Genomic DNA, 53,249 nt, shown 5'->3' with positions numbered 1-53,249 from the left:
CTGTGAGTGTATGTGTGAGTGAGTATATGTGTGTAAGTGTGAGCGTGTATGAGTGAGTGTGGGTGTGTGTGAGTCTGTGTGTGAGTGACTGTGAGGGTGTGTGTGAGAGGGAGGGTAAGTATGTGTGAGTGTGTGTGTGTTCCCATGCTGCCAGGACCCTAGCACTCCTCTTAATTAAGCAAGCAGTTCTCTCTCGCCCTATGGGTCCTGACCTTCTCAGGGGATTGTATATCAGATCCCCTGCAGGTCTAGGCTCCGGGAAAATGACAGTTACAATGTAGCAATGAAATAACTTCATGGGGGTGGGGGTGTCCCACAACATGCGGAACCTTTTTAAAGGCTCACAGCATTAGGAAGGTTGGAACCACTGGGTTGAGCACCAAACAACTTTATTTTGTGGATTTTGCTTGATTGTTATTTGTCAAGACAGGACCTCCCTAAGCCCAAGCTAGCCTCAAACTCCAGTTCTCTTGCCTCGGATTTCCACAAGCTGGAAGTATAGTTTTCATCATTATGCCCAGCTGCAAACAAATTTCTTTGAATATGCATAAAGACAAAACACCCATACAGATTAAATAATGAATAAACTTTAACGAACAAAGAAAGGGCTACTTTGTGTCGTAAGTGGAGAAAGGCAACACCCCCTCAACATAAACAAAATAACTGGAAAACCTTAAGACATCTGGTTTGTGGCTGCGAGAGAACTGGGAGCTCAGAGCAGGAGCAGAACTCAGAGGACCAGTTCAGTTCCCAGCACCCAGCTGACATCACATCTGGAACTCCAGTTGCAGCGGATCTGATGGCTCTGGCCTCCTCAGGCACCTGCACTCACATGCACACACACATACCTACACCAAGTTTAAAAATAACAAAAAATAAAGTTTCACGTCTGAAGAGTACTATTTTGATCCTTTGGTCTTACCTTTCCAGGCCTCTGTCTGTCTGTCTGTCTGTCTGTCTGTCTCTCTTTCCTTTTTGGTTTTTCTCCCCCCCTCCTTTTTTTTTTTTTTTTTTTTTTTTCGAGACAGGGTTTCTCTGTGTAGCCCTGGCTGTCCTGGAACTCACTCTGTAGACCAGGCTGGCCTCAAACCCAGAAATCTGCCTGCCTCTGCCTCCCAAGTGCTGGGATTAAAGGAATGCAACACCATACCCGGCTCTTTTGGTTTTTCAAGACAGGGTTTCTCAGTATATCCCTGGCTGTCCTGGAACTCACTCTGTAGACCAGGCTGGCCTTGAACTCAGAAATCCACTTGTCTCTGCCTCCCGAGTGCTGGGATTAAAGGCGTGCGCTACCACTGCCCAGCCTCAGTCCTCTCAATATGTAAAATGTGGCAGTAGTGGGACCTGCCTTCTTGGCTTGGTCAGACAGACCGTAAACTGCAGACAGTGTTTCCTAATCTGACTTGGCAAGTCCCACACAGTAGAAAGACAACTCCACGGGCCTACCCCACAGGTTGCACTCCCAAACTCTGACTTCCTCTTGCTTGGGGGTGAGGATGGTAAAAAGGTTGATGGGAGGACAGACCCGGCATCATACCCCAACCCCAACCCTGGGAACAGCAGTGGAGTCCCACAGCCTGCCCTGCAGTGTATTGGATGGAGAGGAGGGGCAGAGGGCAGGGACAAAGTTGGCATGGCGATCATCATGAGGGGAAATATGAGTCTTTCATGACGCAGAACACAGGAGGCCCCACTCATCAACTGTGACATGCATGATTTTGCATCTCAGTCTTGGGAAGTCAGTACTCGCTGGGGTCTAGCTTAGCAGGGGTGAGGAGACTCTAAGCTTCCCACCAGCTACAGGGCTCTGGCAGGCAGGGGCTAAGTTTGCATGAAGTGGGTGTTGGCAGCCACACTCCCATGGTGACCCAGGGCTATCAGAGGCAGAAGAGCCAGGTCCAAGTGACAGTGTCCTTCCTGCTGCTTCTCCCCTGGTCCTCGGCTTACAGCAGCCTCCTGGACTGGAGTCCCTTTTAGGCTGTGACCATTCCTAAGCTTATCTACCTTTGTCCTATGTAGTACTGTCATCAAATCTCTCGGGGCTGTGTGCTGGAATGTGTGTGTGTGTTCAATTTGACATAGACTTGGGGTCATCTGAGAAGAGGAAAGAAGTTGAGAAAACATTTCTATCAGACTACTGGCCTGGAAGCAAGTCTGGGGGCAGGGGGAGTATTTTCTTGATAATGATTGATATAAGAGGGCCCTCCACTCACTCTGGGTGGAGCCACCCCTGGGCAGGGGGTCCTGAGAGGTACAAAAGGGTAGCTGAGTGTGAGTCTGGGGAACAAGTCACTGTAAGCAGCATCCCTCCGTGGCCTCTGCTTGAGCTCCTGCATCGGTCTCTTGGTGATGGACGGAGACCCAGAGGGTTCAATAAAATAGATCTTTCCTCCCCAGGTTGCTTTTGATCATGGTGTGTATCACATCAAGCTAGGACAGGCTGGAATTGCCAGAAACAGAACAATGGCGACCCCAAACAATTTATATGGGAAAACAAACAAACAAACAAACAAACAAAAAAACCCTGTAAATCCTTCCCTTTGAGGCCCTAGTATCTTTGACTACCACCCACCGCCCTGCTTCTTCCTGGGGCCCCTAAACTCCCTCTGCCAGGTCTTGGAAGGGATTTGGAATCTGATGATCCTAGATGTCGTCTGAGCAATAGAAGCCCCAGTCAAGGCTACTCTGGGGAGCCCTCGTGATCCCAGGATCCCATAGGAAGTGTCTGCTGCTTCCCTTGGCCATCATTCAAGAGTGCCCAGCAGGACCCCACCCAGAAGGGCTTCTCGGCTTGCTGGCCTAAGCGCGCCAATATGCAGGCGCAGTTATTCTTCCTTTGCTCGCCAGGAGTCGCTACAGGCCTAGAAATGGAAGGTGCAGCCAGGCGTTCTGCACTCCTGGGGAGTGGCCCCCGGAATTGTTGAAGCTCCTGAACAGGCCTGGCAGGTAACAAGAATGGGATCTGTGCAAGGAGCTGACACTTGGCGTTTTGACAATCGTGTTCAGCGGGGGTCCAAAGAATCTTAAGCCCCTGAATTCGGGCCGGTGTAGCTGCTACCCATGAGGCAAATTCGACGATCCTGGAGACTGGAGAGCTTGCGGAACCTGGGCGCCCTGCATCGCCTCCGTGCACAGAGGAAGCAATAATCCTCGCTGCGGGTGACCCATTTCACCATGATGACCTTGAGGCAGTTTTGCGAGATGTACGACCTGCCTCCGTCCATCCACCGTCTTTCCCTGTGGCCAACTACTGACAACACTGCCTCCCTGTGAGCTTTTAGCACAACAGGACAATTGGATATCTGTGCTTGGATAGCAAGTCTGAATATTCCAATAGCTAGTAATCGTTGAGTACGTCTGCCCGACATAGTTATTACACCACGAAGAGCACAAAGGTGAAATAACCTACCCAAGATGGTGAACAAATTCAAGCTAGGGACTAGGTGATCTGTCTCCGGAGCTCAAAAGCACTACACTCCCACTCATACCATTTTTGGGAACATGTAGGGCACAGGAGTTCAGGGAGCATAAGCTGACCTCGAACTAGGTATGCACCTGAGCATGATCTTGAACTTTTGATTCTCCTGCTTTCACCTCCTAAGATGATTGCCATTCATTTTTTTCAGTGTATGAGAGGCACTAGGCAGGCACTGAGCTGTCTCGGGCGGCAAGAGGGCGTTGCCTTCCCCGGACCGCCCACCAGGTGGCGCGCCGACGCCACTCGTATCCTCGCACCACACCCGCGCTCCGTCTCACCATCGCCCCCTGTAAGATTCTCGTTAACCATGGTGACTTGGGTCCAGCCGACAGGTGGCTGAGGGGTTTGCCACTGAAGGTAGTGCCAGGTGTTGGCGCCTGGCCAGATGCCTATTTTCTTCCTTTCACTCTTCATCTCCCAAGACGCTGAAATGTAACCGGAAGGAGCCCCAGCGCTCCTTTTGTTCAGTTTACAAAGCACTTTCAACCAGCTACATCCAGACACAGACAAAGACAGGGAGAGAGAAGCTGAAGCTCTCCACATCCTCCAGATGCCGTGATCCAGGAAGAGGAAAGACCAACTACTAAGATGGCGAGGGGTGGGCCTCAGAGCCAGGAACCTAACAAGAGCAAATAGACTATGATTTTTCCAGTAAAAGGTCCCTTCGAGTGGTGAAGGCTTAGAAGCACTTGAAGTAACACGTAACACACGCACGCACGCGCACGCACACACACACATTCACATGCACACACACACACACACACACACACACACACCCTGGGACCTAAGACATGAACTTGGTACCTTAGCAGTCTCCCTCAGAGCATTCTAAGTCAAAGGTCCACCACTGAGTAATGAAAGGTCTCTTGCTTTCATTACTTCCTACAAAACAGGTTCTGTGGCCCTACTGTGCACCAGCCCTGTCACTGTGCACTTTGTCAGCAATCCCCACTCTTGCTCAGATAAGCCTCCAGGCTCACACACCTACTGGTCTGCCCTCTGCAGTCTGCTCTCCAGTGTCATCTGTTTTCACAATGCCTGGGCCCCAAGTACCCACAGGCTCGTTCCACACTTGTGTTCCCTAAGCCAGAGAGCTGGGGGTCAATTTGAACTTAGACACCTTTCTCTTAGACCCCTTTCAGAGCCACTCTCTCCTGTCCCCATTGCCCCTTCCGCACAGCCCCATGTCTCTGACTTACCACCACTGCCTGGTTCCCCCAATTCACTCAACTCTCAGCTCCACCTCTCACAAAGACCGGGGTGCTCTTCTTGGTGCTGACTCCATAGTCACCCACAGCAACCCTCACACCCCTCTACTCCCCACCCCCCACCCCCATCTCCCCTTCCCTTGAGCCCTTCTCCCTGTCTTTGCCACACTCGTGTCTTCTCCAGCTCCTCTCTTACTAAGGCTTCCTAGGCTCAGGAGAATAATACTCCATCCGTTTGCCTAGAAGACCAACCTCAACCCTCAGGCAGCCCCAGGCCCTCTCATCCATTGGGCTCCAGGTAAATTAGGACCCATCTCCCTCCCTGTCTTGGAACTTGTACTGTGTGCTAGCATCGCAGAGTCTGGGCCTTCCCCTCTGCTGCCTTCCACATCCTCCCCCCACCCCCCACCCCACATTTTCCATGCAAATGAGGAACGCAGTTGCCGGTCCAGAAACGCACTGCACACCGGCCAGGACCGGACATAAAAGTAGATACTTGATAACTATTCATGGAACAAATGACTCTTTCATCCAGGCCCCTCAGAACCCCACTCCTGGGCTCTCTTTTATCTGTGGCTTTTCCTCGAATGGCTTCATCTGCCTAGAAGGCTCTTTCCTTCCCCCACAGCTCCACACTTTTCCACTCATCTCCCAGGGACCCATATTCACTCCCCTATTTAAGTTTGGTTTTCCCCCTGGGCCTCCCTAATGCCCAATACATAAATCTCTATCCGACTCTTTAAAATTGCAAATTGCCGGCTAACCCGGAGAGATTGCTAACAATTATGAGCCAGCCTCGCCTCTCTCTCAGACCACTCCAGACAGTGAGTTTAAGGGCAGCCACTGTCTGCCTGCTTTTCAAAAAACAGCCAGAAACTCTTAGCTCCCGCCCATTGGCTGAGAGCAAATCAGGGGCCCCACTGTGCTGTTTGGCTGCTCTGGGGAGGCAAAGAGGGAAACACATATACAGGATCCTTCCAGAAGCAGGCAAAAACGTGAGGAGGTGTCAGGCAAATGCTGGGCAAGGGACATTTGGGTGCAGAGGGGGCAGGAGGTTCCAGGCCTTGGGCACTAAGCATCTTATCTTTTCGCAGAGTATCTATTGTGTGCAAGGGATGCTATGAGAAGGACTCGAGGCATATGGAGATGTGGCCCTGAGTGACAGACACACCTTGGGATCACACCACTGCAGTGGTGCTTGGTACCCAGGTGCACTGTGTCTATGGCCTGCCTTCCCTCTCTCTGCTGAAGGGCTTTCCACACACCCAGGTATCTTTTCTCCATCCCTTGTTGGCATACCTTCATCCTTTTGTGCTAGGGATCATTCCCTCCCTCTCAACACTCCCTACCTCAGAGCTTCTCCTTCCTTCCTTCCTCCCTTCCTTCCTCCTTTCTCTGTTTCTTTCTAGACAGGATTTTTACTATGTAGACCAGGCTGGCCTCGAACTCCTAAAGCTCTGCCTGCTTTACCCTCCCAAGTGCTGGGATCAAAGACATACACCATCATTCCCAGTCTTCCTTCCTGTAGTCTCAGGTAACCCAGGGTGGCTTCATAATCACTATGTAGGGGCTGAAGAGATGGCTCAATGATTAAGAGTCAGGCAGGGTGACATCTGTCAAGGCGGCTGAATCTCTGAGAGTTTGAGGCTAGTCTCATCTACATAGGGAGTCAGGAGTCTGGGGTCAGTCGTGGCTACATGGTGAAACATTGTCTCAAAAAAAATCAGCGAGGGTGGGAGGTGAGGGTGGGGGGGTGGGGGGGTGTGCTGGAGAAATGGCTCAGTGGTTAAGAGTACTGATTGCTGCTCTCCCAGAGGACCTGAGTTCAATTCCCAGCAACCACATGGTGGCTCACAACCATCCCTAATGGGATCTGACATTCTCTTCTGGTGTGTCTGAAGAGAGCAATGGTGTATTCATATACATAAAATAAATAAATAAATAAAAATGTTTAAATCAGCAAAAAGAAGAGTGCTGCCATTCCAGAGGACCCGAGTTTGATTCCCAGCACCCACACAGCAGCTTACAGCTGTATTATCTCCAGTTACAGGGGATCCAATGCCCTCTTCTGGCCTCTGTAGGCACAAGGCAGGTAGGTGGTTCGCAGACATTTATGCAGGTGAACATGAACAAAAATAAGAAAGAAAGAGAGAGAGAGAGAGAGAGAGAGAGAGGAAGAAAGAAAGAAAGAAAGAAAGAAAGAAAGAAAGAAAGAAAGAAAGAAAGAAAGAAAGAAAGAAATTAAAAATCCTTCAAAATCACTATGTAGCTGAGGGTAGCCATGAACATCTGACCCCCCTGTCTCCAACCTCCCCAGTGCTGAAATTACAGGTGTGTCTACCATATCTTGTTTATAGGGGGCTAAAGGTGGGATGCCAGGCTTTGTGCATATTGAGCAAGCACTCTACCAGCAGAGTTAATTCTATTCAGATTTTTAGAGAGCTGGAGGCCACTTTACTCTGTGTCTCCTGGGGAGGGGCAAGGGCTTGTAAAACTATACAGTACTGGGTTCCTGTTCCCCCAGCCAGGAAACCTGGGCCTACATATGGTGGCTGTCACTCTGCCTGGCACACTCAAGTGAGAGCGTTTCTGATCCTTCTGCTTCCAGAGTGAGCCCCGTGGCCCGCTTTGCTCCTGGTTGCCTGTGAGCTCCTGGGAGTTTTCTTCCTTTGCCTACTTTTTAAATGTCAGGTTGCCCAGAGCTCCTCCTCCGGTGCCTACAACTTCTCCAACATGCCCCACATCCCAGGACAGACTTCCAGGTGCCCTTGGATGGCCAACAGCAGCATAGCATAAAGAGATGTCATAGCTAAAGCTGAATTGCCCCAAGGCATCCTCCTCCATTGACCAGGGCACACGCCGCCGCCCCGCCCTCCCCCCAGTCTATCATGCATGCAGCCTGTCACATGCAGGACACTGCCTGGTACCTTTACCCCCCTCCTCCCCTCTTGCATCCTGTACCTCAGCAACAGCCAAAGCCTGGCTGGTTTTCATTTTCTGGTTTTGCTTGCTGCTGCTGTCTTCAGGCCCCCAACCTTAGTCTTCTAATTGCTTCCCCTCCCCCTCCTCTTCCTAGTGAATTCTCCAAAAGCTCTCCAAAACACAAGCAGGACTGTAACCAGTCCCTTAAAAATCCTTTCAAGGTTCCCCATAAACCAGACCCCTTCAGCTGACACATAAGCTGATCCCTGCCTTCTTTCTTCCCCTGGAGGAGGCACCCCAGAACCGCAAACTGTTTTCCTGCCAGAAGTAGCCCTACTCCTCTTGACCTCCGGGATGCCCTGATCTTCCTGCCCCTCCCCCACCTCTCCGGGTACGTCCTCCAGGCCTTATGGGGACTGTGTCTTTGCACTCACCCCAGTGAGTTATAATGATTGATTTTCACATACAGGGCGAGGAGATCCTTGAGGGCAGGGATGGTGTCCCATTCATCTCTGTAACTCATGCTCTGGATGGGAGCCTGGTATGGAGGATAGGCTCTACCACTGGCTGATGGATGAAGGCAGAGAAGAAACTTGAAGTGGGAGCCAGGAGTGTCCAAGAGGGGAGTGGGGGCAAGCGTGGCAGGCAGAGCAGCCAGAGCAAATGTGTGGGAAGTGCAAAAGCGAGCCCTTCCGTTTACTGCACTCCCACGGTGCCCGCCAACCATGGCGCCCACACTGGGTACACACACTGTGTTCTTCCCGCCTCCAAAGGAAAGATCTGAAACCTGGCATCCCAGCATGGCAGTAACCTGCCCAAGGTCACACAATGGGCTGGGGCCTGGTGTGGAATCTAAGACTGTCTGGCTTGAAAACAGTACCCCTTCTGCTGGGCCACACTGCTTTCCTGGGGGCAGGACTTGGAATGGGTAAGGAGTGAGCCCAGCTTCGTCTCTGTCCAGCTGAGAGCGGGAACTAGCTGCCCACGCTCAGACCAACAGCATCTTCCTCCCAGCTGGGCCAGAAGCTCCAAGGCCACACAAAATTTTACCTGTTCCTTCCTCCTCCCCTGCCTTTGGCAGTCCTTGAGTACACACATACACACATACACACACACACACACACACACACACACACACACACACACACACCNACACACACACACACACACACACACACACACACACACACACACACCCCGCAAAGAGCCCTGGAAAGGCCCAGGGCACCCAGGAGACAGGGGGCTCATCCAAGCTACCTCCTTCTGCAGTCTCTCCCTCTTTGCACTTGGCCCAGGCTGATATTAAGATTCATCTGCATTCCTCGCACAACGCCTGGCAGATGGTGGGGGAGGAGGCTGGGTGTGAGCTGGGGGCTGCAGCCAGGGACCACACTGGATCTCAGAGGGCCACAGAAGAGAGTGTGGAGAGCTTCCACACTCCAGGCAGGTCCTAGGACCTTTTGTTTTTCTAAAGACCAAAGGAGTTCTAAAGAGCTCAGAAGGATGTCTAGCCATTGAGGGCAGGAGGGTGGTCCTGACCCTTTGGGATCTCTTGTCTAGGTCTTAATCTTTCTTGCCTTGGTGATTTGAAGAGACCAGAGCAACCTAGGACCCCACTGGGGTGGGGCCCTTTTCCGCCTGGTGACACCTGTGCCGTGGGAAATGGGTAGGGAAGAACATGCTCTGAGAGGCCTTCTTCACGCCATTTATGCCTCTATTTCTCAGGAGGCAAACCCTTACCCCAACCTCAGAACCCAGCCTGGTCCCTAGTGGTCTCTTCAGCCCAGCGCCTCAACCAAATGCTTCTTACTGATTGCTCTTAGGTCGTCTAAGAAGAAAAGGAACGAATGTGCTAGGGAAAAGGGTGCAAGCTAGACACTTAGAAGAACTTCCCTCAGCACCCTCATCAAGTCTTGCAGGAACCATCAGCTGTGATCCGCTGTAAATATCCTTGAGCCCTTAAAAATGGATTTAGGTAGAGTCGTCTTTCCAAATTCCAGGACTCCTAGGGTGGAGGTAGGTGGAGCGACAGATTCCCGTGTGCCCGCTACAGAAAAGAAGGCGCGCTGCCAGAAGGGCGGAAAAGCTGATGTCCCCATCCGCGGTCTTCCAGCCTCTCGCCTCCTCTCCCAGAGCTCCTCCGCCCTCCTCCTGTCCCCTACGCTGGAAATTGGGCGTCCCAGGTCCCCAGGCTGCTGGCCGGCAGGGGAGGAGTTAAATCCGGAGGTACCGACTGGGCTCACCGTACCTGCCGCCGCCGCCGCCGCCGCCAGTGGGAGGGACGAGGAAGCGGGAGGCGCCTGGGCGCCAGGAGCGCTCCAGTCTGGCGGGGCGCAGCGCAGGGAGCGGGCGGCCGCGGCTCGGCGTGGCCCGGGGCGTCCGCCAGGGGGCGCGCCGCGACGGGGCGGGAGGGGCCGTCTGGTCTGGGGAATTAGCACCGGGGACGGGCGCGCGCGCAGGTCCCCAGCACATCTGGGTGAGAGCCGAGCCTCTGGAAACAAGCGGGGCGCCGAGCGCCTGTCTGGAGCGGCAGAGTCACCGCTCAGCCGGAGCCCCTTCGAGACGCTCCGGGCGCACATCTGGGACCGGGAGAAGGGACCGCGCGGCGAGCAGCTGGACTCGGGGAGGGGGCGGCGGCTGCACAGCTGGACCGAAGGGGGCGGGGTCGGTCCCAGCAACTGGCTGAGGGGAGGGCCGCGAGCCACCGGGAACCGGAGCATGGGACAGCGCGCCTGAAGGAGCAGTCCGGGACGGAGGGGGCCTGGGACCCCGAAAGGAAAAGAGAGACGAGTGAGAGCAAAGGAGGAAGATGCAACTGACCCGCTGCTGCTTCGTGTTCCTAGTGCAGGGCAGCCTCTATCTGGTGAGTGGTCCGCGGGGAGCGGCGCAGGGCGGGGGCCAGGGAATGGGGAGAGCGCGGGAAGCTGCGGAGCCCTGAAACTTTCTCCCTCCCCCCACCCCGGCATCCTGGGGATGCGGTGAACGCTGGAGGCTAGGGGAGAGGGCGGGTCCGAGGCCAGAGGCTGGACTGGAAGGGTTAATAGGGGCGGGGAGGAGGGTGCTTGGATGGCCCACCCACTCCGCGGCTGATCGCGGGAGGTGAGAGTGACACTAGGGAAAAGGCCCCCCAAGCTGAGTAGCCAAGGATTACCCGACCTCTCGTAGCAGCATCCCAGGACGCGCGAAACGGGGGTGGGGCAGGTGACCTGCCCGGCCAGGGGACGCGGTATTCTTCTTTGACCTCTGGGGCCCAGAGAATCCCGAACTGTGGGCCCTGGCGCGCCAAACCCGGGCGGACCGGGGGCTGCCCCCGCGTCCCTGCCTCCCGCCGTCCCTCTCGCTCCCTCCCTCCTCGCCTGTTGTTTTCCTCGCCTCTCCCGGCAGCGCGCAGCCCGAGCCCCACAGGACCTGGGCAGGCGGCTCCCGCCCCAGGCGCTCAGAGCAGCTGAGCTGAGCGCCCAGACCCCGCTCCCCCGCGGCCCAGGATGCCTTGGAACCCCACCCCGGACCCTACCCTGTAGCTTAACTCCCTCGCGACCCGTGCCCACCGCCCCACATCTGCCCCGACCCTAATCCTGTCCTGGAGAAGCCTCCGCCTCGGCGCCACTGGAACGGTCCCCTTCCTCAAAACAATTCCCATTGACAGCAACCCTTCCATTCCTAGTCCACTCTCGGGGAGGATGTCTTCCCTGCTTGGCCCTTTCCTGTGGCCCTCTTTACTACTGAGCTATAAACCCTAGAGCCAAGTACGCACAGGTGGGCAGCCTTAAACCCAAACCCAGGAGCCTTCCTTCTTGACTTCTGACCCTGGGGCACTGGGGACTTGGGAGGCAGGAGCAGTCTTAACTCCGGGACTGGCTTGGTCACCAAGGCCAGAGCAAGAGGCATAAGAACTAAACCCTTTGGAGCCTCCCATCCCAGCTCCTCAGGATTCCCTCCGCCCCACCCATGTCATCATCAGTCCAGATGTTGTGGCTGAGCTCCTGTCCCCTCACTGGTGACATAGACACACTGGGAAGAACTCGGTTTCGGAAACTGAGCAAACACACATTCAGGCCATGGAGCCTAGGGAACCAGGTAACCTCCCTGTTGCCCTGCTGAGCCCCACTGGCTCTTTCCACTCTCCTCCAGGAAGCCTCCCCAAGGTGTGGCCTGTCACCATAGCTGAGCCTGTGTAGGCAAGACAAGCCCTGGCGGAGTTTGACAGGGCATTCCAGGTGGAAACAGGGCTTTGGTAAAAGTCTTTTGCAAAAGGTCGTGAGGTGGGACTGTGTCTGGTGATGGGAAGGCTGACACTTGTGGCCCATGTCTTGTGATGTAACCTGCAAGGCCCGATGTCCTCACCTGTGAAATGGGACTCACAAGAGCTGGTCCCTTATCATGCAAGTGCCATCTTGGCATGTCATCACGTGTTCCCCAGAGAAGGATTTTGCTCCCACAAGCTTGGCCATCCTGGGTGTGGCATCTGCTCCTGGTCTCCTAGCCTTAGCAAAACCTGAACCAAACTGGTAACTGCCCAGGACTCTGGCTGGGTTCTGGATTCTTATTTTGTGGTGCATAGCATAGGCTGTCTTTGCCTCTAAAGTCAGCAGTTATACTAGGCTAGGAACGGTGTCCCAGCCAGAAGACTAAAACGTCTTAAAAGATATAAGGGGTGTGTGTGTGTGTGTGTGTTGACAGAAGGGAGCTCCCAAGGTAGGGGTGGGGGTCCCCAAATAAATTGCAACCCCCAACTCTAGGTGAAGGACTCCTGGAAGATAGAAAGAAGTGAAGCTTCCGTGGCACCTGGATGTTTCAAGGGTAGAAATTCTCCCCCTAACTGGGCAGTCTTGGCTGGCCTCAGTGGAAGAGGCTGTACCTAGACCTGCAGTGACTTGAGGTGTCAGGGTGGGTTGGTATCCAGGAGGAACCTCACCCTTCTCAGAGATGAAGGAGAGGGAGAGATGGGGGAGGGGCAGTGGGAGGAGGGACTGGGAGGAGAAGAAGGCTGTGATCAAGAAGTGAATAAATAAATTGGAGGGAAAGGGGTAGACAGTCTGCATTCCCTTCAGACTGGGGGGTCTTCTGCAAGATCAGAAGCCAAGCCCTCCCATCTGACTGGGGCCTATCTGGAGAGTAGAGTTGTGTGTCTCTGGTACCCTAGTCCATGGAGAGGAGAGACGTCCAGCCAACCCCCTCCAGATTTTGGATAGCAGGCTGAGGCAGGGCAGTAAAGATGAGATATGGAGATGACTGAAGCATCAGAACACGAGGGTGGATTATGAAAGAGCCAGGGTGCACACCTGACCCCCAAGGGAACAAGTGTGTATTTCTCCACCCCCACCCCCTTAGCCTGAGTGAACAGGGACAGAGACCAGGTAGATACTGATGGGATGCTCTGCCAGATCTCAAATCTAGGTCCTCTGAGGACAAGGTTCTAATTCTCTTTCCAAATCCCTCCATAGGTCATCTGCGGCCAAGACGATGGCCCGCCTGGCTCAGAGGACCCTGAACACGATGACCATGAAGGCCAGCCTCGGCCTAGGGTGCCTCGCAAGCGAGGTCACATCTCACCTAAGTCCCGCCCCTTGGCTAACTCCACCCTCCTAGGGCTGTTAGCCCCACCCGGGGAGGTTTGGGGTGTCCTTGGGCAGCCCCCCAACCGCCCCAAACAAAGTCCCTTACCCTCGACCAAGGTGAAAAAAATATTTGGATGGGGTGATTTCTACTCCAACATCAAGACAGTGGCCCTGAACCTGCTGGTCACAGGCAAGATTGTGGACCACGGAAACGGGACCTTCAGCGTCCACTTCCGCCACAATGCCACGGGCCAGGGTAACATCTCCATCAGCCTTGTACCCCCCAGCAAAGCTGTGGAGTTTCACCAAGAGCAGCAGATCTTCATCGAAGCCAAGGCATCCAAGATTTTCAACTGCCGGATGGAGTGGGAGAAGGTAGAACGGGGCCGCCGGACCTCGCTCTGTACCCACGACCCAGCCAAGATCTGTTCCCGTGACCACGCTCAGAGCTCGGCCACCTGGAGCTGCTCCCAGCCCTTCAAAGTTGTCTGCGTCTATATTGCCTTCTATAGCACGGACTATCGACTGGTGCAGAAGGTGTGCCCAGATTACAACTACCACAGTGATACCCCCTACTACCCATCTGGGTGATCTAGATGGGCAGCAGAGGCCCGTGCAGGAGGCTGGCTGGCTGGACACTGGGCAGAGAAAGGGATGAACCTCAGGTAGGGAGGGGGTGGAGAGTAAGAGAGGCCCGGTGGGTCAGGGTCAAGCTTCAGGTGTTGGGGAAGGGTCCTCAGTGCTGTGCCCAACCTGAGGTTAGAAGGTACTTGTTATGGAAGAGAAATAGGCCCTGGGCAGCCTTACAGGGCTTTCCCTCCTATCCAAAGCAGATGCTGGACCCCGAGGCCCCTGGGCAGGGAAGCCAGGCAACCCCAGATCAAGCCACAGAGAAGACCTCAACCTTTGGCTCTCTCCTTGCTATTCAGAAGGAGAACAGTGGTCAGCAAAGGGGAGTCCAACTGTGTAGACAACTTAGGATGGAGAGCTCAATGGTGTCTCCCATGGGAGCCGGCAGTGGGCAGCCCCCCCCCCCCCCCCGCACTGAGGCTGAGGTGGCAACCTCATCCCCACCCTTGGGTGTTTGCTGTCATGACTCTCAGTCACCAGCCAGGCCATTCCTTCTCAGAAGTCCCCTCTCCCTCCAGCACTTTTGCACCGCTGACACCTCTTGCTGATGGCACGCCACCCTTGTCCTTCAGCTGAGACAGGATGATTATATGACTATTAGGTCCTGTTAGCATGAGGGGCACAAAGCAGAAGTCCGCCCATGTGCTGTGTGCCCATCCTCTGCCCTAACCACCTGCTGAGAGTTCTCCCTCCCTCGACAGCCAGCTCTTCCTGTAAGACTGGGGCATTCTGGGATAGGGATAGGGCCTCCTTTGCTGGACGGTGGGGCTATCTGCAGAGGGAGGCTCAGGAGGCTGTGTGGCCATGCTGGAACTGTGCCCTAGTGTTGTCTGTGGGGTGTGGGGGGGAGGGGGGGAAGTCTTGTGAGATGCCCTGTCACTTCTCTGTGCAGAGTCTTGTCCTTGGAGCAGGAAATAAAACATTCCCAGGACACTGTATATTCTATTCTAAGTTATCTAGGGGAGAGGGACCATGGGCCCCCTGGCTGGCTAGCGTGGTCCAAATGGGAACCAAAGCTGCAGATCTCTTGGAGCTAGGGGCTCACTGAGGGCTTTTGGGCTGGCTTCTTTGACACCCTTTGCTGGCACACTATCTAGTGCCAGAGGCCCAAAGTAACACTTATGGGGCTGGTCATGGCACCCAAAGGGGCAGCTTGAGGGGAAGAGGCAGCAGGGGAGGTAAGGCTGACATCTTCCTCCCCAGATCCTCCCTGAAGTACCATCTCGAGCCCTGCAGGGGGCAGTGGTAGATGCCCAGAGGTGCCCCAGCTCTGCCATTGTTTTTCTGCATGGCCTGATCAAGCCCACTGTCCTTGCTGGCCTCTTTCTGTTTCTTTCTCTGTATCACGCAGCCCTCACACCCATGAGAATCACCCAGAGGGCTTATGCTCCTGCAGCCTTCAGGGTCCCACCTAACTCAGCAGGAGTGTCTCTGGGCCGGCCTGGGGACATGCTGACATCCTGTGAAAACTGCCTGGTGACCTCTAAGCAAACTTGGCTCCAGCTCCAGAGGATGAAGAGGTTCGTCTCTGCTCTCTCCAGCTGTGACTCCCATCTGCCTCTTGGGGTAGAAGGAACAGACTGAGGTAGCATGGGGACAAGTGAGACTAGCCACTTCCTCCTCCAGCTGGAGACTGCATCAGCATGGGGTAAAGGCCCAGGCAAGGCTCCTTGACACTGGGGGCTTGGTGAAGGGAAGGCTGGAGCTCCAATCATGCTAGGTCATCCTAGGTTTACTCTCCTAGAAGATCTGCATTTAGGTCCCCAGGGTCCCTTTCAGAAGTGTAGCCATAATGGGGAGAGTCCCAGAGTGAGAACCAATGTCCTGATCATTTCCGGTCTTCGCTCTCTGCCCACTATCTCTGAGCCCAGATGGTCCACAGGTACACATGGCAGCACACAGACACCTGGTTGTAGCCCCTCTGTATGTGAAATGACCTAGAAACCAAGATGGATGGGAGGGGAGGGGAGGGGGGAACGGCACACTCCCTTCTCATCTATGCCCTGAATCACCCTAGAGCCATTTCTCCTGAGGAGACTCAAGACTGCGCATGCCTCTACACACTTTCTCTCTCCTCCCCCTCCGTACCACTGACCAGAGTTAGAACTTGGACTTGGCCCCGCCCAATGCCCCACCCCCGCCAAGAAAAATCTTGGCTACTGGAATCTGGAGGGTTCTCCCACCTGTGCCTCTCACCAGACACTGTCCCAAGGCACCTGTAGGGTCTGGTGGAAGAGGAAAAAACATGTGAGGCGCCCCCATCCCCACCTCTGTGTACAAACTGAACTCTAGCAAAGCTCGGGCACTCTGACCCGCCCCTCCTACTCCTCTTCTCCTGCGGAGAGCCAGCTGCTGCGGACAGCTGGAGGGCCCGGCCTTTCTGGCACACGGTGCTGCCTGCACAGGGGGTGGGTTCATTTTAATAACTTCATTTCACCCTCACGCACACTCTGCCTCCTCTTCCCTGCCTATCTGCCTTCCCCAGCAACCAGGCTGTTTTCAATTCAGATTTGGCTAACAAATATCTTCCCAAGTCCTAATTCATTAGAGGAGACCTCCGGTCTCTCTCAGTCTTTTCAGAGAGTTCATGAGCCCCTTCGATCCTCCCAAGGGTAGCAGATCTATTTCCCTGGCTGAGAGATTACCCATTTCTGCCCTTCTGAGCAACAGCTAGGAATCCCGTGTAGAGACCGGACCTTGGATCCCACAAAGCACCCAGACCTCTCCCTCTGGCCTTTGGGAGCATCCACAAAGAACTGGTTCTTCTTGACGAGCCTTCTAAAAGTTCAAGGTTTCTTTGACCTTGAGACCAGCCTGCAACCTTTTCAAGCTGTTTGGGGGACCTACTTCTGGTCTGTCCGCACCCTCCCACCCCACCCCACCCCCGCAACTAAGTAGGTAGGGCCTTATCTCTCCAATGGGTTTATCCCCTGGAGCAAGCCTGCCACATCCTCTTCAAGGATGTGGCTTGTGTCTCTCCATCAGAGCTGGGAGGGCATCTGAGGCATCCTGATGTCATCTCTTCCCCACTGTGATGAACTGTGTCTCTTTCAAACAGTAAGCCTCTTTGAAGAGGAACTGGGTGGTGCTTTAGACCGAGGTGAAGGCTGTACCTCCTCTTATCAGAGTAGCATCTTCCTGAGGCCAAGAACTGTTCTGTGGATGAAGGAAAACCACTCTGTCCTGAACACCAGGATACTTGGAGTTGCTGTGCTCTTTAGCTGTGAATGCACACAGGCGCCACCTGGCTTCAGCAGTCTCCATACTGCAGTGACTTTCTCTGTAACCTGTGAGCCAGTGGAGACTTCCCTGTCAGCAAAGCCCGGTTAGTTCTCCTCCTGGTGAAGCTTAAGGCAAAACTGAATGGGTTTCTGTCCCTCCTCCCTCTCCTTCGTTCTCTTTCCCTAGATGAGCAAGCGGGAACTGAGTCACCCCCTTCCCCATCCTTGGCAGGAGAGCTGATGACCTTGCATGTGGCAGGTTCCCGTGGCGAGGCCTATTGCTCAGAGATGCACAAGGTGGGTGGGTGGAGAGGGAAGTTGGAGGAAGGGGTTTACGGGGGTGGAGGCAGCTAAAGGTCATCCGGTGATCAGGGACTTGGATCATCGAGTGGGCTTTCGCAATAGGTTGCAGGAAACTCAATGAACCAGTTACTGAGTTGGGAAGCGATCCAATGTCTTGGCTGGGAGTGGGAGAGAGGAATGTTACTCCTGAAGAAGAATCTTAGTCCTGTGGTGCTGCCTGGAGAACCGGGGGCTGGGGTGACAGGTGACAAGAGACGCCATCAGTCCCACCAGGCTCAGGCAAGGTGGGGTTGGGGCGGCACCTGCCGATTATGCAAAAGTCCTGGAGTAGCACAAATGCCACAAAAGAGACCTGGGTCTTGCTGGTAAGGGGACAGGTCCTGGTTTCACTAGGAACCTTGTTTCTTGTTGACCTGCTAAGCTGTGAGAGCTGACCCAGTAAGTGGAGTCAAGGTTGCTGAGCTCAAGGCTTCTCGGCTCATTATCTCAGAGCCACCTGGCTTCATGTCTCCAGGAACGTGTTAATTCCTCCTGAACCGCAGAGGCTTCTAAGGAAATGGCAACAAGGCATGCAGGGAGCTTGAGCTGGTCCCCAGAGTGGAATGGATTATCTGAATGATCTTGGACAAAGGACCCTCTCCCAATGCCTCTTTTGAGAGTGTTTTGTTTTGTTTTGAGACTGTTTCTTTTCTTTTCTTTTCTTTTTTTTTTGTTTCATTGTATAACCTTGGCTGTCTTGAAACTAGCTGGCCTCGAACTCTGAGATCCGCCTGCCTCTGCCTCCGGAGTGCTAGGATGAAAGGTATGTGCCACTTCTGCCTGGCTTGAATATTTTGAGACAGGGTCTCACTATGTAACTTGGCTGGTCTGGAACTTGTTAAATAGACCAGATTGGTCTCAAACTCAGAGATCCACTTGCTTCTGCCTCCTGAGTGCTGGGAACAAAGGTATGTGCCACATCACTCAATGAGCTTCCTCATTTGAAGAAGTGAGAGTTCTCCCTACCTTGGTGCAATGTTGGGGAAATTATTGGGCCAAGGCTGGGCCACGGTGGGACCATGGCGGGACCATGGCGGGATCACGACGGGACATGGATTCCTATTCTAGTTCTGCTACATAATACCTACAGCAGAAATGGCTAATTGTCTCATAATATATGTGATGGTTCATCTGTATTGCCAGCTAGACTGGATGTAGAATGGAGTTGAGGCCATACCTCTACCGTTGTATCTTGTCTGCAAGGGTGTTTCCAGAGAGGTTTAACTGAAGTTGGAAGATTGGCCCCTGGGTGTGGGAAGTATTATCATGTGGCTGGCACCCTAGACCGAATAGGAAGAAAGAAAAAGCTGAGCACCAGTATCTATCCCTTTGCTTCCAATGGGTGCAATGTGACCAGCTGTCCCACTCTCATGGTGTGATCCCTTCCCTGCTGTGATTCGAGCCTACACAAACAAACAAAGCCTTCATTTTTTTTTTTTTTGAGGGGGGTGCTTTTCTGAGACAGGGTTTCTCTGTATAGTCCTGGCTGTCCTGGAACTTACTCTGTAGACCAGGCTGGCCTCGAACCCAGAAATCCACCTGCCTCTGCCTCCCAAGTGCCACCACGCCTGGCAAAGCCTTCATTTTTATCCATTGTTGTCGTTTGTTGTTATTGTTATTATAGGAAAAAGAGAATTAATACACCATCAGTCTTTCCTGCCTCCTTCATAATGGGATCCCCAGCTGCTAGTTGGGCACACAGCTGCCTGACATAATCCTATATTTCCCTGCCCCCATTCCGCACCCTTGTCTTTTACATGTGACCCTGTGGCTGAGATCTGGCCAGTGACCTTTAGGCCAAGTGCTTATAGAGTAAGTTTCAAGCATCTTAAGGTAGAGGTGTTCACCCTTGGCTCCTTCTCTGTCCCTCATCTACCCTGCTATCTGGCAAATGTGGACACTAGCCGCTAGATGCTAGCATAAGTGCCACGGAGACGTGGGGGAGTGGCAAGCTGGATGGGGATATGGTCTTTGAGAACCCTAAGCTGCCTGCAGACTTCTGTATGTGAGAAAAATGGAATTCCCATCATCTTCAACCCTCTGTTTTAGGGTTCCTCTTTTTCCCCCTTCCTGAGACAAGACCTCATATAGCCCAGGCTGGCCCAGCCCAGCTATATATACCAGAAACTGCCCTTGGGCTCTTCCCAGTCCTCCTACCTCTATCTCTGAGGGCGAGGGCGAAGGCGAAGGCTAGAGGCAGGGGCCCTCATGCCCTCAAGATCTCCTTTTCTCGCCGGGCGTGGTGGCGCACGCCTTTAATCCCAGCACTCGGGAGGCAGAGGCAGGCGGATTTCTGAGTTCGAGGCCAGCCTGGTCTACANAGTGAGTGCCAGGACAGCCAGGGCTACACAGAGAAACCCTGTCTTGAAAAAACCAAAAAAAAAAAAACCAAAAAAAAAAAACCAAAGATCTCCTTTTCTCGAAGCTGTTGTTGAATTTCGTGTTGAAGCACTTGAGTTCCTGCAGACTTTGGTCTCCTTATCGGTAGAACTGAAATAACACCCACACATCCCAACACATCTCAGAAATGTTAGAGACTCCTGGGCAAGAAGGAAACTGCTGCTCTCCCCTTCCATGGCCCCATTTATGGAGGTGGTACAAGTCGCTTTATTCAGGGAGCCCCAGGGAGTTCAGGATTCTCTGCACCCCCCCCCCATCTGAAGGACCTCCAGGCCCCAAATTCAGTCCTCACGTGTCTAAGTCCCCATACACATTCTGATGTTGGTGACACACAATCCTCGTTAAGGGCCTAACTGATCCCAGCCAGATGGGATCCTAATTTAATTAAAACCCTTTAATTACCTGCAACAACACTGCTTTGGAAGTCCAGAGGCAGAAGGGGGTTAGTGATGGGAGGGGGGCACTGTTGACAGGGCAGAGGAGTGGCTGGCCTTTCAGCCCTGAGGGAGCTGGCATGGCCTCCCATGTTTCCCATTGTGGTGGCCACAGAGAGCCTGGAATAGCCAGCACAGCCAGAATTCTGGCTTGGTCTATAGGGCACAGCTGGGACATGTCGGGGAGTGGTTTTGCAGAACAGATCCTTGGGAAACAGAGTACCAAGCTCTAAAGCCTGATGCTGCCCGTGTGGGCTCTGAGCCGAGAGCAGGACCTGCACGGTCTGCTTACAGGACCCCGACCCTTCCCCAGGCCAATCTGGGTAGAAGAAAGCATGATTCAGATTCCTTTCCGTGGCTCTGGTTAAAGAAACAGGGGTACCTCTGTACCCACCAAAGGAAAGCGGTGCCTATAACAGTCTCTCTTCAGTCTCATTGTCTTGGGTGTGGAAGGGGAAAGGGGTCACTTTGGTAGGCTGCAGAGGGGTCTCGTAGCTTAAAGACCCCTTCCTGTAATGGCAGAATGAGTCCAGCCTGGCCAGAGTCTGCCAAGCCCTGGCAAGGACAGCCCGAAACCCAGACTCGTGAGCTGGGCTATTTATAGGCCCTGTGGACATCATCCGTTAATACCCCTTCTGTTCTTCCTTGGTACTTATTCACTCAACAAATATTGTTTAATAAAGCCTCTCTAACTTCCAGCTGGTCTCCGCTGGGCCAGGAGACCCAGACAAGAGGCATGGGTTCACACTGGAGCCATCGACGCAGAGGAAGTGTTCTATTGGGGTCAATGAGCTGCCAGGGGCTGGGACAGAAACAGGAGTCTCAAGAGGAAGTGGCTCCAGGGTATGGGAGCCACAGGCCCCGCCCCCTCCCCACAGTCCGGCCTCTGGAACGACAACCCCAGCCCGGGAGCAGCTTGGCTTAGCTTTATGGATAGGGTCTTGTTTTGGTTTGGTTTGGTTTGGTTTGGGTTTTTTTGGTTTTTCGAGACAGGGTTTCTCTGTGTAGCCTTGGCTGTCCTGGAACTCACTTTGTAGACCAGGCTGGTCTCAAACTCAGAAATCTGCCTGCTTCTGCCTCCTGAGTGCTGGGATTAAAGGCGTGCGCCACCACGCCCGGCTTGGATAGGGTCTTTTAATACGTAGGGTCTTTGTATGACATCCTTACTGTCCTCCTATACTGGATACCCCCAAACCTGGTTCCTCTGCCATCCTCTCTCCCCAGCCTCTGCAGAGCCGGATCCTAACTTGAACTGTATGTGCAGTACTGTGTACCTACTCACTTTGGGAGTCTTAGAGAATGTGGGCTTCCCCGATGGACTCGGGAGGAAAGAGAGGGTGCGCACAGGGCACACTGTTGTCAGCCTGGAGGCTCCCTGAGGCAGGCGGTGTGAGGCCACCTCTGAATGGTCTGGGTGGTACTTCCCCAGGACTGTAGTGTGACACTACCCGAACCCAAGTACCCTGGCCCCTTGAGCTGTGTGTGCGACATCACACCCCTTGTGCCTGATGGTACTCTTTGTGAATACCTTCCTTCTCAGGAGGACAGAAAGTGGCTGCTGCACCCCTGCATCCCTACGAAGAGCGAGGGCAACAGAGGAAACACAGGGTTGGCACACGTCCTTCCGGTCCTCAGTGGACCGTTGTCTACTCTAAAATGTTCTTCACGGTTCACTCTTGGGAAATGGTGATGAGGGGCTAGGATCATCAATTGTAAAATAAATAAATCTTCTAGCCATCTTCTTTATTCCAGGAGGCCTAACCCAGGACTCCTTTTGTGGTTTGGGAAAAGAGAAGTCTCCAGGGTGCCAGGGAACCTGAGCTTCCTTCTCCCAGGAGTTAGGGTTAGGCTATGTAGAGTCAGCATATGTCTGAAGGGAGCTGGGCTTGAGTCTTCCCTGCTAGGTGATTTTGGTGTGGTCCCCTGGCCTCTCTGAGAGGAGGTAGTAAACTCCCCGGGGCATCTATGCTCACATGGCGACTGGAAGGATGTGCCCTGTCAGTAGTGGCACGTGTGGCAGGTTCTGGGTTGTTATCACTCAGCTACCCTCCAACTACCTCCTCCAACTCCTAAGCATCTCACAGGAGGAAGAAGGGTTTCTCTTTTTCAGGGCACACTGTGTAGCTCTGCAGCTGAGGATGGATTCTGGAGCCAGGCTGCCTGGATTCAAACTCTTCTTCTGATACTTCCTTACTGCAAAGTTGGAGAACAACTTTGTATCTGGATTTCTTTTAGGGGGCGGGGATTGTTGAGGCAGTGCTTCTTTGTGTAGTCCTAGCTGTCCTGGAACTTGTCGCCTCTGACTTGTCACCTGTTCCAACTCAGCAGACCAGGTTGGCCTCTAACTCAAGAGATCTGCCTGGCTCTGCCTCCTGAGCGCTGGGATTAGGGGTGTGTGCCACTGCCTCGGGCTTGTATCTGAATTTCTTTATTCATGAAGAGGGAGATAAGATGTTCTTTCTCTCTCAGGTTGCTTTTTAGAATGAGTGAAGCATCAAGAAATGTGTGTAGCACGGCTGTAGACTCCAGCCACACATTCAGCCATCTCTGATTCTGGGTGGGAGGCTTAGAGAATGGTGGTCATGGAATCCCTCCACACATCTCTGGAGAATGTGGTGGCTAGAGGGGCTTTATTCAGTGAGATAACAGCCAGAGTGCAGCCTCCACACACACACACTCTGCCAGGGTGCTCTCCCATCCCACTGCACCAGGGTTTCAACCCCAATCTGGGGTCCTCAGCTGTGCCCAGGCCAAACTCAGCCCCTTCCCTTTCTCTTTGGCCACCTACATCATCTTCACCCACTTGAGAAAGAATGGTCTCCAAGGTGACCAGGATTCTCTTTCTCTGGTTCAGCCAGCATGTTTGAAGCCAGTTACCTGTGAGCCTTAGACCTCTCCCCATTCCCCTGTGCATGGCTAGTTCATCGGCACAGATGGCCCCATGGTCCCTTGGTGGTACCCCCCCTTTTGCACCAAGCACGGCTCTGCCTTGGATGGGGCCCTTGAAGGTGAGAACTGTCCACTGGGCCTCCTGTTGAGTTCTCTGATGGGCCCTGTGTGAACCGTTTCTTTTACATCCTAGAAGGACTGAGGGCATGGGGACACAAAGCTTAGCTAGAAAGTCTCAATCACAGCTAAGTCCTGAACTTAGTAGCTATGTGGAAGCTTTCTACAGGGACAAATAAACAGCTAGAGAGGAGCTGCACTCCTCCAGGCTGCTTTTTAAGGATATGACAGTGTTTCTGGTTTTGGGGGAGCACCAAGTTGAAATACACAAGTGTAGAAAGGCACATAACTAGCCCATTTACTAGTCCTGGCAGTTCCCTGGCCTGGGATGGGGGCTACTGCCGCTCAGTCAGGCTCTGCCATCTGCCACATCTCCGTGGAGATCAGAACTGAAGGGCTCATTGGAGGCAGGATTTTTCTTTTCTTTTTTTTTTTTTTTTTTAATGCAGCAGGATCAGGCTCAAGATGTCACTCTGGTGAGCAGAACTGGAGACGGGAGGGAAATGTCTAGGAAAACAGGGGAGAAATAAATGGAAGCTTCCATGCTCCAGAAGGAGGGAGGAACAGGGAACAGTAAAGACAGGAAAAGGAGAAGCAAGAGGAGGAGGATCGTGCAGAGAGGGGCTTGATTTAGCATCCATCTTTCCTGGGCCACCCAAGGCAGCAGCAGCCACCCAGGAAGCAGGGCTCTGGGCGTCAAGTGACTTCCTCCTGCCAACCTTTATTTTTGTATAACTGCAGGCTGAAGTGCCTCCATCCTGCCTTTTACCTCCTTCCAGAATGTGTGCTCTCCTGACCTTTGGAGCTATCACAATGGTGACAGTGAGAATCATAAATGGAGAACCCAAGAGTGACTTCCATGTGACCAAGATTCAGGACAGGCTGTTCCCTGGGACTTCAGCGGTCTCTTCCTCCTCTACAGTCAACAGTGAGCCACCTTGAACCCACAGGATACTGGCTAGCCAGGCACAAGACTTTTTTTTTTTCCCAGAGTGAATCCTGCTGTCAAAGATCCCTGTTCACCCAGAGGTATTCATATTTGTCAGTTTCTCACTATAGATTTATGCTCAAAGAAATCTTGAAAGGAGATGGACTCTAAAAGCCACCTGTGGCACAGGCTAGAAGTGGAAACCACCATACACAAACACACATAACATTGTCAGCTGTATATCTTTCTGGAGGCTCTATTCAATGCTAAATTCTGGGTTAGGGACATGACTTAATTTGCTCCCCAACTTCTTAGACATCTATCTGATATGTCCATTATATAGGTAAGAAAGTAAAAACTTTACCCTGGTCTGCACTCAGACCAGTGTCGCTTAAGGCTCAGATCCCGCGTGACAGCACTCAGCGATGCCTAGGTGCACCACCTCCAAGTCCTCTCCCATGGCTAGCTCAGACCTCCCTTTAGACACCACTCTTTCCCAGTTGTGGCCATCTCCTCATTTCGACTTAACTATAAAAAGCACAGGTCAGGTGTGGTTGCATACACTTTTAGTCTCAGCATTCAAGGGGCAGAGGCAGGAGGATCTCTCTGAGGCCAGGTCATCCTGGTCTACGTAGCATGTTCCAGAACAGTCTTAGCTACATAAGGAGACCTTGTCCCTACCCTACTCCCTCCACCCCCAAACTGACCAAACAAACAATGAGTCACTAGATACAAATGTGCTTACCTTCCCACTACTAGACAGGCCTACTAGTTTGTGCACTGCTTGAGCCCAGGCTACCTGGCCTTACTGTAGGTTGTCCCCTCTCTACTGAGCTCAGTTGGACCTTACTGGCTTCCTCTCTATTGGTCTACACCACCACGTCCAGCTCTAAATATGCTCACATCTTAGCAGTTAAGAGCAAGTACTGCTCTTTCAGAGGACACAAGTTCAGTCCCAGGCACCCATGTCCAGCAGCTCACAGCCACCTGTACTGTCAGCGCCAAGGGGGCCAGTTATCTCAAAGCTACCTGTACTCATGTGCACACACACTCCACCCGATATGCACATAAAAATGTGGATGAGTGTTTTGGCTGCATGAATGTCTATGCACATGTGTGCCAGATGTTCCGAGAGGCTAGAAGGCAGCATCAGATCTCCTGGGACTGCAGTAATTGATGGTTGTGGGCTGCTATGTGGGTGCTAGGAATTGAATCTGGATCCTCTGGAGAAGTGGCTAGTGTTCTTAACCCCTGAGCTCTCTCTCCAATCCAACACATAATTTTCAAAAATTAAAAAAAAAAATCTTGGGCTGGAGAGATGGCTCAGCGGTTAAGAGCACCGACTGCTCTTCTGAAGGTCCTGAGTTCAAATCCCAGCAACCACATGGTGGCTCACAACCATCCTAAATGAGATCTGACGCCCTCTTCTGGTGCATCTGAAGACAGCTACAGTGTACTCAGATATAATAATGAATAAATCTTAATAAATAAATACCTTAAAACTTTCTGTAGACACACACACACAGACAGTCACATCCTCGTGTGCTCCTCTGCCTCCTTTATCCATCACAACACAGCCACATCTCAATGATTTGCCTGCATATCTTTTTTTTTAAAGATTTATTTATTTATTATATGTAAGTATACTGTAGCTGTCTTCAGACACTCCAGAAGAAGGCGCCAGATCTCGTTACAGATGGTTGTGAGCCACCATGTGGTTGCTGGGATTTGAACTCTGGACCTTCAGAAGAGCAGTCGGGTGCTCTTACCCACTGAGCCATCTCACCAGCCCTTGCCTGCATATCTTACCCGTGTACTACCTGACCCATTTGCAGTCTTATCCTGGAATGACCATAGACACCAAGGATTGCTGTGTGGCCAATTCTTCTCTGTCTCCCAAGCGCTAGGATCAAATGAGCCACCACCATCCAGCTGCCAGGTTGACAATTCTAATGAACATATTTTCTTACTTTTTCTTGTTGACACTTTTAACATATTTTAACTGTATTTTCTCTGGTTATTATCATCTCTATGCCACTGATGAATCTTCCTTTAATAAATATTTTAAACAGTATTTATGGGCTTATTATATTTTGTCAAACTCTAAGCTTAACAAGGAAGAGTCAGTTTTACTTGTGGCTGTGTGCCTAGAGACAGGCACAGTCCGTGGCATACTGTTGCATCTGTGAGTGAATTATTAGTAGTAAACAGAAACAGCATAAAACCTTTAAAAATATCTATCTTTAATTATGTACATATATGTACAAACATGTACATGTGAGCGCAGGGGCCCCGAGACCAGAGGTGACTGATCCTTTTGGAGCTAGTGTCACATGCAGCTGTGAGCTGGAAGCTGGGATTCCAACTTGAGTCCTCTGCAAGAGCAGTCAACCACTGAGCCGCCTCTCCAGCTCCAAAAGATTTATTTTTATTTATTTATTTGTGTGTGTGTGTGTGTGCATGCTGAGTGCGTGTGGGGTCTCAAAGAGGCCAGAAGAGGGCACTGGACTCCCTGGAGCTGATGTTCCTGGTGGTCATGAGCCACCCGCCATGGATCCTGGGAAGCTGGTGTGGGCCCTCTGGATGAGCCAGTACAAATGCTTAACCAGAGCTTCCCTAGCTTCACTCTAGCGTCTCTGAAACCTTTGTGGAGCCAAATCAAGGCAAAGATTTTTCAACGTTAGTGGGGGGACCCTGCGGACCACCCACTGCCACCTGGACACGCTCACATGCCCTTTCTTTTCTAGAGAACTTTGAAAGGATGCACAGTGGAGACCACGGCCCCCCAAGAACCACTGGTACTGCCGCATAAATCCTTGGTGCTGATGTTTGCTTTCCGTTAGTGCGCCAATCAACACAGATTCCTCGTACTGGTGAGAGACAGAAATAAAAATGTGTTAATTTACCCAGAGAGATCAAAACGCGTTACAAGACTATTGGTTCATGTATCAATGTCAACAGATCTACAGATGAACAATGACATACTATTTCAGTTTGCCATTAAGTGACACAAGTGCATTTTACATTTTATTTTTATTTTGTGTATATAGAGATTTGTCTGCATAAGTGTCTGTGCACCGCAAGCATGTTGGTGCCCGAGGTGGCTAGAAGTGGGCGCTGGGAATCAGAAGAGCGGCCAGTGCTCAAAGCTGCTGAGCTATCTCTCTAGTCCCACAAGTGCATTATTTTAAAGTACTGTGGGTTAACAGTAAATGACCAGGCACAGAGAGCTCAAAGAACAATCTAAAGCCACACTAGTGGTGTGCTACAGCTGGTTCACACTGGCTTTCTAGAGCCAACTGCTAAATTTTCAGGAAATCCTAAGAGCTAGCTGATAAATCACTGCAGGCAGGTTTCTGAGTTCCAGGCCAGCCTGGTCTATACAGAGAAACCCTGTCTCAAAAAAAAAAAAAAAAAAAAAACAGCAAAAAGGAATTAAATTGTATGACCATACAATTAACAAAGACAATATACGCTCAAAACCTCTTCTATCACATGAGGTTATTTGCATCCATGGTGTCTGTGCAGGGAAGATTCTAGAAAAGGGCACAGAGCACATTCCTTCCTAGTTCTCATTCAGTAAGGTCACCTTGAAGATGTGAAGTTAGCCATGGTGAGAGTACTTGAATCCTGCAGCCTGGCAAAGGGTTTCTGTATTTAGGAGCTAAATAACCCGCTTTTCATAGCACGCCAGGGAACCAACCACTGGCCCATGAAAAGATTTAAGGCGTGAAGCAAACTTTTACTTGAAAGATAGGCTGAAGAAGGACAGACACGAGTCTTTAGGGATTCATTCTCAAAAGAGTGTAGATTGAATCCGGCTGTTTTCTTTCTCAACTGAAAGCTACAGTTATTCTACAAACATGCGTCTCACGTTAGCCCACCACACGAACAACCTGTACACCATTGCACACATTGACTGAACTGTGTTCTTAGGTGTTGGCTCCCTTCTTCTCTTACTTATGCCGACTTAGCTTGTACTCGGTATGTTGATTCATCCTTTTTTAGCCTTGGCTTCTGCCTCCACCATGGCTGAAGGTGCTTTCTGGTAACCACTCATCTCCTAATGTATGCTTTCCAGTCCTGAGTTCTAAAGCCCCTCTGGTTTATTTATGCGGTAGAGCAGAAATCCTACCCTCTACCCGACAGCGAGCCTTGGGAAGGCCGAGCTCTCCCGTGCTACGTGAGCATTTGCTCTCTGAGTGGCCTAAGTTTTAGTCTCTCGTCACTTTGAGCACACATCTCTTTCCTGGATGTCTGTTTTCTTGGATTTGGAAAGATGAATATTTTGGCCACGGCCTTCTTCAGTTTGGGAAGTCATCATTAAGATCATTTCCCTGAGTGTTAGTGGACAATTCCATGTCACCGCCAGGCCACAGTGGCTTTTCACCTTCTCTTTGGTCCTCGGGTCTAAGCACCAAATATTCTATTGCCCGCAGTTATTTCTTGGCTCTGGGTCAGGAGGCGTGACCTTGAGGAAGTGACATCTCTACCTTCCCAGCTTACACAACTGGAATGAATGAGAGCCACAGGACAAGCCAGCAAGTGCTCAGAATGCCCCTGACATCTGTCTGCTGCAGGTCCGTTCCTATACTGGAGTGGCGTGTACTTTATCTTCATAATGTCTCTCCCCCAGAGTTGATCCCCTTCAACTCCTTAATCATTTCTGTTGCTTATATTGAATTCCCTCAAGTCTCCAATCCTTTTTTTTTTCCCCCTCAGAGTGCAGAAATCAGCAAACAGTACTGCAGATGTCACTTCCTCCTCCAGCATTAGAGGATTTACAGAGGGGGAGCCTCCGCTCACTTTGCTAATGGTTTAGAGATCCTATCAGCCAACAACATTCAAGTTTCTATTCTCATCTGGAGGTCAGAGCTTCTGGTTCTCCCAGCTCATTATCCCCAAGATTCATCTTCTACATCTGCTTTCTTGCTCACGGGATCCAGGAGGCATCCACCTATCCGGTCAAAGGTCCCCACAGTGGCACAGCCACCTATGAAATTAAAAGCGGGGAAAGCATGGCTACCTTGTGCATGCACGTACACGGCAGGCCAGTGAGACTCACCTGAATGTTTGATTAGTCAGCAAGCCATCAGAAATGAATCTAAAGGATGGAGGGCACAGAACGGTGAAAAGTCGGGAGACAAAGGAAACACACGGGGTCCAGGCTGATTAAAAAGATAATTAGTTGTGGAAAATAAGGTTGGGTTCCAGCCAAGAATTTGTCTTTGACAAAGGTATACAGAAAGCTGCAAATGCAGCCATGTTGCATGTTGATTTAGCAGTTCTTTTATAGGAGTTGAAGGGCCAGAACAAAGCACCAGTCAGCTTCACGTGCAGGGCCACCCCTTCTCCCCAGCCTGGGTGCTTGCTCACAAACACAGACAGTTTCCCTTCATCTGCATGGGTTCATCCAACATGGAGATCCCATGATAGGCTGAAGCCGCGCTTTAAAAGGAATTCTCGGAACACTGGTCCAGCCAGAGATCTTCGGGCCTGCCTGTCGTAGGACCTTCATGTTCCTGGCTAGAATTAAACAAGAAAAAAGCGGCAGCAGCTCTCTGACAGCTGAGGGCCGGCAGCCTTATCAGTGAGAAGGGAAAGAGGGACATTGCTTTCCTAAACTGTTCAAACCTATAAAGGTCTCCAAGCTGCCTAATAACAACAGACAGGTTTAATCTCCACGTAGGAAATGGGAAAAAAAAAATCTCCCCCCATGGATGGTCAGATATGAGGCAGAGGCTGACCATAGGGAGGTGGGGAGATGGGGACATTGCCAGATATTCTATTTGGCCCCCAAACCACAACTCCAAAGGTTCTGTGGAACTACTTGCCTGAAATATTGTTTTGATAAATAAGCCATATCCTTGTGGAATTGCAATCTCCAACTGTTCCACTGGCACGGACATCTCTGCAGTGACAGCACATGGCCCAGATTGTGGAGTTAACTTGAATTAAATTTCAGATGTGGGGGAGCTAAGGGAAGAGGTGGTGGCAGTGGGAGGTTTATGAACAGTATGCTGGGGCTCTGATGTTGTCATAACCAGATGGCTTCAACTGTATCGTTTAAACAAAAACAAACATGGCCAGAAAGAGTGTAATAACAGAAGTGCTGAGCCATTTCATCTATACCTGAAATTCCACCAGTTTGCGATCCTCAGTGAAGTCCATGCTGGAAATTCTACAAGTATGGAAAATCCCAGAACAGACCTCTTTATCCTGCTAAAAGCCAGATGTCAGGACAGCTCCCTTCCTGAAAGCACTTTCTCTGAGTCCTCCATCTTCAACCCAGGGCTGTGAATGAGTGAAGTTCAGGAAAGCAGATCTGCTTCGCCCTGCTGGGAGCTCTGAAGAACAGGCCAGTGGAGGCACCTTTCTGGGGCTTTGTTCTTACTATTCCCAGAGGAAGCGAGCTTCACTTCCAATTTTGTACCTAAGCACTCCCAAAATGGAACTTCCTCCCTTCCTTATGTAATCGTCAGGATGTGACATTAGATGAGCGGCTGCTCGGTACTTGTGTGACCTTAGGCACGTGCCTCCCTTGGGTTTCATCATTTCCAGCTACAGGCCAGCACCACCTATCACCTGTCCAACCAAACTCCTGGAGAGGTCAGGAGGTTTGGAAAGGACCCTGTGGATAAAGGTCTGCTGAAAACTGGGGATTATAGAACCAACACAGAGGCAGCACGGGCAGAGGAGATGCTGTATCCACCTGTACCACTGTGTCTATGCATCAGTTTGGAAGTGGGGGCCAGAGTGAAAGTGGCCAGCAGCCAGTACACAGGGAGGCAGACACTTCTTTACACAGGTCACATGAAGGAGGAAACTGGGAAGTGCCACAGGGTAAAATAAAGGAGTCCCACTTGTGTAAAAACTGCTGCTCACCTACACATACCCAGCCAATAGTAGGTACATGATGAAAACCAGAAAATTAGCTAAGAGTAAAGTCATTGAAAGACAATGGAATGTGAAAAGGGCTGAAGTTCCATCTAAGGTTAAATAATGCAACCTTGGCCAAACAATGTATGTTTTTAGTGTGTTCCACTAACTGCCCAGTGCTGTGAAGCTTGGAACCCCACAGCACTCTTGAGCTCACTGGAAGTTAAGACCTCAGCTTTTCCAGAAATACATCAATGACAGGACCCAGAAGACACAACAATTTCCCTTTATTTAATCTCCATATTCATGTCCCCTAAATATATATATATATATATATTTTGATTTTGTTAGGAGAAAGGAGATTTGGGATTAGGTATTAACACACACAGGGTGCAGAAGAAGCCCACTACAATTGCTTGCCTTGGCAGAGTAGGACCTGGTCTCAGACACTCGCCAGGACATGGCTGGCAGCTCCTCAAGGAGGACAACAGGCTGGCAGCTGTGAGAGACTATGGAGAGTAAATAAATCCTACCGCTTCTTAGACATTCTGAACATAATCCCTGCACGATGGAGATCAAACCAGGGCTTCCAGATCTCACAGGCAAGCATCTCAGACCCAAGAGACAAGCCAAGTGAATGAAACAAAAGACCAGAGATACCACACAGTACAAAATAGTAATTATTTATATTTTCAAAAAGAAAAAAGTTAACATTTGGAAGTCTCCCCTTTGGAAGAGGGGCTAATCAGAAGGGACAGGACCGGCTCCTATGCAGGCAACAAGGCAGGTGCAAACAGCCGGGCCACCTGGACTGGGATTTTTTTTCACATAGCAATAATAATAAAATTTCCTTTCTCTTCTTTTTGTTTTATGTATTTTCTGGATTTGTTTCTCCTCTCCTCTTTTCTCTCTCTCTCTTTCTCTCTCTCTTTCTTTCTCTTTCTCTCTCTCTTTCTCTCTCCCCTCTCCCTCTCCCTCCCTCTCTTTCTCTCTCTCTCTCTCTCTCTTAGAAAAAGGGAAGGGGAAGGGAAGAAAAAAATAAAATCAGAGAAAAATGCCCCCCCAAAATCCATTTTTCACAATATCTAAAAAAAAGAACCATAGTTTTTATCAAGACAGTATGAATTCTGGATGAATTATTTTTTTCCAGTTTTTAACACCAATAAGAATTTTTGCAGAAGCCACTACCGCCAAACACTCATTTTCCAGATCAGATGACTTCCCCCGCCATCACGCATCACTTGTCATAAGAGGATAAAAGGATGGGCTTGTTCTTGCAAACAGTAAGTGCTAACGAGAGAGCTCTTCTGATACTTGGATGGTAGTGAGGAGTTTTCACAAATATCCACAGTTGGAAGGACTAAAATTTGCTTCTTTCAACATAAATACTACTGGAATCCACAAACTGATTTTTGGAAAAAAAAATCTTTCTTCTTTCCTTTTCCACCTCTGAAGACTAAATGTCTGCTTGTTTCTGCTTTTTTTCCGTTTTGCTCCAGGCACTGACGATTTGTTCTGCTCAGTCAGACGCCCATTTCTCCGAAGTACCACTGCTGGGATGTGCTTGGGGCCAGTGCCTAAACTGAATCCCAGTGTCAAACTTGGTCAGGCCAAAGGGCACACGGTGACAGAGCCAACAGGGTTTCATTAGGTTGAGTGGCCCGAGTCCTTGGGCCCTTCCCTCCCCCAGTCCCCCTAAGTTATTTAGTGCTGTTTTAAAGTCTGGGTCATGGTGCAGTCTTTCCCCTGACACAGAGTAAAAGCTCCACAGATTGCGCTGTCTACCTGGTAGTCAGTGGCAGCAACGGTGGCTGCTGCTTCTGGAAAATAAATGGAGTCTCCCGACTGGCAGCATCTTAGGATTGCTTCAGGCGTTTGCGTGGGGGCCCCAGGAAAGGGCACTGTGCTGAAGCCAGAGAACGGTATGCTTCTGCCACTAAGTGGGGGTGTGACACCACCATTGACTTCCACCCAGAGGTCTCCAAGACATCCGAAGCATGACTAGGAGAAACGTGGAGAGAGAGGTTAGCACAGGGAGTGTGCACATGGACCAAACAGCTACCTAGACAGCCCACTTTTCCAGTGTGTGGTGTAGAGATGTTAATGCAATCAGCAAGACCCAGACAGAACTCTTAACATGCATAAGAATGTGCTTCCTAGACAGCGTGCAGACCGTAGACTGGGCTGTGGCTCTTCTAATTCTGAAAGCTCGGACTCTGAGGTACTGCACTTTCAAAATGTGGGTTGTACATTAGACTCAACACTGTTGAAGATATTTATACTCAGGGATGCTAATAAAGAGAAAGAACAAGGGCTCTGACTCCCCCTGCTATCGCCATTTACTAGTTTTGCTGACCACGAGGCACATCACAGCCAGGACCTATTGAGGGTCAGAAAAGAGAAGATGACAGCCACTCTTTGCTCAATGGCTGTTACCTTCTAAAAAGGAACAAGCACCTATCCAACATACAGTGCACCCTGAACAGATCTGACTTACTGCTCCTTCCTTTCCTCTTCTGTCTCAGGCTAACACCTTAGAGACAGCTAGGTAACTAGACTAAGGAGTCATTATTTCCCCATATTTGGGTATTTTCTGTGTTAAAATTGTTCATTCATCTACCTGAACCCCTTAGACTTGCTAACCCCCAGGTGCTGTTAGGAGGGCTTTTTCCCCCTCCAAGTTTTGCTCCCCATCACGCAAAGGAGTGATAAAGTGCATCTCAATGAGAAAGGCTATACTTATAACCTGCCCCAGCTCCTTCACAGTACTCTAGAAAGCACTGTGGTGAGCTCACCTGTCACTTGGAATCAAGTAACAGATCTGGTAGGCTGTCTCCTTTCCAAAATGGTCTTTAGCAATCAGTTAATGTCTACCCCTTCTCTTTTCCTGATCTCACCAGAGACTATAAAACATAGTTTACTAAGTCATAAAGCAGGAACATCTATTTTTCTGGAATCTATCTTTACTTTGTTAGTCAAAGTGAAGGGAAGCTGCTGTCATGGGCCAGCGAGCACCACTACTCAGCTCCAGCACTGTTTGGAAGTAAGGAGCCTCACATGTACAACCTGACCCATGCAAGCAAAACCACTGTCACACTGCCGAGCTGAGTGGAAAGATAACAATTCTCTATTCCCATCGAAAGGTTAATGAGGCTGCTTGCTCACTTCCCCCCTAATTCAGTCGTTCTTACTTCTTCCTCCCAACTATTCTCAAGGAGGGACTTTGAAGGCGCTACTCACTAGTTGATGAAATCCACTGCCTGTGTCTTCAGCTGATCTGCACTGTGGAGGTCAGCCAGGATGAGAATCTCTGCAGCGTTCTCCACAGAGAGGTTACTGCAGAGGGCGTCCTCACACATGACCTTCAGACGCTCCAGGGCGTACTGTGGAGCAAGCAGAGCTGTGGTCAGAGCAGCAATGGCCCAGGGCTGACCGCCACTGAAGCCTTCTCCTTAGTTGTGTGGCTGGGGAACGAGGCAGAGTGCAGGAAAGTGCCAACACAGCCACAAACACAACCACACTCTGAAGGGTAGCTGCTTACGCCTGAAGTGAAGGCAACTGAAAGGACATGGGTAGCCTTGTCTATCAGATTGTAAAGCTTACCTGTTAGGAAGTGACCACCAGAGCAGATTTATATCCCACGGTCGCTTATCCCCTGCCTTTCTTACACAGTCCCCATCTACCCTGACAATGGAGCACTAGGCAGCTGCACCAGCAGAACATGCCATCACGGCTTCTGCAGCCCGACTGCTTATAGCTGAAGCACTGTTTTGTTGGGGGTGGGCTTCCTTCCTTCCTGGCTTCCTTCCTTCCTTCCTTCCTTCCTTCCTTCTTTCCTTTCTTTTTTTGTTTTATTGAGACAGGGTTTCTCTGTGTACCCTAGCTGTCCTGGAACTCACTCTGTAGACCAGGCTGGCCTCGAACTCAGAAATTCGCCTGCCTCTGCTTCCCAAGTGCTGGGATTAAGGCGTGTACCACCACATTTGCCACAGTTCTCATTACTTAAACACGCAAATGTCTCATCTGACCTATCAAGCTGTGCACAGGGACCCTGTGGTGGTTTTCCCAGCATCTCTGACACATAACTGTTCCTGAGTATGGGTGAGCCAAGGGCTTCTTTGAAAAAAGAAAAGATAAATTAAGTCTTATTTTATTGGGGTTGAGGTTAAGATTCTGAAGAGAAGAAAAGGACAAAGCAGCAGATACCCTGGTTCCAATTTCAGTTTAAATACTCCTATTTTCTAAATAAACAGCACACGCATTCTGGAAGCAGAGGGTCGAGGTTGAGGTTGGTGCGCTGACCCAGCTGATTCGGTCTGATGACCCTCTGCTACCTGCTCTCTACTATAGCATGAACTTCCAGAGGAATAAAGAAGGCAAGAAATAACATGCCATTAATTAGTTCACCGGAGAAGCATTCGCTATGAGGTTTTCCACAGTTTCTCCATAGGGCCTCCACCTTTAGGGCCTCAGAATTCGATGACACAATGCCCTACCAGGCTGAATCATGGCAATCAAACCACTACAATTTTATTATGAATTTCAGGCAAGGAGGCAAACCTGTTGGCACTGTGATCTCCTAGAGCAAAAAGGAGTTTTATTGGTTTTGGTGCCAGTTTAATTTCTTACATTTAAGTAACTGAAACACAGTTTCCATGGAAAAGGGAAAATGACACAGACTGGCAGGAGATGAGGTGCTGGAGGGGCTGAGTCCACGGTCAGCCTCTCTACAGCGCCACAAGGACTGCCCCTCTTATCCTTCTTCACACGTTCTTTTCAAAGGACTTCTGCTGTGAATAGCTCTGACCCCGCCTGCACAATTAGACAAAAGTAGCCACTCTTGTCTCTTGGGGGACAAAGTTTTTTTCTTAATTATGCTTCTGAAAACCTTGCCTAATGGCAGTACTTACTTGGGAGATTGAAACTGTTTCTCCTAGGCCTGGCCAGCGTGTTGTTTTGTTTTGAGTCTAATTACACATGTCCCAGGAGATTGGTAAGGCGCAGAAGAAGCTGTTCAGCCTCCTGGGTAAATTCTAGGTGTTTAGATCCTTCCACGAAGGATTTTTCACTGTTTTCCTAAACTCACAGAGAGGTATAAAGGTAAAGCAAGCTTTCAAATAGTCTTGGAGCAAGGGCTTCCCAGCGGGGATTCTGAGTAGGATTTGAAAATGCAGGCATTAGCTGCTGACACCCACTTCCCTCCCTCTCCTCCAGGATAAGGTTTCTCTGTGTAGCCCTAACTGTCCTGGAACTGGCTCTGTAGATCCGGCTGACCTCAAATTCACAGACTGCCTGCCCCTGCCTCCTGAGCACTGGGAGTAAAGGTGTGGGCCACCACCACCTGGCAACTTCATTCATAAATTTAAAGCATTGTTGGATTCAACTGCCTTCTTTTTTAAAATCAGAAGGAAACATGGTACACTAAAAACTCCACTCTTGACTGATAATTCAGCCTGATTCCCTTTCTCCCTGAACTGATGAAAACCCAGAGGTAAAGAAGTTTTAACTTTGGTTCTAAGGATATAAAACTTTGATCCTTAGTATTTTTGTCTAAAACGTGAACTTTACATACTCATCACCCTTTTAGAACCTCAAAGATAAGAGGATACAGACTTGAGGTGTACAAGCACAAATGACTACTGCACCGGACCCAGCGGTAGATCAACAGAAGCACAGCTACTCTCTGAAGCAGGCCTGGGCCAGGCTTGGGCACTCACAGCTAACCCTACTACTCAAGAGCTAAGCAGGATGACGATGAGGTCCAAGCCAGCTTGGGCTACAGTGCAAACCCCTGTCTCAAATAAAATGAGCAGTGGGCGGTGCTAATTTTACCCAGATTAAAGGTAATACTTTCTTACTGTCTTTAATGAAACTTAGTTCCTCCTAGTCAGAAATGAGGCTGACTGGGAGAGCATGGCATTTTCATGTTGCTAACTATTAATCAAGTCTTAAAGGTAGTAAGAACGGAGTTACTATCCCGATCTTCATCAAGAGAAACAACTAGGTCTATATTCTTTATCTTCAATAACACTTCAAAATGCTGATCAACTCAGAAAAACCTCTGCTGTATGCACCATCCTCTGTCCTTAGGACCCGATTTTCCAGAGCAAAACTTGGAGAGGCTCTGGTGCTCTTGGTTATAGGAACTTTTTCCTCAGAAAAGTACTAGAGCCCAGGACACAACAGAAAGAGGCTGCACTCCCAGCACAGAGTCTGCTTTCTCCTGAGGTCTCCTGCTAGTAGTAAGGAAGCCCTTTTAACCGTCTGCATCAACTGCCCCTGCCTAGTATACAGGGCAACTGTCAATCACACTGTCCACCTTAGCACAGGTACTGCATGGGCCTCCCGCCTCCAGCTGATGTGGCTTTACAGTGCAAGCCAGTTCCCACTGTGTCCTCAGGTCCCCTGATCTGATGGGATTCTTGAGAAAATGCTTCCAGGGTTAACTGAGTTGGAGACGTGCAACTTTCAATACCTGCTTTCTGGAAAATCTCTGTAAACTCAGTGTGGTGGCTCTCACTTTTAATCCCAGCCAGCACTTGGGAGGCAGAGGCAAGAGGATCTCTGTGAGTTAGAGGACAGCCTGGTCTACAGAATGAATTCTAGGCCAGCCAGAGCTACATAGAGAGACTCTGTCTCAAGGAGGAGGGAAGAAAGAAGAAAACAAAACTTCCAATACACATTAAGATGCTCTAGCGTCTGAGGAATCCTACAGTAAAATGGGAGCCAAGATGCAGATAAAGGTCTCTCCTCCCTCTCCCCAGCCCCTGTGAGTGTGAGTGTGTGTGAGGAAGTGTGTGTGTGTGTGTGTGTGTGTGTGTGTGCGTGCACGAGCATGTCTCTGTAGCCTTCACTCTCTTGGAACTAGCTCTATACACCAGCCTGTCCTCCAAGGCACAGAGAGCCACCTGCCTCTGCCTCCTGAGTTCTGAGATTAAAGTATGTGCCACTACCACCAGGCTATTTTTTCCTCTCAAAATTACATTTATTTGGGGCTGAGAAGATGGCTTAATGATTAAAGACATTGGCTGCTCTTCCAAAAGACTCAGGCTCAATTCCAGGTACCCACATAACAACTCAAACGCCAGGTGGTGATGGTGCTCACCCTTAGGGGCAGAGGCAGGCAGACCTCGGAATTCAAGGCCAGCCTGGTCTTCACTTACAGTTCTAGGAAATGACGGTTACACAGAGAAACCCAATCTTCAAAAAAACCAAACAAAACAAAAAACAGAAAAAATAAAATAAAATTAAAAAAAATCACATCTATTTACTTACTTAATTCTTTTTTTTTTTTTTTCCGAGACAGGTTTCTCTGTGTAGCACTGGCTGTCCTGGAACTCACTCTGTAGACCAGGCTGGACTCGAACTCAGAGATCCGCCTGCCTCTGCCTCTGGAGTGCTAGGATTAAAGGTGTGCGCAAACCACACTTCGGCTACTTACTTAATTCTTGACAGGGTTAAATTTCAGGTAGAACAAGAAGAGGGGTGAATATCAAACATGCCCTTCTTTTCCATAGTTAAGTTGACCCTGAGAGTTTACCATTTTGAGCAGGACACTTTTAGTACCAAAAGGTTACTACTGTGTTAGAATAATGTGTAAGACTGTCTTGCCGAAATTCTAAGATATATGTATGTTCACTTCACCTACACACAATACTAACACATAAACGATTAAGTCACCTAGTCTTACGACGATTTTCCTGTTCTTATTTTACCTTATCAGCAGCTGCCAGCAAGTCATCAGCCATTTTGTCGAGGTTCGGTGCCTTCCCTGTGTAGATGAAGCACATCATCTCCTTAAACACCTCAGGCTCCACGTCGTTAATCTCAACCCGATTCTACGCCGGAAAAGCCGAGAGTGAGGATCATCCTAACAGACAAAATCCCTAACCTACAGTCATGATTTTAAGTTCTGGTGAGGAGAGAAGCTTGTGTGAGTTAAACCTAACACCATGGGTAGAAAGTCGCCCCTCACCCCCACCCCCCACCCCCCACCCAGTGACTGTTGGCTGCAGTAGCTTTCCTCTCCTCCCACCACTGTATACCACCTTTATCTTCTCCAACACAGTAGCAACACAAGTACTAAAATGTGTGATTTGTTTTTTGTGTTTTAAATCTCTGGACTTTCTAGTATCTTTAATCCAAACTGTTGAGCTGCCCTGCTGAGCAGGTAAGTCCACATCACCTGGGACATTTCAGATCACCTCTCTGCTCTCAGAAGGTGTCTGTTCATGAAACTGTATTTTAATAACACAGCAAGAGAAAGATAATTAGATCAAAGTCCGTGGCCTGGCAAGGTCTGACTGCAGTCGCTGGGTTAAGAAGGTGCATGTGCATCCTGGTACACACCTTTTTGCTCTCCTCCATTTCATGTTCAAACATGGCACTGAAGACTGGAGACCGAGCTACAACAGGAGAGGGAAACAATGAGGTTATCACACGGGAACTGCTCAGTTACCCCAGTAATAATGAAGATCTTTGCTCTTCCTGTCTCGCATGGAAATAACATCAGAATTATAAAACATACACTTTCAAAATATGTCACTGGCTGTAGTTTAATCATCTACATTTTATGGAAATGATTTATCTGTGTATGACAAGAATGGCATATGGCCTACTTGTACAGACTGAAATCCCAATGGAAAGAAGGTATTCCATTGTTGAAGCAGGGTGTTCTAATCCTGGATGTCTGGCTGGAAAGGGCACCTGTATAGAGACCACACAGTGAGAAGGTCAAGAGCTGGGCTCAATGGCATGTGCTAGCTTGGTGACCAACATTTTTGGCAAGTTGTCTCTTCCTCCAGCTATGTGTTCTCAATGAAGTTGTTATTATCCCCAAAGGCTGTAAAAGTCTTACATTAAGTATAATGGTTTATGGCCCTTCAAAGCTCCCTCTATTTGGTAAAACCATTTTTCTTAGCATTTAATTTCTTTCATTATGGAGAATTCTGCTTTTCCTTTTAGAAATGGGAATAAAGAAAAAGATAATCAAGAAACAGAGCCCATGTACATTCTATGAACACCCATGAAAATAACACACACACAAAGCTTACTTTCAACCATGAAAAATAATAAAATGACTAAGAACTCAAAAAATGTTCATGTTGCTGAGTAAATTAGGGGTTGGGGGTCACAGTTGAAACTCCCAACCCAGTACCTAGGAGTGGAAGGACAGGTGGAGAGTGTAGGAAGGTGGCAGAGACCTGGAGCTTTGAGCCTGTATGTAGTTTATGTCAGAAAGAACTCATTTTAGCCCTGTCATTTTCTAACTATTTTCTTGGAAGAATCATTTAACCTTCTGATCCCCCTCCTTTTTTAAAATTAATAAATTAACCAGGCATAGTAGTGTACACTCTATACCTGTAAGGCAGGAGAATTCTGCATGTGAGGTCAGCCTGGGTTATGTAGCAGAAATTTCTCCCCACCTTTTCAGATTTCAAATGTGAACCTCAGTGTTTTAATCTATTTCAGAAGGTTCTCTCTATGTTCTTCTTATCTCAGAAGAGTCCCAGGCTATATGGTGCTTCAATATGGGAGGGTGCACAGCAGCAGGAAGGGCTTAGAAAGTCATTAGTAGACAGACTGCAACTGATGCAACGGGAACAGAATCATCAGAGAGAACAGAGGGAACACTGAAGCAGACCCTTAGGGCTGGCTGATGTCTGAAGGGACAGGCGAGGGAGAGAGAGGGAAGCCACACAGTAGAAATAGCTGGACCAAGCAGGAGATACAGCCCAGAGATGGAGTGCTTGCCAAGCATACATGGGGCCCAGGGTTCGATTTTCTGAGCCATAAAAGGAAAGAATAAGATAGTTGAAGAACCAGGAAAAACTGGAGCATGGAGTCAACTAGCACATGATTGAGTCTCTCAAACTTAGAAGCTAGCAGGTCATTCATCTAACTTTGGAAAATTGCTTTTCTGGCAAGGAGGTGAAGTGAGGACATTGTGGGGAAAGGAAGAAGGCAGTGACTATGGCAGCTTAGAGCATGTGGGGAGAAAGGGAGTGCGTGCACTGAGAGACCGAGGGCTCTGGGAAGGCAGGGCAAGGCCAGAGAGCACAAGTATACAAATCAATCGATTCTGAAGATGAGTAATGCCTCCTTGCCAGTGAGAAGGCAGGTGACAGAACAGTAAGCCTCACGCGTGTTCCTACGAAAGGGCCCCTTGGAAGGCAAGGAAATCCTTTAGGAGTTGGAAGAGGTTAGAGGGAAAGGCTGAAGTCTGAAATATCTACTGTTGCGGGCGCGGGGAGGAAGCTTACTACATCTACATAAAGACACACAAGGAGGAAAGGAGAGCTGAGGAGATGGCGTAGTGGATAAAGTGCTCGCTGTCCATGCCTGAGGACCTCTGTTCGGACCCTTAGCATCCACTTAAAAACCAGGTATGGATCCATAACTCCAGCACTAAGTGAGGATATAGGAGAGACACAGAGGATTCTTAGACCTCACTTGCCAGTCATGCCAGTAAAAAGAGTGAGCTCTATGTCACTGAGACCCTATCTCAAAAAGTAAGGTAGAGGGTGACAAAAGAAGGCATTCAACCTCTGGCCTCTGCGTATTCACACAAAGTACATGAACTTGCATAGACATGTTTGTACCACATACACAAGCAAGAAAGAAACACTAAAGGGAGCAGGGATTGGGGGAAGCAAGCACGTTGAGGGTCTCACTATACAGGTAGATATTAGTCTAAGTTACGCACTTTCTTCAGCATTGACAACAATACCTAGCTGAGGCAGAGAATGGAAAGTTGTCACATGAGACAGGCTGAGCTCATCTCAAGTGTGTACTTTAGAATGATGGAGCTGAGACAGCTCAGCCGAGGAGTCTTGGGAAAACATTTGTTATTTAGAGAGTCACTCGATACTATTCCATGCTCTATGGTCTGCAGAGCAGTGTGTGGCTATGGCTCGGCTTTTCTATAAGGCGAAGTCAGCCCCCTCTCAGTTCTTCCTCGGGGTGAGTCCTTCTGGTTTTAAAGATCAAGAACCTGACAGAACAAGAACTGATCCTCTGGGTCAGTAGCACAGCCTCATTCTTCTTGTGTGTTTATAGTGAAGGGATTGGCTTAACCATCTGAGAGGCCTAGGTCTCAGCCTCACAGTACTTAGTCCCTAGAACAGAATTCTCTCGAAGGCATCCAAAGTCCAGCTAGGAGCTACCACTTGCTCTTAGGTACTCCAAGAGCTACTTGCCCAGTGTAGACATAGGTAGTACCTTTGTATGACCACCATTTATACTCTTAAAATAGTACCCAAGTCCACCAAAGACAAACCAGAAATGCCATTTTTATGAAGAGTAGCACTTTTGGTTATGAGAACTGTCGTTAGAATATAAAATACAGTTCAGGTACAGTGGCATACTACCTACTACTTCAGCAGTGGGGGCAGGAAGTGGGATGGGGCTGAGGATTGAAGTTTGAGGATAGTCTAGGCTAACAATAAGTTCTAGGTCTGCTTAAGCTATAAAGTGAGACCCTATCTCAAAACACCAAAATGAAAATAAATTTTAAAAAAGTATTTAGGTACAGAGTTCATAAGCTGAAGTTGTTCCCTAAAGGCAATTGCGTAGCCACTATTCTTCCTATTGAATCAAAATTATAAAGTGAATCATGAATAAATACCAACCTGCTAAGATAGCCTTGTGAGCCTGGAATTCTTGACCAGCCACACACAAGCAGCAGTCGGTGAATCGAGAGTTCTCCCACAGCCCTCCTAACTCATCTGCCAACCGGCATTCAGGAACCTTTACCATGTTCATAGTATTCTGCCCAGAAATATTGACAGAGTCTTGTACTACACTCACCTGTGAAATATAAAGAGACAGAAACAAAGCTTTTGTTACCAGCAGGTGGAGAGAGGACTTCTACCTTAGTGCTACAGACAGTCAGATACCACATTTTCTTGAATTATCTCCACAAATCAAGACTTCCTCCTTTGGCTCAATTGTTTCCCCATTTATTACAAATACATCTCTTTCCTACCACACCTTAGGCCAGTGACAGCCTCACAGAGTGAGTTCTCCTACAGTTTCTATAAGTCCCATACCCTTGCAAACCCAAGCAGAGCCCCCAAGGAGAAACTGACAAGAACAAATGCTAAATGTCAAATAGTCCCCTTATCCCACCTTAAAAGAAAGTTACACATAAGAGATGCTATAGAAGTCATCATATAAAACTCTCTAAAGAAACCTAGTAACTTAAGTTCAAAAGCATCTCACTGACGTTAGTCAGGTCAGGAAACACAGATGAGTATAGTTCCTATAGTAAGGCATTTCTCAAAGACGTTCCATTAATGAACACGATGGCCCAATTCCCACAAGGACCGAGTGAGTATGCCGTAAGTTTTACACCTGAACTTGCATCATCTGTGACAATGACATTCAAGATGACGAACTTCAGCTTACACATGCGTTTACACTCCTAGGACAGAATGGCAATGCCAACTGTATGTAAAGCTCCGACTTCCCACTCGGGCTTCAGTAGCATGTTTCAACTAGTTGAATTGATTCAACCTAGATAGAAACCAAGCTAAATGTATAGATGAGTTTGTGAAAGTCAGATGTTAGGATACCAATTACAAGGATTTAGAAACCACATTAACATTATAAAATATTCTAGCCTTCAAACAGGAAATAAGTAGCCAACAACACTGTTTTCTCCCCTACAACCATACACCATGTGAGAAAAGTTAGGGCTAAGCCAAATTCAATCCCTGAGAATCAACTCCCTGCTCTTCTACTGCTAAGAGTCTGATGAGAAAGACAGTTTAAGAACATCCTTGATGACCCAGATGTCTTTTGACCTCCAAGATGCAAGTCATCCTTTAGCTGCAGTCATAAACCCAGAGGCAAGGTTAATGCTTGATCCAAATGACCTATAATGCCTTCTTGTTCGAGTGAGATATTTACTACCAAGTCAGGAAACTTACTCATTTCTTTAAAACAAGCTGTTATGATCTTGCACAAGGAGGGAGTCAAGTTAATCAATTATGAATGTGCTCAGCATTACAGCACATTTATCAGAGACAGTTTATAACAACATTTTAATAACCCAGAAGCCAGCACAAACCACCCCACAGAGATCCTCTCTTGTCCTTTGTAAGATTTCTAATTTTACAACCATTTTATCATATTGGTGCCCTCATTTCTTTGATATAATATTAACATTAAAAGTGAAAGTTGTCTGTTCCCAGTTATAGTTCTAAATACTGATAAAAAAAAAAAAAAAGGAAAAGACCAATTAAACCCACCTTCCTCCTAGGGAAAGGCCGAGATCTCGAGGGATGGCCAATGAAGGGAACAGAGGAAGCTTTTGGCACTATGTTTCTAGTTTGAATTAAACCAGGCTGACAGGAGCCCAAAATCATTAACACTTAATAGCAATTGAGTAGACTGGGTAAAATGAATTGGCAAAAGCTAAGCCGAGTTTCAAATGAACTATGGTTACCAGTGGACCTTCTGCTGGCTAGATACACGCTTGGTAATGAGTGGGGCCCAAAGTCTACGACACCTCTCAGAAGGGCAATTCTTCTCTCTGGACACAGACAGGAACACAGCAGGAAGGAGAATGTACCTTTACGGTTTGAGCCAGACTTGTTCTGTAGATATATGGATGCTTGGATTCTCCAGAGCTCTGAATGTCTGGCACCTCTTACCAACATTAAATTCGCTTAATTAAAAATAAATTTTAAATGGCACTCACAAATGAGTCTTCAGAGCCCAAACTTTTAACTTAGAGAGGGATTGTTTTCCTCTGCAAATGATGATGCTAAAATGAGACCATTTTGAGAAAAACGAAAGATGTTTTTATGCCTATAAAGTTGACTATGGAGACTCATTCAGAAGTGCAGCTGTGAGGATGACAGGACTGTGACATTTATGTCGTCTTATAAATGAATGCATGAAAATGTCTCAGGAAGGGTGTATAATCTCCCAAGCTTCAAGTTAAGGAGGGTATCACTTTGTTTAAAAAAAAAAAAAAAAAAGATTTATTTATTACGTTGTGTTCTGCCTGCATGTATGCCTGTAAGCCAGAAGAGGGCACAAGATCTCATTATAGATGGTTATGAAACCATGTGGTTGCTGAGAATTTAAACTCAGGCAGGATGGCTGGAAGAGCAGCCAGTATTCTCTCTCAACCATCTGAGCCATCTCTCCAGACCCAAGGGTCTCACTTTTAAAATCAACTTCTCTTCCCTGGCCCCCTCTGAGTTTTCAAGACAGGGTTTTTCTGTGTAGCCCTGGCTGTCTTGAAATTAGCTCAGTAGATCACGCTGGCCTCAAATTCAGAGATTCTGACTATGTTTGCTGAGTATGTGATTAAAAGCATGGGCTACCATGCCTGGCTTCAACTTCTCTTTTGTAAAAAAGGAAATTTAAAATAAAAAAATTTAAAGGAAATTTCATGAATGACTAAGGGCTGTTGAGTAGTGTATATTCATCCCCACATAAGAGGGAAATCCATGAAAAATACTTTAGTGCCTATATAATAATTAAAAATTGAAAGAATAGGGGCTGGAGAGAAGGCTCAGTATTAAGAGCACTGACTGCTCTTCCAGAGGTCCTGAGTTCAATTCCAGCAACCACATGGTGGCTCACAACCATATGTAATGGGAGCTGATGTCCTCTTCTGGTGTGTCTGAAGACAGGTGCAATGTGCTCCTATACATTAAAAAAAAATAATAATAATTTGAAAAACATTTTAAAAATTGAAAAGATAAGGAAACAGCACACAGTGTTTATAGTATAGCACACATCATTCAAAGCACAGCAGCGACAATCTGAAAGTCAGTCAGTAAGAGAACAAACAGTACCAACAATGACATGTTCCCCTGCACCAAATTAAACCGTGCTTACAAAGTATACATCTTAGAAACAATGTTTAGAAAGAAAAAAGGAAAAAACAGCAAGTCCTCGGTGACAACAGTCCATGTCTTATGAGTTTTACAAAGCTCAAAACCAAGTAAATCTGCAGAGCGTGGTCAGGGAACAGCATACACAGGTTAACTTCAAGTGTGGATGTGTGCTTACTATCAACATAGTTTATAACCTTCAAAGATGCTGCATATCAAGCTAATATCTTCATAGGTCAAGAACAAACTGGTTGTTTCATATAGTGTAACTAATGCATGCCAACAATTCACTAATAAAAAGGAAAAAAAGGAATAGACATATTTATTTTTAAAAAAAGATTCTATTTACTTTACGTATATGAGTACACTGTAGCTGTCTTCAGACACACCAGAAGAGGGCATCAGATCCCATCAAAGGAGCAACCATGCAGTTGCTGGGAATTGAACTCAGGACCTTAGGAAGAAGAGTTAGTGCTCTTAACTGCTAAGCCATCTCCCTAACATATTTATTTAAAATTTGGTGAAAATATATATTCTTAGGCAACCAAAGGAATATTCTATGCATGAGAATGAAAAGTTATGTTTTAGAAGCATAAACTCATGTCCAGAGATTTTTTTTTTTGGTTTTTCGAGACAGGGTTTCTCTGTATAGCCCTGGCTGTCCTGGAACTCACTCTGCAGACCAGGCTGGCCTCGAACTCAGAAATCCGCCTGCCTCTGCCTCCCGAGTGCTGGGATTAGAGGCATGCGCCACCATGCCCGGCTATGTCCAGATATTTTATAAGTGGTATTTCATATGTGCTATATTTTATAAGTGCTATTTCACCTTAACTACCACCTTACAAAGAGGACTCTTCCACCTTCATAGGCAATGAAGGGGAAATGCACGCACCTTCATTGCTAACGAGTATTTGTTCTCAATGTAAGTAACTAGAAAGGATTAACAGAAGCTGAACATTTTCTATGGTCCAAATTATTAAGGAGGAAATTAAAAATATAATTTAAACATGCTGTTTATGTCCTCCCTTTCATTACCAAAGCAAATGCTCTCTGTTAAGAAATTTTGGAAGAGCCCTTGCTCTCCTGAGTAAGGCTCTCAGCTCCACTGAGGACAGCACAGCAGACAGGAAGTGGGAAATGGAGAGCTGACATGGCCTTGACATTAATTTGCTGTACAATGTTAGGAAAAATCACCTGACCTCCCGAGACACTACTTGTCTCTGTATAACAAGAAATGACGAAAACAGATCTAACCGAGTTCTAAAGATTGTGATAAGGGATGATTCCAGAAATGCTTAGAAAACACTTCTAAGTATGTTAATTAAACAAAATCAACTTGGAAGAATCGCCGTATTTCCTAATAGTCAAAAATCACAGAGATCTAAAAGTGGACCCTGTGTGGCACATTACAAACAAGACCACCTACCTGGTACATTCAGTTTACAAGATAATTTAAACATTCAGTCGAAGTAATGCCACTGAGATAAAGGCCAAATGTGCACATGTGTGGTTCTCAGTCTTTAACTATAGGATTCCCTTAAGACTGCTGGGTGCACCAAGAATCCTTGAAGCAGCTGCACTTAGTGCACATCAGGATAGCACAGAAGTATCTGGGCACAGTCTGAGGGAGCATTGTAGCATAGTGGGTATTTGCAACTAAATTTCCATGTGGATAGCCTTTCATAAAAGCCTCTAATTAATTAGGAAATAATTAAAATAGAAAATAAAATATAAACATGAATTAAAATAAACTTGTTTATAAATATTCCCTGATACAGGGGAAAACAGGGCAAAGGAACAGGACTTAAATGGAGAGGGCTTCAGCTGTGAAAAGTGCTGAGAACTTGGATGAATTGCAGACATTTTAAAAACCCACACATCCCATACACACCCCCACGCAACCGTCTTGCAGTGTTGAATGCTACTAAGTCCACAGAGAGCCTTGGAACAGGAATGAGTCTCACTAGGCACAAGACCAAGTACGAGAAGCAACACTCGGCACCTGTGGCCAACTGGGAAGTGTGAGCGGAACAGATGGCACACCTGGTTCTATGGCGAGAAAGCACGGCATCAGCAGAACTCAGCAGACGTTTCCCTGTTCAACATCTCCTCATCTCCAATGTGTCATCTCACTTCCCTTCTAAGTCAGTAAGGCAAATCTAAACTTAACCACAGGATTTCTCCTAAGAGAATTTCATATGGGGAAGTGAGGAGAAAATGCTGGAACTCAGCCTCAGACCTAACCATAGGATAAGAGTAACCAAGTTAAGGGCAGGCCAAACGGTTTCCAAGTCACGATGACAATCCAGGGGTTGGAGCAGCTGGGACAGTGTGGGGAAAGAGGAGGCACATGAGAGAAACATGGGCCCACTGCAGACCTGCAAATGCTACAATATAAAGTGCAGCACTGCCTGAAACGCCACGGGTAATGTTTAAAGACTCGAATCAGAGACGCTTGAAGGCTAGCTTCCATTTCCAACAAAATTAGAATTTTCCACAATCTGAAAGTTTTCCTTGAAACCCGAGTCTTCAGCACTTAGGAGGCTAGGCAGGAAGACAGTGGTGAGCTTCTATCCAGTTCATCCCAGGCTACAGAGAAACCTCCTTTAAACAAACAAACAAACACCCCACAAATCCCTAGGATAGGTAACAGGCAAAGATTGAAGCTGATGCTGTTTATTTTTTTTTTTTAAGATTTATTTATTTATTATATGTAAGTACACTGTAGCTGTCTTCAGACACACCAGAAGAGGGAGTCAGATCTTGTTACAGATGGTTGTGAGCCACCATGTGGTTGCTGGGATTTGAACTAAGGACCTTTGGAAGAGCGGTCGGGTGCTCTTACCTGCTGAGCCATCTCACCAGCCCATGCTGATGCTGTTTATACAACAGCTAACCTCAAACAACGCCATAGAGTTACTCTCATTGTTCTACTGAGCTAAGTGAGTATGACTTGCAGCTAATAAGACTAACATGAAACTCACACTTCAAGTTCATTAAACATAAAACTGCCACATTTCATATATTTATATAGATACTGATACTGCACCATTTCATTCAGTTACTCCACAATTAAAATGGACAAGATTGGCTATCATGAAAACTAAATTTTACCTTTTTAGCGTGCAACACTTTCTAATCGTTAGCAGTGTTTGTTACCATCCACAAGCCTGTTACTGCGAACCATGCTTCTTTCACAAAAGGGCAAGATTCCTAAGGGACAAGTTCCTGGACTACACAGGTGTGATATGCCTTTACAAAGGCCATTAACTCACAGGCAAGCCTGTTATTTCATGGGCTCGCTGTCAGTTGGGACTCTTGGCCTGCACTCTGCCTCCTGAAAGTACACTGGTTATTTGTTTCGCTCCAAGTTGCATTTCTAATTGTATGGAAAATGGCATAAATTGGCTCATTGCAATACTCAGTACCATATTAAAAATCCCCTTTCGATTAGATCTTGGGTGAAGGAATTTTTAGAAGCTTCTCCAAAGGCTCTTAGGCCTCTGGTGAGAGAGACTGACCTCTCAATATGATAACAGCTAACTCTCGCCCTCTAAGCTTCAAGTTTCCACAGCTTTCAAAAAGTGGCCATTCACTTTTCAATTTTGTATGACTCCAGCAAGACAAACCATGTACACTCAACTCCTACAAAGGCCAGAGAGCAAAAAAGGAGAGCAAGCAACAGTTAAACATACCTAAACTTGCCACTTAAGAAGGAGCCAGGAAGTTTAAGCAACAGATACACAACTTTAGTTGCACTTGCTGGCCACTGCTCAGCTTGAAGCATCAGACCTTCCAAATACTACGTGAAAACCCCACAGCTCAAAAAAGAGAAGAAGGGAGGACTCAAGCAACTCAAAACTGACAGCTACAATCTTTGTTCTTATGAACAGTAACAAGTGGAGAGCTCAGGTGCCCAGCAACCTTGAAATCATAAGGCAGTTCAATCAGTCACATAAATAACATTTGTACAGAACCACTCCCCTTGGGGATTTTTCTCATTCCACATCCTTGACACAATACAATTAAATCCACCAAAACACATCAGGTCAGGGAATTGCCAGTCTCAAAGTAGGGCAAAAGGACTCACCTCACAGAAGAGGGTGAGCTTGTCATCAGGGAGAAGCCCATTGGCCTCGTCTAAGAGAAAATCTCTGCGGATGAATTTTTTGAATCCCCAGTCTTTGCCTTGCACAAACCTATAAGCTCGCTGACTCTCTGGGATAGAAAAGAAAGTCATATTTAGTTACACAAAGACCAGCCCACATCTACAACGCATCGGTGTATGTCAGGACTGATGTGAAAGTAGAGAACACTTACCCATAGCTTTGGTTTCTTCTCCCTTGGCATTCAGGATGGAGAACTTGAACTTTGCCCGAACTTCACTCTTTGGACAGCTGACCAACAACAGGTAAAGCGACAGGTAATCTTTGCTTTCTTCATCTAGCCCTTTCGGGTTTACTCGCAAACACCTGCTCATCATAGAAAGAAATGTGCATCAAAAGAACCCTTATGGCTCCTGCAGCCCAGCATGAACATGAGAATCCAGAGGGAAGATTTGTTTCTGTTGACGCTGTTGTTAGTTAGGTTTTGCTTTTTTAAACTCTAAGCCCTCACCAGGAGACTGACTCAATAGAAACTTGAAAACAACTTTTCTCCACCAATTTGGATCAACTTTTAAAAAACAGACAAGAATCACGGAGCGTTCACATCCCTTACATCTCTGCCATTTCTTTACTAATTGCCAAATCATTAACCTGTCTCTCTAAAATATTTAGAATATTTCAGACTAGTTTGTTTTTCATTCTTCAAACTCAGAAAAGGTAGCCCTTAGTTTTTCATGAAGGAATAATTTTTTTTTCAAAGTCAAAAAGTCTTTTAGTAACACTGTAGGAGAAAAAAATATATTCTGGAGAAGTATGCACATACTACATATTCTTTGTTCAAGGCAAGTTTCTCTGCATAAATAACCTTGGCTTTTCTAGAACTGCTGTGTACACCAGGCTGGCCTTGAACTCACAAAGATCTCCCTACTTCTGCTTGCCAAGTGTTGGTATTAAAGACATGTGTTACCATGCCTGGCTGATACACACCTTTGCAGGTATTTATGTATGTGTGTGTGTGTGTGTCTGTGTCACACGTGTGGTGGCAAAGACATGGGATCCCTCCAGTACTAGAGTCAGGGAGTTAGTTACAAGCCATCCAATGTGTGTGTTAGGAAGTAAACTCAGATTCTTTTCAAAAACAGCAAGTATTCTTACCTGCTGAGCCATACCTCTAACCCCCAGCAACTATATTTTAAGATTTAAAATAACAGAGGTATTGTCAAAGAAGCACAGATAAAAGTAAAACTTATTCTACAGGGGAATGTCCCAAGCTTCGCTTCTAAGTAAGAATTTGAGATGCCAATCTGTTAAGGATGATTCAAAACAGAATTTAGACACAGAACTTAATAGGTTCAACTGAGTTAAGTTGTAAATGGCATTAGCTGAAACACATGTAGTTCAGACACTGCTTTACCACCACAGAGCACAAGTCACACGTATCTTCAGGCCTTGCCAAGGTTGTGTCACGTCTCTCAAACAGGTGGTCTAATCCAGTGCCTCTCTAGGGAGTACAGATGCTATATATATCACGGTACAAGATGCTAGAGAGATTTAAATATATGCCTAGAACAAACATTTCACTCAGTAAGTAGTCTGCCACTTAATGTACAAAGTCAACAAATATTAAATTAATAAAATTTTCAGAGGGTTATCAGAGATCAAAGTGGTGGTTCAGAGACAACATGTTTTGATCTTTGCTGGGGACATATGGTTGTAGCCTTAACCACCTGCTCCTATATCTCAAGGTGATACTTGGCTTAGAAGGCATTAATCCTCACACCCCGATCATATTCACCTGGCAATAGGCACTAAGTTCAGGAATCCCAGACTTAACCCATTCAGTACATGAATGACACACGCTTGACTATACAGCTAATTCAGAGAAAGCTCAAAGATTTGTTGGCATGTGGTAGATATACACATTGTTACTTCAAGCATAGGGAAGCTACACTTAAGACATTTATACCATGAAAATGAGGTCTGCAATCTAATAATGTGTCTCCTGGAAGAAGCTTATCTCTACCCTGCCAGTTACAAAGCCAAAGAAATGTTCTTTATTGCTTAAAAGTAAGTTACTATTATTATTATTATTTGAGACGGGATCTTATGTGGTCCAGGCTGGCCTCAAACTCCCTATATAGTAGGATGACCTTGAACCATTGTCCTGTTCTCCTTTTTGAGAGTCTCATTATGTAACCCTGGCTACCATGGAACTTGCTATTTAGACTAGGTTGTCCTTGAATCCAGAGATCCACCTCCCCCCCCACCCCCCAACTCCACCTCTCCAGTATGGAGATGAAAGGCATGCACCAGCATCCCCAGCCTACCCTTGAACTCTCTCCTCTGAGCGGTAGGATTTCAACTATCTACCACCACACCCCATCTATGAGTTCTGGGGATGGAGTCTAAGTCTTTATATGTGTGCAGAAAACTTAAAAGTCAAGATTTTAAGTTAAAAACCTTTAGATTTACTGCCAGAGGCAACGACACACACCTTTAATCTTAGCTCTCCTGAAGCAGAGGCAGGTGGATCTATCTCTGTGAGTCAAAATCAGTCTGGCTTACATGTTGGGTTTCAGGCCAGCCAATACTATAGTGAGACCACATCTCAACACAAACAAAAAGTCACAAAAATTAGACGTTTTGCTTTTCTTGGAAAAACAAACAAACAAACAAACACACCACACAGAAAACCTGATGATAGTAGGCCTTTCTCCACACATAGCCCTGGTTGGCTAGAGGTGGGTTGTTACCAGTCCTTCATATACTTACTGCAGTGCCAAGAACTAACCCTAGACCTTCACACATGCTAGGTGAGCGCGCTGCTGCTGAGCTACAGGGCCAGCCCTTTAGCAGTCCTTTAAAACATTCAAATTATAGTTATGAATTCTTTTGTGTGTCCATAAGTGTCCCCCAAGTGCCATGGCTAAGTGTGGAGGTCAAAGGACAACTTACAGAAACCAGTTCTTGTCCTTGCACAGTGTGGGCTCCAGGGATCAAACTCGGGTCTTCGGGTAACGCCTGCCCTCTTTATTCATTTACATTACCCTATACAACTAGAGTTTGCTAAATATACTAAACTCATTAAATTATTTCAACCATTTGTTTGTGAGTACATACCATATCTGCAACTATTCTAGACAACGGGAATAAGAAAGTAAGGTCCTGCCTTTAAGAAATTACATTCCAGCCGGGCGTGGTGGCACACGCCTTTAATCCCAGCACTTGGGAGGCAGAGGCAGGCGGATTTCTGAGTTCGAGGCCAGCCTGGTCTACAAAGTG

The 53,249-nt window shown here is 48.1% G+C and overlaps 2 protein-coding genes across 2 annotated transcripts; one reads left to right on the top strand and one right to left on the bottom strand.

Moving 5' to 3' along the window:
* Nucleotides 1–10,064: 10,064 nt before the first annotated feature.
* Nucleotides 10,065–14,727, top strand: Nxph3 (neurexophilin 3). Its single transcript, XM_021178043.2, has 2 exons — nt 10,065–10,471; nt 13,053–14,727. The coding sequence occupies exons 1-2, from the start codon at nt 10,418–10,420 to the stop codon at nt 13,755–13,757; spliced, it is 759 nt and encodes a 252-aa protein (XP_021033702.1). The 5' UTR covers nt 10,065–10,417; the 3' UTR covers nt 13,758–14,727.
* A 16,946-nt stretch (nt 14,728–31,673) lies between these two features.
* On the bottom strand, nt 31,674–50,891 carry Spop (speckle type BTB/POZ protein). The gene is made up of 7 exons (XM_021177292.2): nt 50,182–50,891; nt 49,952–50,079; nt 42,637–42,814; nt 39,356–39,411; nt 38,722–38,844; nt 34,247–34,389; nt 31,674–33,007 (listed from the first exon to the last, which is right to left on the bottom strand). Exons 1-7 carry the CDS (start codon nt 50,342–50,344, stop codon nt 32,863–32,865), a joined length of 936 nt encoding a protein of 311 aa, XP_021032951.1. The 5' UTR covers nt 50,345–50,891; the 3' UTR covers nt 31,674–32,862.
* Between the last annotated feature and the right edge of the window lie 2,358 nt (nt 50,892–53,249).

The sequence above is a fragment of the Mus caroli genome, chromosome 11, assembly GCF_900094665.2.
Source record: "Mus caroli chromosome 11, CAROLI_EIJ_v1.1, whole genome shotgun sequence".
NCBI lineage: Eukaryota > Metazoa > Chordata > Mammalia > Rodentia > Muridae > Mus > Mus caroli.
Note: the sequence above shows the minus strand (reverse complement) of the source record. Positions and strands in the feature narration are given on the sequence as shown.

Bases quoted from the DNA above. Each gene is read 5' to 3' on its own strand.
- Spop (XM_021177292.2), bottom strand. From the start codon at position 50,344: ATGATGAGCAGGTGTTTGCGAGTAAACCCGAAAGGGCTAGATGAAGAA. The intron at 50,080-50,181 runs GTAAGTGTTCTC...TTTCTATCCCAG, and splicing joins AGAAGAAACCAAAGCTATGG to AGAGTCAGCGAGCTTATAGG. The intron at 38,845-39,355 runs GTGTGTACCAGG...TTTCCGGCGTAG, and splicing joins AAATGGAGGAGAGCAAAAAG to AATCGGGTTGAGATTAACGA.
- Nxph3 (XM_021178043.2), top strand. From the start codon at position 10,418: ATGCAACTGACCCGCTGCTGCTTCGTGTTCCTAGTGCAGGGCAGCCTC. The intron at 10,472-13,052 runs GTGAGTGGTCCG...ATCCCTCCATAG, and splicing joins TGCAGGGCAGCCTCTATCTG to GTCATCTGCGGCCAAGACGA.